The sequence below is a fragment of the Nicotiana tabacum genome, chromosome 23 (genome assembly GCF_000715075.1).
Source record: "Nicotiana tabacum cultivar K326 chromosome 23, ASM71507v2, whole genome shotgun sequence".
NCBI classification, from domain to species: Eukaryota; Viridiplantae; Streptophyta; class Magnoliopsida; order Solanales; family Solanaceae; genus Nicotiana; species Nicotiana tabacum.
In genome coordinates this window covers 14,489,240-14,560,208 of record NC_134102.1, presented here as the reverse complement: position 1 = coordinate 14,560,208, position 70,969 = coordinate 14,489,240, and the positions used below count along the sequence as shown (strand labels likewise).

At 37.2% G+C, this 70,969-nt stretch overlaps 5 protein-coding genes and 1 long non-coding RNA gene across 11 annotated transcripts; 4 read left to right on the top strand and 2 right to left on the bottom strand.

Moving 5' to 3' along the window:
- Positions 1-24,610: 24,610 nt before the first annotated feature.
- Positions 24,611-34,490, top strand: LOC107824709 (uncharacterized). Of its 4 annotated transcripts, none has more exons than XM_016651523.2 (12): positions 24,611-24,782; positions 25,238-25,337; positions 26,124-26,251; positions 26,327-26,477; positions 26,663-26,772; positions 28,111-28,194; positions 28,279-28,327; positions 28,446-28,537; positions 31,381-31,510; positions 31,684-32,704; positions 33,572-33,673; positions 33,768-34,490. In XM_016651523.2, the coding sequence occupies exons 2-12, from the start codon at positions 25,245-25,247 to the stop codon at positions 34,385-34,387; spliced, it is 2,580 nt and encodes an 859-aa protein (XP_016507009.1). In that variant the 5' UTR covers positions 24,611-24,782; positions 25,238-25,244; the 3' UTR covers positions 34,388-34,490. The 4 variants fall into 4 exon arrangements, with proteins under 4 accessions (XP_016507009.1, XP_075101455.1, XP_016507002.1 ...); XM_075245354.1 differs by having other exon boundaries at positions 24,617-24,782; positions 28,111-28,181; positions 28,259-28,327; XM_016651516.2 differs by having other exon boundaries at positions 24,775-24,885.
- Positions 28,696-29,018, top strand: LOC142177004 (uncharacterized). The gene is made up of 2 exons (XR_012705790.1): positions 28,696-28,808; positions 28,905-29,018. It is a non-coding gene; the product is annotated as an uncharacterized LOC142177004 (long non-coding RNA).
- Positions 34,491-35,473: 983 nt separating the features above from the next.
- LOC107763456 (glutathione S-transferase L1-like) lies at positions 35,474-39,786 on the bottom strand. Of its 2 annotated transcripts, none has more exons than XM_016581942.2 (10): positions 39,526-39,786; positions 38,835-38,906; positions 38,366-38,426; positions 38,166-38,252; positions 37,524-37,622; positions 37,346-37,448; positions 37,192-37,268; positions 36,495-36,602; positions 35,761-35,841; positions 35,474-35,669 (listed from the first exon to the last, which is right to left on the bottom strand). In XM_016581942.2, the coding sequence occupies exons 1-10, from the start codon at positions 39,699-39,701 to the stop codon at positions 35,658-35,660; spliced, it is 876 nt and encodes a 291-aa protein (XP_016437428.1). In that variant the 5' UTR covers positions 39,702-39,786; the 3' UTR covers positions 35,474-35,657. The 2 variants fall into 2 exon arrangements, with proteins under 2 accessions (XP_016437428.1, XP_016437427.1); XM_016581941.2 differs by having other exon boundaries at positions 38,835-38,909; positions 39,526-39,785.
- Positions 39,787-40,575: 789 nt separating this feature from the next.
- LOC107763454 (50S ribosomal protein L10, chloroplastic) lies at positions 40,576-41,397 on the top strand. The gene is given in 1 exon segment (NM_001324800.1): positions 40,576-41,397. A coding segment is annotated over 1 exon segment (684 nt). The 5' UTR covers positions 40,576-40,590; the 3' UTR covers positions 41,275-41,397.
- A 5,521-nt stretch (positions 41,398-46,918) lies between these two features.
- LOC107763453 (protein TONNEAU 1a-like) lies at positions 46,919-53,843 on the top strand. Of its 2 annotated transcripts, none has more exons than XR_001643023.2 (8): positions 46,919-47,140; positions 47,792-47,924; positions 50,323-50,411; positions 50,515-50,637; positions 50,836-50,966; positions 51,049-51,074; positions 51,178-51,330; positions 53,654-53,843. XR_001643023.2 is itself a non-coding variant. In XM_016581939.2 (8 exons), exons 1-8 carry the CDS (start codon positions 47,054-47,056, stop codon positions 53,697-53,699), a joined length of 792 nt encoding a protein of 263 aa, XP_016437425.1. In that variant the 5' UTR covers positions 46,919-47,053; the 3' UTR covers positions 53,700-53,843. The 2 variants fall into 2 exon arrangements, 1 of the variants encoding a protein (XP_016437425.1); XM_016581939.2 differs by having other exon boundaries at positions 51,174-51,330.
- Positions 53,844-54,588: 745 nt separating this feature from the next.
- On the bottom strand, positions 54,589-65,884 carry LOC107763452 (uncharacterized). Its single transcript, XM_016581938.2, has 18 exons — positions 65,467-65,884; positions 64,322-64,391; positions 63,395-64,024; positions 63,103-63,294; positions 62,873-62,986; positions 61,719-61,777; positions 61,417-61,483; positions 61,212-61,263; positions 61,009-61,101; positions 60,742-60,825; positions 60,180-60,604; positions 58,227-58,288; positions 57,335-57,404; positions 56,549-56,629; positions 56,351-56,452; positions 56,017-56,141; positions 55,650-55,770; positions 54,589-54,949 (listed from the first exon to the last, which is right to left on the bottom strand). The coding sequence occupies exons 1-18, from the start codon at positions 65,526-65,528 to the stop codon at positions 54,899-54,901; spliced, it is 2,460 nt and encodes an 819-aa protein (XP_016437424.1). The 5' UTR covers positions 65,529-65,884; the 3' UTR covers positions 54,589-54,898.
- Between the last annotated feature and the right edge of the window lie 5,085 nt (positions 65,885-70,969).

The window sequence follows — 70,969 nt, the reverse complement described above, 5'->3', positions numbered from 1 at the left end:
AATTGCGTTTAGTAGAGTTTTCCTTATTGGTTCTCCACACCCATAATCGAAAGGCTACATGGACATTGAAGGATTGTCTCATTCCTTTCTTCTCACTCTAGATCGTGCGTTAAAGCTTGAAGTGAGGAGAAAATTATGTGTATGTATTGACATCCTAGCAGGGTTTACGAAGGAGAGTGTTGAGCATAATGCTTGAGATTTAAGTAACGACACTAGCTACTAGATGAGCTACCAAGAAAGAGTCGGTGCCTCTGTATATGAATATGTGGGAAAAGATAAGAAATGAAATAAAATTGATTCAAATCGAATGATGCAATAACGAATCATATGTTTTTTTTTGTCAAGAGCTAATGACTGCTTGAAGGAATATAAGACGGGAATCGCGTTGACCGCTGTCGTGATACATCGAGAATTCCTGGAGGTTTGTGCTACCAAAAAGAATAATCACATCTTGAGAGGGCATGACCCTAGCGATCTGGTATATGATTGGGACTGCTCGGGAAAAAAAGACATGAATATAATATGTCAGCTACCAGTTCTGAAATACAAGTTGAACAAGGAGAGGTAAAGTTCAATCGAGTGAATATGATAGTTTCGAGTCGACTAAAAAAGTTTGAGTCCCGAGATTGTTATAGATGGATACTGAAAGTTGATGTGGGTCAGATGGACACTTAGTATGACAAGTTGTAGTCATTATCATGTCACATGAGCTAACAACGACATGTCTAGAGTATCAAGCGCATTTCTGAGTGATCAAGGTATTATGAAGGGCATTAATTGTTAATAATAAATATTGATATACATTGCAATGATATAAAGATACTAGAATGGTTAAGTAGATGACATGTCAAAGTACGAAGTGTATAAAAGACATGACCTCAGAGGTTAAAGGGGTAAGATAAATTATTTATAAGGCAAGTTTTCATGAAAGGACGATATTAAACTTGTATAGACGGGGTATGTCTCATTAGTGTTGATAAATTTGTGAAAGGTGAAGTTTCGAGATTTTACTACAAAAAGCTTTATATGGGCCAATGGAGTAGCTGAGTATGGATTAATTGAAACTCTCACATTGTAAAGGGACTGAATGTGTTGAATGAAGTATGAGGCTAGATAATACTTTTGAGGAGTTGTAAAATATTACATGAACTAATTAAGGCTAAAGAGCTGTAGAACAGTAATATTATATTTCGAAAGTTAACGAATTGTAAGTGTTTCAAATATATGTATTGATGTCTCATGCATTCTAAAAATATTGTGTGGAAATGAGGCTAAGGATATCCTATTAGATATAGAGGATCTCATTGTGTAAACACATGTTAAAACTCATGGGTAATAAGAGTATGATCGAAAAGGAAAAATAAAAAAAAAAAGTATGGAGACATGGTTTGAAAGTCGATATGGCATGTAAAGATAGGTTGTGAGTTGCTTGTATTATAATTGCAGGGAAAAAAAGAGTTATTATTAAAAGTTTCATAAAGATATGATATACGAATTCATGTGAAGCATTCGTACTTGTTCAAAATGGTTGAGCTTCGGCTTAGAGCTTAATGAAGTCATGAAGTCGTGCTTGTTAATGACATATTCAGGCATAGACTTAGAAGCATAAGGAAGTTGTACTTGTAGAAAAATATATGTGAATATGAACTCATGAATAACACAACAGAGTTGTACTCCAAATGCGTATCTAAGCTAAGATCAATGAGTGTGCACGTTAGTAAAGTTATGAGGTCTGTATAGATACAGAAAGAGAAATATGTTAATCATGATATTGTAGTAAGGGTGGAGAATGATTATACTTAGCAACATGAGTTGTGGGTCGAAAGTGTCGTGATATTTAATAAGGTAAAGGAACCAAGAGAGCTATGATGAGTGTAAAGATTCAATCATATCGCTGGAATCAAAAGATAACACGAATATGATGATCATGAGATCTGAGTCAAACTCAGTCGGAAGTGGAGACTATAAGAATAGATTCTTGATTGGGAAATAAATGACCCTTAACATTAGGGTAGACACGTAAGTGTACCGGACAAGTGTACTTATGGTTTAAAGACTTTGTAAAGTCCATGGAAGAAGCGTAGGAGCTTGTGAACGGACTCACTTTTAGTGGGGGAGAACCATACATGTAATTTCACTTTAAGGTGATGGGTGAAGGAAAGAGAGATCTTACCTGCCGGAAACGGAAAAGACAAGTTGAATTTATCAAATATCTTCCAAGAGTAGACAAAGTATAAGAGCAATAAAGTAGGTTGTAGTGGAGCTACAAGTTTATTGTAAATAAAAGAGGTACAATATTTTTGTTGTGGAAATTAAAGAGGTAGATTATTATTGTTCGAACAAGTTGCCAATGAACAATCAAATGGTTCAAATGAGTCTTAGAAGTTCGGGTTGGGTATGAACCGACTTGAATACCAGTTTTAAAAAAAAGGACGAATAAACATGAAAATGTTATTGCGCAAAAGTAGCTGGAGGGAATAGAGAAATATTTTTTCGAGTGTATTCCTAAACATAAAGTGGGATATGTAAGTTGAGACATGATGCCCAAGTGAATTCAGTATTTCAGAAGGGAGCGATAATCCTTAAGAGGGGTCATATTGAAGGCCAAGTGTCGAAGGCCTACTGATAGTGGTATTACTATGATGAAAATATAAAAAATCCTGGCGAATGGAACCACGAATGTCGACATTAAGAAATCGATGGATGGTGTGTATGTCACAAACTTAGTAATAGCGGGGAATGACTATTTTCTATGAAGAGGGCATATTAGCTATGATGATTAACAAGTTGGGGATTGAAAAAATTTTGGCTGTGATTTTCGTAAAGGCAAGGAGATAAACTATATGTTATTGGTGAACAAGGTAAGACAATTTCGTGCTTGATTTTTGAAGGGATAAAGTAATGTTCTAAATGGATGCAGATGAACTTAAGTCTCAAGTGTTTCGAATGGATGAATGACATTATGAATAATATTCGAATAAAGGAGTTACATGATTTTGAAATTTTTTTCGCAAGAAAGTTGATAAATGGGATTCTAACCAATAAAGAAAAAAACTTCTATGTGTGAATTTAGTCAAAAAGTTTGAAAATAGAGGACGAATTATGTAAGGTTAATTTAAGCCTTATGGTGAAACTTTAGTTCTAAGAGAACTATAAAAGATGTAGGGATAGAAATAAATACATGGCGTCTCAAGTGTAAAGTTGTTATTCGGGCGGACTTCACCAAGTACATGGTTTAAGAAATATGATGTAATATTCATAAAATGGAATTGTTAATGAAAAGTGTTGCAAGCCACAGATGGAAGCGCCTTTTTTTCGAGGTTGCGTAAGGTTTCTAAAAAGAGAAAATGTGTGCACGTGAGTTTACTTTGCTATCAGAACTACCTTTGGTGGATTTGATAATATAATTGCCTAACTACGAGAGTATACTTGCGATGAGTCACGTGTGATTCATATGGTGAATGAGATAACCTTAAAGGTAATGCTATTCTCTATTCTTGGTAGCATGTTTGGATATTAATAGTTATGGTTCGATTTACAGGGAAGGATCAATTTAGATTCTTGTCGAGTCCGTGGTTGGGAATTCAAAGTATTGCTTCAGCTAAAGTATATTAGTGTAATCATGACTTCGAGGAGGTTACTTGAGTGGACTAGGAGAATATGAAAAATTGGATATCCATACTTGTTCGGAACTATATTTATGACTACTTAAAATCTTCAAATTTGGTGAATATCGTATTTTGACTCCGTGGGGCGAATAAGTAATTTATTTATATTAATTATAAGTTGAGGGTTGCACATATTATTAGTGTTGTTGATTCAGTTATTGCCTATGATGGCTACATTTGATTCATTATAATAGATTTTATTATTGTGATGCCGAAAGTGGCTATGCAATTATGATTTGAGGCATATGAGGTCGATATTATATTGTTGATATTGCTATGATGTGTAGAATAGCGTTGGATTCTTTATTTGTATCCTTGTGGCTTGCTAGCAAGTGAAGAAGATTTAGATAGGCCTAGAAACAAAGGAAGCTCTACCGAAATTTTTGAGAATTTGGAGAATTAGTCAAAAGGGATGAATAATAATGAGGTCATGCAATGGTCAAAAAGGGTTGTGATTGGATATTTGAACTTGATTTCGTCTTCACCATGACATGAAGGCTGTTACCTGAATTCACGAAGATGGCGTGGACATTAACACGCGAAAAATTAGAAATCATCCTAAATTCTTGTTTTATGGCCGTAAAGTATTAAAAAAATAGAACGGACATGGTGAAGCAATGAGTATTATTCATTAAGTCGTTTCTAATGAGCCCGCAAATTTTAGGTGATTCAGAACCCGTCGCCCGAATTCATGAAGATAGCGTGGATATTAGCACATGAAAAATCGAAAATCGTCTTGAATTTCTGTTTTATGGCCCTAAAACGCCAAAACGAGGAATGGTCATGGAAAAATATTAATTATTATTTATTAGGTTATTTTTTATGGGCCCAAAAGTTTTTAGGTTATTCGGAGCTCGCCCGAATTTATGAAGATATCATGGACATTAGCACACGAAAAATTAAAAATCATACTGAATTCCATTTTTGTGGCCCTAAAATGCCAAAAAATAAGGAATGGTCATGTCAAAGCAATGACTATTGTTCATTAGATAGTTCTTGTGGGGCCACAGAATTTTAGTCAATTCATAGCTTGTCCCTCGATCAGGAAGATGCCATGGACGTTATCACACTAAAAATTAGAAATCGTCTTGAATTCCTGTTTTATAGCCCTAGAACACCAAAAAAAGAGGAACAATCATGGCAATGTAATCACTATTTTTCATTAGGTAGTTTTTGATGAGCTCACAAAGTTTTAGGTGATTCGGGGCCCGTCGCCCTAATTCATGAAGATGGCGTGACATTAGCACTCAAAAATTGAAAATCATTCAAAATTCCTATTTTATGGTCCTAAAACGTCAAAAATGATGAACTATCATGACAAAACAATGACTTTTGTTCATTAGGTCATTTCTGACGGGCCCACAAAATTTTAGGCGATTCAAAGTACGTCTCCCGAATTCATGAAGTTGGCATGGACTAAAGCACTAGAAAACCAGCAGACCTGCATAGCCTACGTACGGCACTACGGGAAGCCGTAGAGTATAAGCTATGACGACATGAGAAGGTAGAGGGCAAGTGATCATTACTTAAAGTAATGAGGTTAAGTCAACTCGTACGGCACTACGGGAAGCCGCCCAGACAAGTTGGGTCAAATACTTGTTGCTAGGTCGATCACCTAGTAGTTGTTTATTATGTCGGGTGAAAAGGTAAAAGCTAATTTTGTTATGTTTGGGCCTAAGGAGCCAAAAGTGATTTCAATGACTTAATGAAGTTGAAATGATTTTACATAATTTTATTAGAATCATGGGTTGGTATAAATGTTTTAAAAGTTTAAATCATGATTTACATTTTTCTAGTATTTTCATTTAAAATGATAAAGAGCATGAATTGATATAATTGTTATCGTTTTATATCAATGTTGGTTGCATTATTTTTGTAAAGCCTTGTCCTAGAAACTTGAGTTAGAGAGAATCTATGACACTTATTTAGTACCGCCGTGGTGTACTCAGCCCTCAGGGTCCCTCTCCACGGTCCCACTTACTTTACATATTTTCAGGATGAGACGTGGTACATAATGTGCTGATGGGGCAATATGATGACTCTCTTTCCGAAGCATATAGCAAGGCACCACTTCTATTCCGTGGTAGCCTTCATGTTGATCTTACTTACTTTTGGTTAGGTATGTCCCAAGTATTTTTTTCATCATTGTGTCTTAGAGATTTCATAGACAGTTGTTATTCTTTTTTTTTGAGTTGTAATCGAGAGTTATTCGTATGTCATGCATGAAAGAAATATTGTTATCCTTTTGTATTTTTCAATTATTGAAAAAATAATGGATTTAAAGACTTTGTTTCATGTATGGTTTTAATCATTTAAAATGATTGTGTTTTCAAAAAGACTTCCGTAAGTATTTATTTTGCATATAGATATACATTCTTGTAATATTTGGTTCGCCCGGGTTGGATAGTGTGTCGGGTGCCGGTCACGTGATTTTGGGTCGTGACATGAGTGTCGACCCCTGATGCAACTCCATCATAACTAAAAAATGGTCTGAAGCCTCACCCACCGTCCTCACTCGGGTCTTTACTCCATCATACATGTCCTTAATCAACCTAACGTAGGCAACAGGTACACCTCTAGCCTTCAAACATCTCCACAAAACCTCCCTCAAAACTTTATCGTATGCCTTTTCTAAGTCGATGAACACCATATGCAAGTCCTTATTTCTCTCCTTATACTACTCCATCAATCTCCTAACAAGGTGGATGGCTTCTGTAGTCGAACGCCCCGGCATAAACCCAAACTAGTTCTCGGAAATAGACACACTCATCCTCACCCTTTGCTCTACCACTCTCTCCCAAACTTTCATAATATGGCTAAGCAGCTTGATACCCCGATAGTTATTCCAATTTTGGATATCACCCTTATTCTTGTATACAGAAACCATTGTGCTTCACCTCCACTCTTCGGGCATCTTCTTCATTCTAAAAATGACATCAAATAATATAGTGAGCCACTCCAAGCCTGCTTTGCCCGCACTCTTTCAAAACTCCACCGGAATTTCATCCGGCCTGGTCGCTTTGCCCCTGATTATCTTATGAGTAGCCTCCTCAACTTCATCAACTCTAATCTACCTACAATACCCAAAGTCACAATGACTCCCGGAGAGTCCTAAATCACCCAGTACAATGCTCATATCCCCATCATCGTTTAAGAGACTATGGAAGTAGATCCGCCATCTCTGACGGATAAGCCCCTCATCCACAAAACTCTACCTTATTCTTCTTCATAGATGCACTTCACTTGGTCCAAGTCCCGCGCCTTCCTTTCTCACGCCTTGACTAACCTGAACAACCTCTTATACCCACCCCGGCCCTCGAGTTCATCATACAAATGACTAAAAGCTGCAGTCTTGGCCGCCGTAACTGCTAGATTTGCCTCTTTCTTAACCAACTTATAATGCTCCCTATTCGCCTTCTTCTCCTCGTCGTCTATACTTTCCACTAGCTTCAGATACACTGCTTTCTTGATTTTTACTTTTTCTTGCACCTCTCCATTCCACCACCAGAATTCCTTGTGACTACCAGAGTAACCCTTTTAGACCCCTAATACCTCTCTCGCAGCTTCCCTAATGCACTGCGCAGTCGTGGTCCACATAGCGCTTGTGTCCCCATTACTCCTCCAAGCCCCCATATTCACTAGCTTGACCCCTAACTCACACGCTTTAGCTTCCGTCAAGGCTCCCCACTTGATCCTATGTTGGCTATACATCGCCCTCTTCCTCGTGATCTCAAGGTCCATGACCATGAGCCTATGAACGATCGAGAGGTTCTCACACGGTATGACCTTGCAATCCGTGCAAAGACCTCTATCGGACTTCTTATTTCCTGCAGAAGTTCTTGTGAAAAGATTTCAGAATAGCCAAAGATTTAATACCGGAAGAGTGTTGAAATTTCTAAGAAACAAGAGTAGAGATGATTTGGATGTAAAAAGTTTGAATGAATGAAATGGGATATTTATAGTTTCCAAATAACGGTTCAAATCAGGAAGTGGCCGACCAGCGAATCGCGAGCATTTAATGCCATGAAGATGTGACTGACGAGACATTTTGTTCAATTTTTTGTTTATGGTGTTGAACATCGAGGGGAGATATCAGAGGCTCATATCGTTTCTCGTCGATTATTCTCCAAAAAATGAGGGGACTATCTATATACGGTCGAAGTAGAGCTCGACTTCAACTTGGTAGATTAGGTTCGGAATATGGCGATCACGGATTGAAGATCAACCTTGAGTCTCACCGAACTAGAACCCGAGGCCGGAAAACCTACCTTCGAGGAAAATTGAGTCTGGTGTCGACCTTAGCCTCGAACGAGCCCGAGGATAACTATCAGAAGACTGAAATATCTGTGACTGGACGGATTTGTTTTTATCATCAAACTTAATTTTTAAATTTCCTCTCTTTCTTTTACCTACCAAAGAAATGGCAAATATTTCAAAGTCCATTCCCCAAAAAGAAACTCCCTCTGCCTCATTACTGGCTGTAGAGGAATGCGTTTCATCTGCTGTTACTGAGGAACTGACACCGGAACCTCATATGAAGATGTTCATTCCTACGGGGTGCCCAATCGGTGCCGATTTTAAGGTCGAGAAAACTTCCTCGGTACCGGGTCGGTGCGAACAGGTCTCGAGATATATATGCTCGATCACCGACAGCTTCCTCTCCAAGGTCAAGGAAGACTGCAACTGGGCTGATAAGCACGTGGTGGTTCCTTCGCCTGAGGAAGCGATTACTACCCACATTGAGGGTTTTTTAAGTGTTTACACTTATCCCTTCACGTTGGGTCCCTTGGATCCGGTCAACATCGCCTTATGTCAAATTCATACCTCTTTCTGGAGGATAGTAATTCTCCTCCGCTTATTCGTAAACAAAATCTAAGGGTGTCCTTTCACCATCGATCGAGAGGGACTAATAAAACTTGCCCGTCGGTCTAGTAAGGCTCCATTCTCGAGCATCGACGAGGATCAGGACCGAGGCTAGTTAGACCGATTTGTTCGAGTGAATACCTCAGATTTAATCCCGGTCGAGGATATGTTATTTCTCGAAAAATAGAACATGAAATATAAGTATAACCTTGCCTTCAAGATTTCAGTTAAGGCCTTTTCATTTTCTTCCCTTCTCACCAATTTTTCGGGGTGGTGCAACTGTCACTCGGATGCCGGATGCAGTTCCTCGACTCAAGGAATGGGTCGAGGTCATCGTGTCCTAGAAACCATATTCCGAGCACACATGGCGCAAACTTTCAAAGGACCGGTGGGAGGCCCGTTCTCTCGGTAAGATTATGCTCTCGACTGAACAACACTTATTCCTCCGTCCTGTCGAGTCTTTACTTCTTTTTCTTTTCTTTGTATGTCTTCCCAAGGATGTTGCAATGAGTCCCTCATTCGGTGATGAAGATATCTTCCCTGAACCATCTGCTTTGAGGAAGGATAAAGAGAAGAAAAGAAAACGAACTACGAGTTCTCCGAGCTCCGAGAAGAAGAAATCGAGGAGGAGGCTGGTGCGCAAATGCAACGAAAGTACCAGCACCCGATAGCTCCCATCGGACTCACTACATCAGTTAAGGGATGATTCCGAAGAAGAATAAGAAGTTTCTGAATCGGTGGCCCGAGTGCGACCGCAGTTCGAGGGACGAAAGGGCCCCGAACCACCCCGAACCAGGGGGGTCGGTGGAGAGGCAGTGGCCGAGGCCTTGGAACTAGAGAGGGGCGAGGTCATTTTGCCTCAAGTTAGGGAGGCCGATAAGGAGGTCGCGGTAGGTATTTCTTGTGTAGAGGACAATGCCCCGAAGGACGCACTCAGAGTGATAGATATCTCGGAGTCGCCTTAGTTTACTGACTTTATGATCAACGAGGCCCAAACGCTGAAAGGTCACCTCGACGAAGGGCCCCAAGGGGTAGCAGACTTTAACAACTTCTTTTATGGCTTAGATTCTACCGCCTCGAAGGACGTCACCGGGTTGGGCGACTTACCGGTACCAAAGAAGAGACCGTCTTTGGGAGCCAGCGGGCCTTCTATAAGTCTGAGACTAGTAAACTGGTTCCCAGCTCCGAGTGCAGATCCTAACCGGAAGCGGTCGATTATCATGTCCATTCTAGAGGATGCCCGAATTCTCTCTGCCCCTGTAGGAGTTTCCAGTTATCTTTGGTGCCTTGTGACAAAAGAGGATAAAGCTAAGATGGGCGAGGTAGAAGTGCCATGCCTTTTCAACGAAGCACAACATGCGTTAAATGGGGTAATTTTGAATGCCTCTTTATTATGTACTTAGGTTAATTTGCAAACAATTGTAACTATTTTCTTTGTGCTTGCAGGCCTCGGTGCTTCATCATGAGACTTTTCTCTGATATCGAGAAGAGTTAAACCATCATAAGGCATGAGGCTGAGACTCAAGAGCTCACTAAGAAGATGGATGCTTAAGAGCTTCTCAGTAAGAAACTCCAGGTCGAGCTAGAAGCGGTTCGAAAGGAGCATGCCGACCTGGTCGAGCAGGTAAGAATAGTATTTAAAGTTAGCGATGATGAGTCAGACACAATGACTAATGGTTTGAACCCGCAGGTTCAAAAGAAACTTGACCAGATCAAGCATCTCCAGGTGGAGGTGTACACGATAAAAGCTGAGGCCGAAGAATAGAAAAGAAACATGGACCGCTTGGCCTCGGAAAAGGAGACTGCCCGGGCAAAATTGGCTTTGACTGAGGTCCAGCTCCGATTTGCAAAGGAAAAGGCCATGGTACAGGCCAAAAAGGTCACGGAGCTCTAGTCTCAACTGAGCTCGGTAGTCTTCGGTCAAAGAAATCTGGCCAAGAAGCTTGAGGCGGATAAGTCAGAGATCACCGTGGTCAAGGCCGAGGCCGATGAGAAGGTGACCCAGCACAAGGCCGATACCTAGGCGGCTCATGACCAAGTGAGAAATATTGTGGAGCATACGAAATGCCAATATCGAATGGAGGCCCTCAAGGGAGTTCATGCCGAGAGTTTTGACTTGTTGGCTAAAATCGAGAATGCCAAGGTATTCGAAGCCAAGGCCAGGAAACTGGCTTATCCCTAGGAGAAAGATACGAGGGGTCTGAAGATTCGAGTGAGTCTGAAGGTGGCGGAGACCCCGAATGTGATGATGTGTCTCTCGACAAAGATTAGGCGGCTTCTGTTTGACTTTTTTTCTTTGCATTTTGTATTTTGTCAGGGCTTGTCGTGCCGTTGTAAAGATTATATATATAATACAAGATTTTCGATAATTCTTTGAGCTTTTCCTTTCTCTTTATGTTTTGCAAATATTGAAATGCCTTAGCACTAAATAGTTAGGTCCTGATCGGGGTTTTGAACAAGCCTTGCCTTTGATTATTCTTAAGGCAATGCAGGAATTTTTGGTATGACCGGAAACTTTTCCCAAAGTACTTATAATTCCCTAGATTATAATTTTGCCGAAGGTTCCTTTTGTTACTGGCTTTGGACGTCTCCGAGCCTTTTTTAATATAATCGTAGTCTTTTCGAATCCGGGCAATGATAAATAAGCTTTGCGCCCTCGGGTTTTGTGATCCCGGAATGGCCATAGCCTTTTAGTTGGGGCAATGCCAAATAAGCTTATGACCCCGAGGTCTGATAACTCGGATCCTCCGAGTTTGTTTTCGGGTGGCAGTCCCCAAGTGAGAGCGATTGTTCGAACTCGAATTAAGGTGGCCCTTGTTCGCGATACCTTTAGGGGTACGTATGTAGGATATTCTTCGAGAAATGTAAGAAATATTTTAAAGGACAAGATGTTTATGCGCAAGGAAGATACTTCTTTTTATTTTTGTGCATAACAGTTACACATGTATACATGCTTTGTGCCAGGGTCTGAGCAGTCTATGTGGGCACAGTTCGTTTGACCGTTTGGCCCTTACAATGAATTCTATCGATCGAGACTCTTCAATCTTGAAGTCTCTTTCCATGCTAAAGTCGATATCCGAGGGTAATGCCCCAGTGTTCGGGGTTGATCGAAGAGAGTCCTTGAATGTTGCTGTGATCATCATCACCGGCTCGTATCCGGTCTTCAACACTAAGTTAGCACGATTTATTGGTTGCCTCGTTAAAAACCTTGCCGGAAAACACATTTGGGACAAAACCGATTCAAGGGAAAAAGAGTGCAACGCGTGCTTTTAGACCTAAAATCTCGTATCATCCCTTATTTGTTACTTGCAAGAGTTAATTTAAAATGTAAATAAAGGGAAGAACGGGGTCATACCTTAGTAGTATCGCTTCAAGTGAGTTATATTCCAGTTGTTCGGTAGTTGCTCGACGTTCATTGTTCCGAGTTTGTAGGATCCTTTTCCGGTGATCTCGATAATTTGGTACAGTCCTTCCCAATTTGGCCCCAATTTTCCTTCGTTCAGGTTTCGGGTGCCCAGTGTGACCTTCCTTAGTACCAAGTCCCCAGTATTGAAGTGTCAAAGGATGGCCCTTCGATTGTAATACCTTTCAATCCGCAGTTTTTGGGCGGCCAATCGGACAAGGGCGACTTCGCGCCCTTCATCTAATAGCTCCAGGCTCGTACTCATAGCCTCATTGTTTGATTCCTTTATTGCATATCGGAATCTAATACTTGGTTCTCCAACTTCAACCAGAATCAAAGCTTTGACACCATAAACTAAATAAAATGGGGTAGCCCCGATACTTGACTTCGAAGTCGTACGGTTTGCCCATAGGACTTCAGGTAGTATTTCCTTCCATCTTCCTTTGGCATCAGTTAACCTCTTTCTAAGTAGATTCGGCTTGTCCATTCCCACTAGGGTGGTAGGTGTTTATAAGATCCTTTTGATCTTGTGGTCTTCAAGGAATTTGGTTCCTTTGCTTCGGATGAATTATTTCCCATTGTCGCATACAATCTCGACCGACATTCTGAAACGGCATATTATCTGGTCCCAAATGAAATCGATGAATTCCTTTTCCCTGACCTTCTCGTACGCATGGGCTTCCACCCATTTAGAAAAATAGTCAGTCATAAACAATATAAATTGAGCCTTACCGGGTGCTAATAGAAGAGGGCCAAAGATGTCCATTCCCCACTTCATGAACGACCATGGTGACAAAACCGAATGCAATAAATCCCCGGGTTGATGAATCATTAGAGCGTGTCTTTGGCATTCATCACATTTTCGAACGAATTCCTTTGCGTTTTTTTCCATGTCGATCCAGTAGTAACCGGCTTTGACTAATTTTCGAACAAGCGATTCGGCGCCCAAATGATTTTCATAGGTACCTTCGTGGATTTACCTCAGACCCTAGACATATTTCAAGTGGGCCATCGAATGCTCCTCTGAACTGGGTTCCGTCTTCGGACATGCTAAATGAGGTTGCCTTTGCACGCAGGGCCCTCGATTCTTTTGTATCTGAGGGCAGTTTACCGGTCCTGAGATATTCCATGTACTTATTCCTCCAGTCCCATGTTAGGCTCGTTGAGTTAATCTCGGCGTGGCCTTCTTCCATCACCCATCTCATAAGTTGTACGACCTCTCCTGAGTTGAACTCGTCGTCTTCGACCGGCGACCCCAAGTTAGCGAGGACATCGGCCTCGCTGTTTTGATCCCGAGGTACATATTGCACTGTCCATTCTTTGAACCGATGTAATGTCACATATAACTTGTCCAAGTATCTTTGCATTCGTTCTTCTATGACCTCGAATATTCCATTTACTTGGTTTACCACGAGGATGGAGTCACACTTGGCTTCGATCACCTCTGCCCCCAAGCTTTTGGCTAGTTCAAGGCCTGCAATCATGGCCTCGTATTCGGCCTTGTTGTTTATCAATTTCACAGTCTTAATAGATTGTCCAATTATATTACCTGTTGGTGGCTTTAGTACGATGCCAAGTCCGGACCCTTTTGCGTTTGAGGCACCATCCGTAAAGAGGGTCCAGATTCCCGAAGAAGTTCTTGAGTTAATTAATAGATCTTTTTCGATCTCGAGTATTAGGGCCGGCGTAAAGTCGGCCACAAAGTCTGCCAAAATTTGAGACTTGATGGTTGTCTAAGGTCGATACTCAATATCGTACCCACTTATTTCTATGGCCCACTTGGCCAACCGTCCCGAGAGTTTGGGATGATGCATAACGTTTCTCAACGGGTAAGTAGTTATGACACATATGAGGTGACACTGGAAGTACGATTTTAGCTTCCTAGTGACGCTTAGCAGAGCGAGTGCCAGTTTTTCTAGGTGGGGGTACCTAGTTTCGGACTCATCTAAGGTTCTGCTAACATAGTAAATTGGAAATTACGTACCTTGCTCTTCCGAAACTAAGACTTCATTTACCGCTATCTCCGAGACCACCAGGTATAGGTACAATTGTTCATCTGCCTTTGGTGTGTGAAGCAGCGGTGGGCTCGATAAAGTACCTCTTGAGTTCCTCCAAAGATCGTTGGCATTCCGGGTTCCACTTCCGAGGTCCACGAGAAGATATTCTTCTTCTTCAATAGTGCGAAGAATCAGTGACTTTTGTCGGATGACCTGGAAATAAATCGCCCCAGGGTTGGATACCATGAATCCGAGGAACTTACCTGACCCCACTCCAAACGCACATTTTTCCGGGTTCAGCTTCATATTGTATTGCTTCAGTATGTTGAAGGTTTCCTGCAAATATTTTAAATAGTCATCTTCTCGCAGGGACTTAATTAACATGGCGTCAATGTAAACTTCCATTGATTTTCCTATTTGTTCCTCGAACATCCGATTTACTAGGCGTTGGTATGTGGCACCAATATTTTTTAATACAAACGGAATTACGTTATAATAGTATGCGCCGTATTTAGTGATGAAGGAAGTTTTTTCCTGATTACCGAGTCCATCCGTATTTGGTTGTACCCGAAATAGGCGTCGAGAAAACTGAGGATCTCGTGTCCGGCCGTGGCATCGATCATACGGTCAATGTTGGGCAAAGGAAATGAGTCTTTGGGACATGCCTTATTCAAATCTTTGTAGTTTACACATATTTTTTGTTTATTCATTTTTTTAGGATCTACCACTATGTTTGCTAACCAATCCGGGTATTTAACCTCCTCAATACACCCTATTTTAAGTAGTTTAGATATCTCGAACTGGGATCTCCTCTTCTGATTGACCGGGTGAAACTTCAGGTCCAAGCTTAGCTTGTGAGTGGTTATCTCCAGTGGGATCCCTGTCATGTCAAGGTGGGACCAAGCAAAACAATCTTCGTTAGTAATAAGAAATTGAATGAGGTTTTCCCTGAGCTCGAAGCTTAACCACATGCCCAAGTATACCTTTCGATCGGGCAAGCGTTCTCTCAATATGACTTGTTCCAGATCTTCAACCGTCGATTTAGTGGCGTCGGATTCATCGGGGGCGATAAAAGATCTGGTAACCCCGTAATCATCATCCTCAAATTCCCTTTGTTTGTCTGAATATGCCAAGGATGGTATCAGTGATTGCTATTTGGCCCCGTTTTTGACCATCTGGTTCGGATCCTTCGGTGTTGAGATTGCATATGCCGGTATCACCTCCTCGACCACGAACATTTCCTTTGCAGTCGGTTGTTCACCGTAGACTATTTTGACTCCGCCAGGTGTTGAGAATTTCAGTGCCTGGTGTAGTGTTGAGGGCACCGCCCTCATGCTGTGTATCTATGGCCTCCCGAATAAAGCGTTGTACCTCATGTCCCCTTCGATCATATAAAATTTAGTCTCCTGGATGGTCCCGACGGTATTTATCGGTAACGTTATTTAGCCCATAGTGGTCTCGCATGCCACGTTGAATCCGTTTAGAACTCGAACTGCAGGCACGATTTGGTCTTGTAGACCGAGTTGCTCCACAACCCTTGATCGAATGATGTTGGCTGAGATACATGGATCAATTAACACACATTTAACCCAAATTTTATTAACGAGTACAGATATTACCAATGCATCATTATGGGGCTCTACGATTCCTTCCGCATCTTCGTCGCTGAAAGATAAAGTTCCTTTCGGTATGTAGTCTCGAGTTCGTTTCTCCCTAGTGATGGATACTTTGGTGCGTTTCAACATCGGCTCTTACGGGATATCGACCCCACCAATGATCATGTTAATGACGTGCTGAGGTTCTTCTTATTCTGCATGTTTGTTAGAATCCCTGTTCCTAAAATGATTCTTGGCTCAGTCGCTCAAGAATTATCGAAGGTGTCTATTGTTGAACAGTCGGGCTACGTCCTCCCTCAGATGTCGACAATCCTCTATTATGTGACCGTGAGTGCCATGATATTTGCACATATGGTTAGGATCCCTTTAGGTTGGATCGGATTGTAGAGGTCGAGGCCATTTGGTATCTTTGATACGTCTGATAGCCGATACAATGGCGGCAACATCGACATTAAAGTTATATTCCGATAGCTCGGCACTTCTTTAGGCCCGATGGGTCTGTTGAAGCCATATTTGGTCATGATTCCCCGGTTACTTTGTCCTCGATAATTTCTTCTTTCGTTTCTTATGGAGTTCCGACCGGACCCACTGCTTCTCCGATCTCCACTATATGGCCGATACCGATCCATGTTTGGTCTCGGTTCACGATGAAGTCTCTCTTGATTTTGTCGAGGGTTCTAACAGGATAAACAGGCCCCGAGAGGGCCCAAGTTGGTCGTCTTTGACTCTTATTTTTGATTGATACTGGTTATGCACATCGGCCCAGGTAACAGCTAAGTATTCTATCATATTATGCTTCAGCTATTGTGAAGCCACTGAGCTTCGAATATTGAGTCCCTCAGTGAAATATTAAACATCCCAATCATCAACGACCAGTGGCAGATCCATTCGTTCCATTTTAAACCGGGACACGAACTGTCTGAGCATCTCGTTTTCCTTCTATTTGACTTTGAAAAGGTTTCATTTCCTATTCTCGACCTTGATGGCATCAGCGTGTGCTTTTATGAAAGAGTGTGCAAGCATAGCAAATGAGTCAATAGAATTAGGAGGCAAATTGTGGTACCATATCATATCTCCCTTTGACAAGGTCTCTCCAATTATTTTCAGCAGAACAGACTCTATTTCATTGTCCTCCAAATCGTTCCCTTTGATGGCATATGTATAAGAGGTCACATGCTTATTTGGGTCGGTCGTTCAATTATACTTAGGTATCTCGGGCATACGAAAGTTCCTGGGGATCAGCTTTGGAGCCGCGCTCGGAGGAAAATATTTTTGCACGAACTTCATGGAATCCAAACCTTTTAATATTGGAGGCGCTCCTCAGATTTGGTCTACCCTGGAGTTGTAGGTCTCCACCTTTTTGTCATTAGCTTCGATTTTCTTTTCCCCTGATTCTACCCGTTTCGTCAGCTCCTCGAGCATCTTTATTATCTCGGGGTTAGCCCCCGATTCGAGTTCATTTGTCCTTTTTATGACCAGTTTATCCCTGCGGGTGACTTCCCGGGGCGGATTGGGCTCAATCCCGCTTGGTGCACAGCCCTGGTTCTGCAACTGTGCTATCGCCGCCTCTTGAGCCTGCAGCATTTCGAAGATCATTCGTAGACTGATCCCGTCTACTTCAATGTTTTGTGTGTTTCGAGTTGCCGATCGGGCTCCACCACGAACGTTATTTTTGGGGTTGGTAGGCAAGTTTGCATCGATAGCCACATGTGAATTGACGTCGATCGGATCTGTGATCGGAATTCCAATAGGATCAGTACGTGGTACCTTATACCGGGCGCTATGTTGTTGTTTTTACCTTGATGACCGGACTCGTTGTCAACATGTAGGGGTGCTGATTGAGAGTTTGACATTTTGTGTTTTAGTATGGAATCAAAGACACTTCAAAGAGCAAGTGTAAAGTTGTGTGTGTTATGAAGATTCGTATCAAATAACCACTATTATCCTTTATCCCCACGGTGGGCGCCAAACATTTACCCTTAAAATCGGATAACAATTGAATTTATGTATGGTTTTAAGGATACGTGGTCTAACTTGATACAAAATGAGAAATCAGATTAATATTGAAATAAGCAATGAAAAAATAAATGCAAACCACACAAGTTGAACAATCTTAGCCTTGAAGATTAATCACGCTCGAGTCAGAAATGCTTTTTATCGATACCGGAACAGAATGACAAGATAAATGAGAACTAGAAATAATAATATATTGCTTTGTGATACGTGTTATAATCTTTTGAATGAATTATCAGACCCCATTTATATAGTAGATGAGTCTTATTCTAGGTACATTTCTATACAAGGTAAAAATCTCTTGATTTGCTGATTACCGGTTCCTTGCTGATACGTGACGAGATCCTCGCCGTAATATTCGTCCGGTCGCGGTTATTTCGGTCTTCTATTAGTTATCCTCGAGCTCGTTCAAGGCTAAAGTCGACACCAGACTCAATTTTTCATGAAGGCAGGTTTTTCGACCTGGGGTTCTAGCTCGGTGAGACTCGAGGTCGATCTTCAGTCTGTGGTCGCCATGTTCCAAACCTAATCAACCAAGTTGAAGTCGAGTTCGACTTCGACCGTATACAACTTCTTTCTTCTTCTACGTTTTGGTCCTCTTCTTTTTTCCTTTTTTAAGGCGAAGAAAAGAAAAGTCGTCGAGTGCCGAGTTGACGGGAAATTCCATGACGTCCCATAAAAGGATAAATCCATGATGGCATATAGATGATCAAATACACAACAACAACATATAGAAGGACAAATCCCTCACAACATATAGAAGGACAGATACATCACAATACATAAACGATAAATCTGCATCGCCATATGGACGGACAAATCCACATCACCATATAGACGGAAAAACTCACATCACCATATAGACTGAAAAATCCACATCACCATATAGAAAGATCAACTCGCAACAAGAATGGCTTAAGCTGAAAAGGAACTTCAATGTCCATCCTAAGCTTGGAAGATTATAGATCCTTTTAAGGGAAAACCCACTAAGAGGTCGACTTAAGGTGCAAAGGGACTTAAACATCCACCTTAAGATTGAAAAATTATAAAGCTTCAACCCGATGGTTTGGTGGACTTGACGGCTTCGACTTGAACACTTGGCAAACTTCGATGCTTTATCTCGAAGAGCGGTGGACTTTTAAAATTCTTACTTGAAAAATTAGCAGACTTAAAAACATCAACTTGAAAACTTAGAAGGCTTGAATACTTCAACTTGAATACCGGTGAATATGAAGGTTGACGGACTTGAATACTTCAACTTGAAGACTTCAGCTCAAAGACTTGCAGGGCTTAAATACTTCAACTTAAAGGCCAACGAATGCTTGAATACTTCAACTTGAAGACCGGAGGACTTACAAACTTCAACTTGAAAAATTGACGGACTTGAAGACTTAGAGGGCTTAAACATTTCAACTTGAAGACCGGAGAGCTTGAAAACCGACTAACTTAAAGACTTGGCAGACTTTGAATACTTCAAACTGAGGCCATAGCAACCAAGATGAATTCAACTTGGCTTGGCATTAAAAACTTCAATTTGAAGATTTGAACTTCCAATAAAAGACTACATCTATCCATCAGAGATGTCAATTTGCTACGAAGGCTTGCCCCTATTGAACCATCAATCTTTGATAAGGTACAAAGTTCAATCAAAGAATACATGTAAGCCCATTTTTTTAAGTCCCGGTCAAGTGGATTATATTCAATCATGCTTCATTCGAACAATGATTGGGGAAATCTATCTTTTGAACTCATGCGACTGAACTTAGAATAAAACTTGAAGCTGCCTTCGTACCTCGGCGAAGAGAATCAAATCATACCGTAGTTCATAATGGGTAATTTTTTTAGTGTCCTAACTTTTGCTTAGGCTACCTCTTTCGAGGTTTTCAACCTATCAGCCATTTTTTTAACCTGTACATAGTTTATACTCTTGCGAGCCAGGAGTAACATGCAATTTATGCTCTTGCGTTAAGGAATGTAGCAACATGCAGTTTAGACTCGTGCGTTCATGAGCGTAGTAATTTGAAGATTTAGCTCAAGTTTTAAGAGCTTCGTGACTTGAAGATTTACCTCTAAGTTGAAGAGCTTTGCAACTTAAAGTTTAGCTCGAATTTGAAAAGCTTTGCGACTTAGAGCCTTTACTCGATTTTGAAGAGCTTCCGACTTGAGTTTTTGCTCGAATTTAAAGAGGTTTGCAACTTGACCACTTTGCTTAAATTTGAAGAGCTTTACAACTTGAAGACTTTGTTCGAATTTGAAGAGCTTTACGTCTTAAAGATTTAGTTCAAATTTAGGGAGTTTCGTGACATATAATGTAGGCTTGTATGCCAAAAAGCCTTATAACTTGCAGTATAGGCTCGTACGTTGAAGAGAATTATAACTTGAAGTTTAGGCTCGTGCGGTGAGGAACGTTGCAACATGCAGTTTAGGATCGTGCATTAAGGGGCATTATAACTTTCAGTTTAGGCTCGACCGTTAAGGAGCGTTATGACTTGCACTTTAGGCTCATGTGTCAATGAGCATAGTGACATATATAGACTCTTTGATTTCATTCTCGGATGAAAACTTGCCCCCATCTTTGCCTTCTTGTTCTTCTTCTTCTTCATCATAAGGCTCAAAGACAATTAGCTCTTGGTCTCCACTTGTTGCCATACTTAGTTCCATATCATAAGAATAAGTTGCTAGTTCTTCAAATGTTTTGGGATTTATGCCTTATAAGATATAGCGAAGACCCTAACTTATGCCTTGAATGCACATTTAGATGCTAAAAGTTTCGCTAAGGCGATCTTTGCAGTTAAGGATTAAGCTCATCCAACGATTCATAAAGTCAATAACTGGCTCATTCTTTTGTTGATACGAGTGTAAGTTCAATCATGCTTATGATGCTTCTTGTGCTATAGAAATGATTGAGAAACTCTAGCTCCAACTGCTCCCAATTATCGATGGAACCAGATTCGAGATTTGTGTACCAATAAAATTCATTACCTTTGAGAGATCACGCAAATTGTTTGACAAGATAACCGCCATACGTTCTAGCATTATTGCAAGTTTCAACAAAAGTTTGCTATATGTTGTCTCGGATTTCCCTTGTCATCGAATTGTTGCAACTTAGGAGGTTGATAACCAACATGCATCATCAAGTTATCGATTCTTTGCGTGTACTGCTTGCATATATGAGAGATAATTTGGACGACTCAAGCTTATCTTTGATAGCCTCTATGATGAAGTCCTTTAATTTCTCAACGGGAATCAGACCTTCAGCGAAGACTTGAATCTCCTAAGTTGTCGTTGCTTACTTTTTGGAGGAGTCTTCTTTTTCTTGTGATATTTGAAGATTTAAAGGTGCTTGTGTGGATTCTCCTGCTACTATTCTATCCAATGTATTTGTTAAATTAGAAAGTTTAGCATCTTGATTACATGCGCTTTGACAAGCTGTCACGCCCTGAACCTGGGGAGCGAGACCGGCACCCGGTGCCTCACCTATCCATGCGTACCAACTTGCGACTAAGGGACTCTGAACATATAATATCATACTTTGGTCGTGGGCCACACTGCAAGACAATTTGCGAACGCTGGCTAAACATCAATATAAAGCTGGGCCGACAAGGCCGTCATAACTACTACAGCTGGCAAACCAACAAAATATACATACAAGGTTTACAATCCCAACATACTGCGCTAACTGACAGGAAATGTCTACAAGCCTCTACTGATGGATGTACTGTGATCGGAATAGGGACCCGACCTACTCATAACATATATACATATATACACAAGATGTACACACAGCTCTAGACCCGGCAACTCCGAAGGGCGTGGCGCTTACCGATCAAGCTGAACTCGGGCAACACCTAATGAGGAGGTCTACCCGTCTATCTGTCTGAACCTGCACGCATGAAATGCAACGCCCCCAGTAAAGGCACGTCAGTACGAAATAATATACCGAGTATGTAAGGCAATAGACTGAAAGCTGAAACTGAACTGATAATATAATAAATGAAAGTAACTGGGAGTCAATAATCTAAAGATATGCTCACCTTCTGATACTGACCCAACTCCCTCAATATAATAAGTACAATAGTTGTCCGGCCTTATAAGGCTCGGTATATATAACTGCCCTGCCGTAGTAGGCTCGCTCATAGGCGCTCGGACATACTAGGCTTTGTATCTCGGCCAACTGGGCTTGCTCATAGGCGTTCGACTATAGTAGGCTCGGTATATAACTTACTATTTGATCAGAGGTTGCCCAATAAGGGCCTGCCCATCGATTATAGCTAGATGGTGGTGAGAATATTGTAATACTGTATATGTATATAGACTCTCTGCTCTCTTTATTGGAAGAAGATAATACTCAATTGAATATAAAGTCCCGATAAGGGAGAATACTGAAACTTATGACACTAGGATAATGTATATAAATTCGGGAGTATGAACTTCTCTTTATGCCTCGCTATTAAACACATGTAGTTACGAGATCATGCCAAAATGAAGGAAGGGCTTAGCTTTAACATACCTGAACCGATTCTCTTGACAATCCCTTTAACACCCATTGATTGCGACAACACGTAACGACGGATCGAAGTAGGAAAAAATCCGTATGATATTCTTGAGAAAGATTGCAACGCACTCCCTTAGAATCGCAAAATCTCACGTTGCTAAGATACTAAGAATTCTCGTTTGAATTTTTGAAGACGCTTGTGAGATTTTGTTGAATTGTTGAAGATGAAAATTCTCACATTACTCATGAATATGCATCTCTCTTTATGAAGTAAAGAGATCCTTAAATGCGTGAGCTCCATCCATTGCCTAGAATTGCAATTCTCTTAGAATTGTAAATGCAACATATGTATTTTGATGACTTATATTGGAATCTTTATTAAAGAGAGTGGGCCCCACTTTAGGATGACTTGGCCATAAGATCTTCTAGTTGTGAAACCAAGTACATGACATAAGAGTCATTTTTAGCTAAAGCTTCTTGGCTTGGGAATTTGTCCTCACCTATTAATTATTCACAAATCCTTAATTGCATGATTAATCTCCTATTAAATCAATAATTAACTAATTACTCACATAATTAAGAATTATCTCAAATTACTTAAAATACTATTCGTTTTTAACACACTTTATACATCATACCATCATGGTCATGTGGTACCTTGTATGACACTAGTCCATACATACCAGGTATTATAGCTCAGATCGTATTTTATCCCAAATTGTCAAACTTTGACGAAACTTATTTTCTTCGATTCGCTTACCCTCTCACTTTCACGAATTTACTTACCACTTGTTTGGAATAATATAATGCTTATAATCTCCAAATAATCTTGTCCTTTAACTGATGTCAATTATCTTACGACAAATTCAACATACAATACTACAAGGTATAACATCGTCGTAACATCGACGTAATACTGCTTGGCGTATAACAAGCCTTCGATTACTTTCGTCAAATTTGCAAGTTGTTCTTCTATGGTAGAAACTTCAATAACCATTGCTTGCATGGTCGACGTAGAGGATGGAGAATGATATAGATCATTATTGAGAAAAGAGCTTAGAGGTCACATTAATTGAGGCTAAAGTAGATTCAACGCTCAAGTCATCATCATCAGCTTGCATGAATAGTTTAACTAAGTTGGGAAAGAATCTTTTCAATCCTTTTGGTGACGTCGTTCCCTTTTTGGGTCGTGTTTATAAAAGATCTTACTACTTTTGAGGACGAAGATCCCAAAATAGGATTTGATACGCACGACACTTGTGTGTCCTAAAGAGCTTGCTTTGCTCCTTGTAACTGTCTCAAAGCTTTCAAAGGTAACATCGAGTATGCTTTCCACATCAGAAGAGAACTTGGAATTAGCAACCCTAATAGAAGTTGATATGGAGTTGATTTTCTGTGAAGCCATTTCGATGTTCTTGAACTTTGGTGATTGAAAAGTTGAGATGAGAAGTAGAGATTGTCCCACTGGGTGTGCCAGAATTTGTAGACAATAAATTTGCGTCGAGAAAAATAAAATCAACACCGAAAATATTACAACAATTGTAGTATTTTATTTCAAATAATATTTGAGTGTTACAATCTCTATGATTCCTCTGATTCTTCTTTTCAACAGTAAATAAATTCAAGGGCCTTTGAGCTTGATTTTGAATATATATTTGTTGTCACGAACGATGATCTTTAATTCAACTAGCACGAACTTTGATTTGAACTTGTACTCCTTCAATCTTGATTTGTTCTTCGTTCTTGAGCTTGAACTTGATTTCTTGAAGCTTGAAACTTGTGGAGGAATTTGCAACATTTGATCCACGAGCTCTTTCTTGCTTCTTGTTATAACTTCTGGTCCTTTTTCTCAGTTATGAAGACCCTTATTTATAGTTGTGGGAGAGAAGAATTGTGATGAGAACAAACTCTTTCTGACCAATCAGATTGAAGCAATGCCGCATTTGTTGGCTAGAACATGTCACTTGCACATGTGGTGCGCTTTTATTGGTCTTTTAATTTAATTTGGCATACCTTGTCATTTTAACAGGTGGCACAATCTTATTAGATCTTTCATTTGACTTGGCGTGCCAAGTCATTTGACACGTGGTACCAAATTGGACCCCTATGAAGATGACATATTGGGCCTAATAAAGTGGCTTATCACTTGTAGCTCAACTAAATGGTCTAGCCCAACCAATATTTATTGGACTTAAGTAATTAATCCAATTATATTAGTCCATAACATTTATTTGGACCAAAATATATTTAACTTAAGATTACATCCGAATAAATTTTTTGTACCGATACAAGTTTTATTTCTTAACCTAGCAACTTACCAAAACGATTAGTACAAACAATACAAAGCACAAAAATAGATCTTAGACAAGTTATATTCTCTTTAAAGACTCAATTAACTACTCCTATAAGTCCTAACATTCGGATAATCGAAAAGCTTGGTGGTCCCTTTCCCCCTCTATCTATTTTCCTTTTCCCTCCTCAAAGCGGGACTCTTATTTTTCATTTTTTTTATTTTCCCGCTACCGACTATAATAAAAACAAAATAATAATACAAAAGTCAGATTTCATCAATTTAAACAGAAGCCAACCATTAAAAGCGGTCTCTATCTGTAATCTTGTGCCTTTCAATTCAATCCTTTGTGTGCCGCACTCTTCACCCAGTTGTTTTTTCGCCTCTCTCTCTCTCTCTCTCTTTCTGCCTTTCTTTCTTCATCATCAAAAGTCACTGTAAGTTTGTTTCTCTTTTCTCCATTTTACGCTCTTTTTCTGCAAATCTGAAAACTTTCAAAACCCTAACTTTCAATTCCACATTTGCATTTGATGCTAAAATGTATGTAAAATTCGCTTTTTTATTTTAATTATTTCGATAAGAGTAAAATTTATGCATGCACAATTTTCTTAATGAAAATGCATATGTGTATGTATGTGTGAATCACATCATGCGATGTGGCAATTGAGTGCATTTGAATCTGGTTATGTATTTTCAAATTTTCTGATCTGTAATGGAAACTGTGGCATTTTTACCTTTAAATTAGGGTTTTGAAGTATTTGCTTTCGCTTTAAAATAAATGTACTAGATTTGCAGAAAATGTAGGTGAGAGTTACTTTTAATGTGTTCAGCTGTCAATGTAGTAGAAATTAATTGAATTTATGGTTTACGTAAAATTTGAAATATATTACAGGGCAATCATGAGCAATGAAGAAGAGAAAAGGTGTCCTCTTTGTGCCGAAGAGATGGACTGGACAGATCAGCAGTTTAAGCCTTGTAAATGTGGTTATCAGGTATCAATTCTCTAGCTTTTTTTCATTATAATTTCGATTGTTGTGATTTGCAATTATCTGATAATTGTAGAAGACACATTTAGTGCTAATTTATGAATGATATGTGTGACTTAGCTGCTAGTCATTACTTCATAAAAAAAAAATTGTGATCCAGCTGCTTAACTGCTCATCAAAACGCAAGCAACACTTTCTGGAGTTCTTTTTTACTGTGGATTTTGTGACCTTTTGGAATAGCTAATTGTGTTAAGGTAGTATGTTTGCGGGCTTTGGCACCACCATATGACCTCATGCTCTTCTATGTATAAAAAAATGCAACTATTGCTCTCTTGAGCTCTTCTCATTGTAGCACGCTTTTTACAAGTTGATATAAGAACATGGTAAAAGATTCGTTCCTTAGTATACGTGACTTTGGTTATACTCTTAATGTCATCTTTAATATTTACAAAACAGTAGAGGGTTGTGAGCAGTTGTTAATCTATTTGCATATCAGAATTGTCGTCCTCAGCTGGAGAAACCAATGCTAAATGATTATTTCATGTTTAAATTTTGATCCAGTTCAGAATTTTCAGCTATCTAAAGCCAATTGAAAGGAATAAATAAGATATATCTTAGCTATCACACTTCCAAGTAGTTGATGTTGTCCCCACTATTAGGTAATTGCTGAAATCTTGATAAGACAGCTCGCTTGATAATATGATATTTAAGGAAGTCATTCTAAGATATAGAATTTCAAATATATAAACTGTTTTCTTTTTAATTGCTTCTTTTTTACTTTTATTACTACAGGTGTGTCTTTGGTGTTGGCATCACATAATGGACATGGCAGAAAAAGATGAGTCAGAGGGTCGATGTCCTGCATGTCGAACAACATACAAAAAGGAGAAAGTAGTTAAAATGCAAGAAAATATTGAGAGGTTTTTCCCCTCGTGACTAATTTACTTTTGAAGGTGTTTGGAGACGGAATGTAACACACATTTAGTTTCAAACAGAGCAGGGAACAACAATGTCCACCGAAAAAGCAAACAATCAAAAGCAAAGCCAAAATCTAATGAAATCAAGAAGGATCTCACAAATGCTCGGGTCATTCAACGTAAAATGGCATATGTGATTGGGCTGCCTCTTAGTCTTGCAGATGAAGATGTATGGTTTTTTTTTTTGTGTTACGCCTTGCTAATTGCTTCTGTATCTTTCTTTTTTTGTTTCTTTTATTTTATATCTTTTAGTGAAGCAACTGGTTTTGTTTATTCCAATTTTTCTTAACCTTGTGATTATAGTAAAATTTCTTTTTCTCCATTTCCCTACTGATGATTCTTACTTTTGAGCAGCTTTTAAAGCGGAAAGAATATTTTGGGCAGTATGGAAAAGTAACTAAAATTTCTCTGTCTCGGACTACTGGCGGTGCAATCCAGCAATTTGTTAATGATACCTGTAGTGTGTGAGTAAATGATTCATATCTTGGTTATCTTGGTTTTTAGGTGTTTATTACTGAGGGATTTGCTGTTATTGGCTGTTTGTTTCCTTAGATTCAATTAGTCCAAGTATTGTCTCAAACAGTGGGAGTTCATTTTTATTTTTCTCTGATATTATGTACCCAGTACCTTGATATGTTCCCATTACTTCATTCTGATTGGTCCCTCGTTTAGATCTTATTTCTGTGTTAGGGCAATATTATTATTATTATTATTATTATTTTTTTTATGACCGAGAAATCTGTTTGGGGCCGATCCTTTGGACCAATCGCAGCCTTCGAAACTCTGTGGATAATGGGCCCGCCCCTCTACCCTTCTCCACTTAAATACCAGGCTTTGCTTTGCATGGTGTGGGGGCTTGAACCTGTGACCTAAGACACAAATCCACCACCCTTTGCCACTTGAGCTAGGCCTTGGGGGCATTATTATTATTTTTTTCAAATGCAATAGTATTATTTTATGTTGCTATGGTCTAGTGTCTTGGGTTTCTTCCTATTGGTCTTGCTGACAATCATTCATTTCCTGAAATTTCCACTGTTGCATTAATACTAATATAATGTTCTAGTTATTATGATCCTTTCAATTGTAGGTTCTTGTACCCTCAGCTGTTTTTTTGCCTAGTTAGTCTTTTGTTAACAATTATACTTTGGTTATGTCCATCTCAAAAAATTATACCTTGGATATGTATGTTCTTTTGTTTTGCTTTTCCTTTTTGAATTGGTTTTAGCTTGGGATATATATTTCTAAGTCCTGTTGTAGAAAAACTCAAATCTCTGAATTCTTTCTGAAGAAATTTTCAAGTTTAAGGTTAAAAAGTGAGCCAGTTTTCACAATGTTGACAGCGGTGTTGGGTTGTTGAATATTACTAAAGCGTATAATGGTTAACTTGTAGTTCCTTTTTCAATTATTTTAAAAAGTTTTCAATCAGGATGTTGCAAGATAATAACTATTGTTGTATCACTAGTTGAAACTTGAAAGAGGCGAAATTGGTAGTGCTTAATTGAAAGGTGGCCATAGCCATGATACATGATCTGTAAGAGGCTGGAATTGTGGAAGCTGTTAAAATTACCTAGTTGCCTAAACTGAAGGGGGGGATAGAAGGTTTAGTTTGGATTTTGTTTCAATGCAATGGAAGTCGAAACTGTTGGACTCCTGGTGTATTCAGATAATCATAACAGTGTCATATACTTGTGCATTTCTAAAGTGTGCATAATTTACTGTTCAATTTTGATTTGATTGTATGTGTTCCCCCCCAAGATTGTCGATCTCATATTCGATCTCTTTCTGCATCTTGTTTCTTGCAGATATATTACGTATTCAAAAGAAGAGGAAGCCGTACAATGTATTCAGTCTGTACATGGTTTTGTCTTGGAAGGTAGGTATTTGAGGTAAGCATCTACACCCCCTCCTTTCCATTCTTGGTCATGCAGGCATAATGTCATTTTTTGACAGTGTGAAAATGGCCTATGCAGAGCATCCTTTGGGACTGCAAAGTACTGCCATGCGTGGTTGAGAAACATGGTATGGAGCGCATGCTTTTGTGATCGCCGTTTTTCCTATCACTCCCTTTATGAGCGCATGTTATAATTTACCGAACAAATGAATAACCAGTGTTGACATGCTTTATTCGTTTGTCCAGCCTTGCGGTAATCCTTCTTGTCTATATTTGCATAGCATTGGTGCTGATGAAGATAGTTTTGGTAAAGATGATGTAGCTGCAATTCATACAAGGTATTAAGCACACAGAAATTCCTCTTAGCCTCCAATATAAATGTGTTATCGCCCTTTGATGTGCGCATGCAATTTTAGGTTAAAATTGAAAGGGCAGTATATGACTGCATCACTGATAAGAAATTATAGTTGTCTTATTTTTCCAGCGTCCTCTTATGGGTGGGATGAAACATAGTGCATAAAAGAAACATTCAGTTTCTCAGTTTAGCAATACTAGCGAAATCGTTTGACAATCCAATATGTGGTCCGCAAGCTTTACATGCAGAAACTGGTATTCCAAGTATCTGATTTTGATATTTGGTTGACAAGAATGATAGTCCTGTTGTACCTTAATAGAGATATCGTTTTGGCCAACTATGTGTCGTAGGCTGCCTAAAGGTGCTGAAGGTCTCTTGAATGTTCTCATGTAGTCATGATCGACAAATGAGGGAAGTCAAATTGTAGTTACCCATATTGAAAGAGTGTACGTTCTATTTCCCAATGTGCTTCAGTAGTTTTCTTTTAATATCTCAAATTTTTTGCGATTGACATTGAAGTTGCATGATAATATCCGATGAAACATGCAAACTCTTGCCTTATACTGTTACGTGAATTTATAATCTTCAGAGAATTGATGAATGCCAACCTGTTTATTTTCTGGGTGAGATCATAAAGGATTTGTTATTCAACAACAGTTACGCCTCAATCCCAAGCTAGTTGGATTTACTTTATGAAATACTCAATATCATAAATGCTCTATTTGGGTCCATAGTATTTCAATACTCGGTACTTTAGGATATTTCACACTAGGGGCTCTCTAATGTACTTTAGTAGTTGTATCTCTAATATACTAAGAGTTTTCTAGTAAGAGGATTATTCATTATCTATCTACAATATATTAAAAACTGGAACCCCTTTAGCTAAAAGTCAAATTACAAAATTATCCTTATTTTAGTAGCTTAATATGAAATTACCCTTCACTTAATTTTTTTTAAAGAAAAAACAAACAGAAAACCCTACACATACGTGCCTCTCTCAACAATCGCACCCTTTTGGCGCCAGATGCCTTTTCCAAAATGCCTTCATCTAAATTTTGCTCTCTCAAAAAATCAGAACCCCAGTTTCTCTCAATCTTCGGTCTTTACCATTAAAGCAACATGTGGAATCCAAACTCTACTCCACCAAATTCTTATCTTTTTCACTTAGTCTTTTCTTACTCAATTTTTCCTAATCTCCTTTATCAGCTTTTTGGCACTATTACTATTCTATCTTCCCATACCTAATTCCTAGCAAAGTCAAGTTGTAAGTTCCTTGGTTTTGTTCTTTCGTTGATTTTATTATAATTTTACCTTAATTAGTTTCTGAATCATTGTTTACAATTATTCAACTGAGATATATTCTCTGAATGGTTAGTATTTGAGATGACTAGCGTATAAATAAAGGATAACTGTCTAATTATTTAAATGGTTACTTAAATGTCATTTTAAATAATTTAAATACTCTATTTTCCTACTAACAACTCTTAATTAGCAAATCGTCATTCATTAAAAGTCACAACCCTTGGAGAAAAGAAAAAGCCTAACTAATGAACATGCACAGACGTCTTTGTCAGCATTATGCTTTAGCAAGTTTGCAATTCTCAAGTGAGAATTGAATTCTGATAGTAATTCAAGTATTCGACACAGGCATCTTTGTTACATTAAGCATTGAACTTTAGCAGTTCTCAAACACATTTATTTAATTATGATAGTAAGGCCTTCTCTCTCTCTTTTTGTGGCTTTTCCTGGACCGAGATGTTTACGTATTAGAAATATCACATAACTAAACTATGGTAATTCGCAGTTAGAGGCAAAACTTCAAAACAAACTTTAGGTGGGTTGATTATATATTCTTTGACACATAAAAGTTCTGCTCTCTTCATCCTTCTGCTCCAGTTATGTACATACACACTTATGTGACTATAAACACTAATAAGAAATTATATATATCTATGCTTCCTTGAACAGGTTAGTTTGAAAGAAATACACCTATCATGCTACTTAAACATTTGGACCCTCAAATGGCTTATGCAATAGTACAAGGATGAGTTGTAGAGGAACAATATTGATTTTCTATTATAAAATGATGTACTATATGACTTGGCATACACGTGCACTGCACATGCCGAGAAACTAACTTATCTTTATGTTTATGCAATTATTTTTTGTGTTTTTGATTCTAACTATTTTACTGTTATTATGGTAGAGTCGCTTTTCTACTTTATTCATATTTTAGTTTATGTGCTTTTGGCATGTCTTGCTAAAATTTTTAGTCCAAGGAACATATGACAAATAAATTGTGTTGATGGATTTCTAATTTACTCCTTTGTGAGTTAAATAATCATTTCTTCGACAATAGTTTTTCCAAATATTTTGATAGAATCATTTTTCTATTCTATTCACTCTTAGTTTATGTGTCTTTAGTCTTTCTTTCTTAAATGATATGAAATATATTTTAGTATAGATATTTTATAAATATATATAGAATACACGTGTAATAATATACTAAGAGTGTTCTAGTAAGAGGATTATTCATTGTGGATAAATATGAGGAGGCAGTTTGTGTTGTCCTCGTTTCCCATTTATCAGAATATATGGGAATTGACAAGCTCTTTTTCTTGCGCTAATTGAATGTTGGGACTTGAAAAATCTTCGATTTTCTGAAGGAATGCCCTGTGGGTTTTTTCTAGTGGACCTCAGAGGTTCCTGAAGTTTATATATCTGTAATGGTCTTAGCTAAAGGGTCTTATGTATTGTTGTCGTTGCATAATGGTACATTTCTCTTGGGTATGTCTAAGCATTGGTTTCATTTTGTTGGTTATTCAGGAATAGAGTTCAACAAATTGTTGGTGACATTAGTAATACGATGAATCGCTCAGGAAATGTCTTGCCACCCCCTATTGATGAATTATCGAATACATCGACTGAGAAATCTAGCATTAGAAATGCAACAAGTGTAAGAAACCTTGGTGTTTGGTTCTGCTTGTGGAGTTGTTAATTTTTTAGCACAGTATCTGAAAAATAGTTCTCATGTTTCAGCACAAAAGTCGCTGTATTTTTCTTATAGTGTATACGGATTCTTTGGTTTGAACTGCAAACATGTTCATCAAAAGCTTTTATGTGATTTAGGATGCAGCAAATGATGCAATGAATTACAGTAGCTACACGGCTCATGGAATTCCTTATGATAAGGATGTAGATGCTGGTGTGCCGAACCGAATGACAACTTTTGTAGATATTGTTGGACGGTCCAACACTTCAGGTGCAGAGAGAGATGGAAATAGCAGTGATGATTGTAGGATTTTGGATTTATCTTCTGACCTATCTTCAGTAACCATTACTAATGATAATCATGGTCGTGAAACATATCCGAACACAACTGTGTTCAAAGTTCCATCTTCGCACCTTGTCAATAATATGTGGGGGAACCAAAATTTTGTTGAATTTTCTGATGAACCATTCAGGGAACATTATATATCTTCTGATGATCAAGGACCGAAGGATTCAAATAGTGTGGCTCAAAGGGCTTTTCTTATGCCATCTCGTTCTGCTCAATCCACAGAGGACTCTGGTGATCATTCATTAGTACATAAGTCATATAGTCCTAGTGGCAATGGAAGGGATTATGGAGCTTTACATAATCAAGTGGATGAAGCTTCTCTGCCACTTTCGTGTGTAAATGCAATATTAAATGAAGGATTACATGATATGAAATTCCAAAGATCTGTCAAATCTGATAGGGTTTACAGAAGTTCTACCTCATTCTCCAATGAAGAAATAGTGCAGCACCTACGGAGGATTGATAGTGATAACTCGACTAACTATGGGGATTCATCATTCAATGCTGTAGAAAGCAGTATTATTTCAAATATTATGTCAATAGACTTTGATTCATGTGATGATTCAATGGCCTTGCGTCGTAGCTTTGCTGGCGTGTATAATGAATCTGATGGGAAGCTTGGTGCTACCTGGAACTCTTTGCACAATGATCAATCAGGGTTCTCTTTTGTGAAGCAAGATGACTTTTCAAGGCAAGGATGTGATTTAGAGTCTCCTTTTAGTAATATTGGTCAGGTATCAAAGAATTCATCCATCCCTCAAGATTTCAGAGAGAACAAGGATCAGTATGTGCAGAAGGCTCCGTATCAAAGTAAGTGTCGACAAAGCTTTTCCTTATTTTATCAAGTAAAACAGATTTTGCAACATGTATTTATCCTTAATTGATTTTCTTCTTATTTTCTTTCTTTCAAGTGGCTTTCCAATTTTATGTTACTTATTCTAATGTACCTATTGGATAGGAATTCTGTAAAATCAGTAAAGAATGTTATAAAATTGGGATCTTCTAAGATGTTTGCTGCTGCATGCACCTTATTTTCTTGCATGTTAAAACTATTTTCTGTTGAAATTAGTCAAATCCTCGCTTATCTATAGGCTTTTCATTCTTTAATTATTAGAATAAAACATGACACTATCTTTGATTTCCTAACTCTGCTTTGTGTTAATGTGTTAGTTTCTTTCAGTTAATATAGTTTTTGATAATGATAATATTGTATTCATCAGTACATTAAAACCTGTACTGGCAATAGTATTTACAAGTTGTATACGTTTCAGTTAATATATATAAAGACATTTTGTCATAGTTTGACAAGCTTTCTGGCTTATAGTTGATTGCTATTATCATTCAAATAGATAAATACACTATTAGCACAAGTAGCTTGAGAAATGGAATTATTATCTTTGCTTTGTTTGGTATTGCTCTCAAGGGAGGAAGATCGGGTGAGTTTGCCAGGCTTCAAATTGTATACTAATGAGGAAATACAAAGGGATTTAATGTAAGGGGTTTATATATACATATGCATTTCTGGTGACCTCTGTTCTTTAATTGAACCAGTTGCTGCACCTTAGTGTTCTATTTCATACTTTTGAGCATCTTTGTACTGTAGTAGAGTGGTACATTATTGAAAAATGTTGCAGTTTATTGGTTTCCGTATACTGAAACTTCTGAGCTGTCTAACAGTCACTAGACCAAAAGTTTTGGCTCCACCTGGATTCTCGATGCCCTCTGGGGATCTGCTTCGCGGTTTTGCTTCATCCGATGAAATAGGACGATCTCTCTCCGGTAACAACCACATTTCAGTTTTTCGTTGCATGATAAGCTGTGGTTTGTTGTGAGTGAAGTTAATATATAGTTTCTTTTGCTGTTATTTCTACAGGAAGTCGTTTAGTAAATAGTTCTTCATCAAGTCTGCTTCACACACCATCAACTGGAAGTATTAGCAGTGCAGGTGATATTGATTTTGTTGAACCTGCCATATCAAGCTGTGGAAGCGGCAAGCCAACAAATGGTTTTGATATCTCTGCCCTGGAAAACGGGTCAGCTTGTGTGCCACAGAGGAGAGCCTTTGAAGACCAGGCAAGAATCTGGCATTTGATGCAACAAAAATCTGTAGATCAAGAAGGGAAATTCTCTCAAGTTTTTGCTTCACAAACACCGTCTGTTCATCAATTACAAAGATTTCCTGGTCATGGCGGGGATGAATATTTTGGTCTAGATGATATATATGGCTTCTCATCGATGGTGAACCAACACCAAAGTTTTGATCCATCTTCCTATTCACAATTTCCACAACAAAAGCTTGCCAATGGTAACATCTTTAATGGCTTCCAGCACAATAGTTTCCGCGATATCCATCATAGTAATGAAGTAGACTGCTTGACAGAACTCCAGAAAAATGAGAGATTAGGTTTTAAAAATTTCTATGCTGGATATGGAGATATGATATTCCAGGCGCCCAGGTCTGGCGATATATACACCAGAGTTTTTGGAATGTAACCTGTGACTCTAAAAAAAGAATGAAATTGTCCCCAATTACTTTGTTGCAATGTTGTCTGCAGAAAATTATAAATATGGAGTGCCAATTTCTACTTACCTGGTATTGACTGTTTTGAGTTTTTGTTTGGATTTGGATTTGGGGGTGGGGTGGGGGAGTTGGGGGGGGGGATGGAAGGGAAATAATTGAGCCAATTAATTGTTTTTCATTTTCCTATCATCCGTTAGTTGATTAAAAAAAGCTTGTTGGTCACATATTAAAAAAGTTGTAGCAACTACTAACATCTTAGCTAAAACAGAGAACTAAAACATAAACTGCATTGAGATACGACCTTGTGTGGCTAGAAGTTCAGGATTTTTAGAAATAACTTTCTCAGCTATTATCATAGTAATTAGTTTCTTAAATGCTGCAAGAATAGAACGTTTTTTAACAATATTGATTGTGTCACTTCTCATGATTAAAATCTTGTTTTTTTTTTTTTGGTCAAAACAAAAAGTTCTTGACTAAAATCATATTGATTCAATTTTTCCCCCGGCTCACTAGCCAATTGACCAATTGCTCGACTATACCACTCCGTGGCAGCTGCTAGACTTAGTTGCTTATTGTCCCACTACGAACCAGGCTACAACAAAGCTCATCTTCACCTATTGTCATGCAAGAACACAACCATGGACCCAGAGGAACTCAAGATGTAGCTAAACCAAGTCATCCATCAATTTGAGCTCAGACCACTAAGTTGAATATCATCTTTTTCAAAAATAAAACAGATTGCTATGCATAAAGGGGGAGGGGATTACAAGGTGAGAATCAACAAACCTCCACCCACAAGTGGAAGTTTTGGTTGCCAACTAACCGAGGTCCAATTAATTAGTGGGTGCCGGTCTCTTAAAGGATGGAGGGCATATTTTTGCGAAAGTATAATGGTGAGGATGGTAAATATGAACAATATTTGAAAGCAGAAGGGTAAATATGACCCTTTTCGTTCTTTTAAAGCATGCTTAGTTCTTTTTTTTGTTAAGCATGCTTGCTTGCTCTGAGTCAAGGGGCATTAAGTTTTGGGGGCAAAATCAAACTTCATGTGCCTGATGAATGCCAAAAGAAACTTCTTGCATTTCAAAAATCTTTTGACATTCTCCTTAGACTGCCAAAGTAGAAGGAAGGCTATGAAATTTTGGTTAAACTGATTTTTTCAGTGATACATCAATTTAATTCACATACAAACTGTTTAGCAGTAAGCTTTGCATAATTGTGGATGCTGTGTAATGGCAGAGCTCAAACCTGAGACTGCAAAAAGAAAACAATGGTGGTGAATATGGGTATAAAACAACTTTTGGATAAAGAATATCGAAGTAAAGGCAGTAGATAAGCGATTTACCAAGAAACGTTTTTTATAGCTTTCCAGAAGCTCCTTTGCGTCGCGTTTAGTTACTGTATAAGCCTCAATTTGGTTCATCTCCTGCAGTAAATGCACCACACTAGATCAAGTAATGTTGCGCTGAGTCATAATGTCTATACAAATATTTATACACACGCGCAGAAAATTTTGCTATTAGGGCGGTAATAGCTGTTATATGCTTCTATTATAGAACGGGTACTATCAGATCTAAGTTAACTAAAGACGCTATGTGGGCATGTAATTGTACGTACGCTCTTTGACTTCAAATTATAGGTTGACCTGTAGATTCTCCTATTATATGCTAAGCATAAGGATAGCACTATAGAACTCCGGTAGAACGTCAATATAAACCTTTTCTTATAACCAAGAAATCCCCGAAAGACAGTGGTGCACGGTTCAAAACTTGGTGGATGATGGGCCTGCCCCTCTACCATTCTCCACAGATACCACGCTTTTGTATGTGGCAGGTTTCAAACCTGTAACGTGCGCTTAACCCACACATCAAAAGTTGCCCTCTTACCACTAGACCAAAGCTTTGGGGGCAGAACGTCAATATAAACTTGAAAGAAGCAAACTCCAGTAAAAGCTTAGAGAAACACCATGTTCTAGTACTCAAAATGCTTATATTTTGGTATATAACTCTAGATAAAATTATATTCTGGCAGTCAAACCATGCCATTGGAAAAATCAAGAAACGTTAATCCCCGTGATACCTCGATCCATGCTGCAAGTTTTGTCCTGCCTGTTGTAATATCAAAGTTCTTTACATCGAGCAAGAAGGGCTGGAATCTTTCAATGAATGGAGCATAAGCTATATCTACCTGTCCATCAAACATATAAGGTAGTAAATATTCAGGCATTTACAAAAAATAATCCCATGGTGAACATTAACAGCTTGTTTGGATGGTTATTACATATCGTTCCATAATGTATTGTATTGTATTATATTGTTTTGTATTGTTTGATGAATACAATGTTTGGATAGATTGTATCATTTGCCGTCGTTTCATCATATCACGCACATCAATATGAAGAATAAACTTATAACATTATAAAGAAAAAGTAGGGTACGGGATATAATTATTATAGAAAAAGATGGGATAAAAGATAAAATAGGATTATATAGTAATAAGGAAGGACAAAATGAGAGAAAAATACAAGGTAATGACGCGACCACACCAAATCGGTCGTTACATAAAGTGACACTTTTTGTCGTTATATAACGATACGATACAATAAAATTTGAGTAACAATCAAAATAAGCATTGTATTTAAAGTAACAATACAATAGGTAACAACTTTCCAAACAAACTGTAACCGTCAATTTCACCTTTTCACCTACTAATCCATCTACGGATAGTTTTCCGCAATTGAATTTGGAACAACCAAAAATAAGGGATGGATACTCACCAGACTGAACGTACCAAGGAAGAAAGGTCCATCAACAAACTTGGAAAGAGAAGTCTCAATGGAATCAAATGCTGCAACTACACCAACAGCACATCTCAGACTCAAAGCTTCTATGCCAAAGCAAGTATGTAATTATAAAGGAGTTAAAACTTACTTGCATCATTTACTGTGTCTTCCTTGAAAGACGAAATTACAGCTTTGTAAAAGGAGTCAAAGTGGGAGAACATTTCTTCCGCGAATTTTCTCTTGGAAGGATCCTACAGAAGTTAGCACACAAGTTGTGAAACGGCAAAAGTAGGAAAATCTCAAGGAAAATCCTATCAAGAACTTACGTCTGGGAAAAGTGAAGGTCCTTCAAAGTTACTGTCAATACATCTAATTAGATCCATACTCTCACCCTTAACTTCATTGTTGTGTTCCAGTGATGGTACCTGTGCAAGAAAAGAAATAAGTTCTTGGAGCTGTCTTGAGATGGAAAGGGCGAGCACATGGATCAGCACAACAAAGTGACAGTGAAGTGTAATGCAATTAACAGGTGTGTATATTTCGTCACCTAAACCTGTGAGTTAGCAAGACCTAAATCTGCTCATTTACCTTTGATCTATCATCCATTCAGATATAAGCTTTTCTTTCTTTTTCGCAAAATTTCAGCGTTCACGATATGTAAGCTAATCGATGATGGCACTTAGACCACATATCAAAGAATCTTGCAGATGAACCTCAAATACAGATACACACACACACACACATATATATATATATATATATAGAGAGAGAGACACAATCTGGTTTCAACACATTGTTTAGGAATCGATAAATTACGTCTTTCTTTTGTAGATTTACTGTGCTAAAACAACAAGCGGACCAGCTTATACTATGGTTATTATGGACTGAGGAAACTTCAAAGAAAGGAGATACTATAAACCATTTGAATAATAGTCGCCATTTATTTGAAACAGTAATGTCACTTTCACCTTGTTTGCTGGATAAACCTTCTCCTTGTACCAATCTGGCCTGTTCTTTAGATCAATAGGAACCAGCTTTATCTTTTCCTGCAACCCCTGATTCACATACACGAATGTATATCACTAAGTTTATAGGTAAATGGAAGGAATTCAAGTACACACTAAATATAATGTTTAAGCAAATCCTAGATCAATGATTGCTTACGGACCTTATAATTTCTAGCAATCCACGTACGTTGGGCATATGGGCATGAGTAAGAGATATAAAGCCTTCAACCATGAAAATGAAGCAGAATTGATAAAATTCACCATCACAGTTAGAGATAAATACTATATCGGGTTAATTTCACATATGGTCACCGAATTTTACCAATTGTAACACTAAAGTCATGAAGCTTCTTTTTGTCACAACTTTACACACTATAACTAAATTGTATACCTATATAACAGTAAAGTCGCCTTGATGGGAAGGTTTTATCGTCAGTGGATAAAGTTCATTGAACTGTTATAGTGGGTAAAGTTCATTACTTTAAAGTTCGGTGGTGGTGTTATAGTGGATAAAGTTCGGTGGCAATTCGAGAAATTAACAATATTATATCCTACAAAGTATAAGAACCAAAAGGCAAAAATCGCATCTGAGCCAAAAGAAAAAACAGCAGTAAAGTAAAGGCAACTAACTTGGGAGTTCCATCAAAGATAGCTGGTGGCTCTGAAGAGGAATCAAGAGCAGGAGGAAGCACCTCTCTGGAACTTCTGAGTCAAATAAGAAATCAACTGGTGAAACTAACCAAAAAACAGTGAACCCAATTGAAGCACAACAACAACAACATACCCAGTATATTACCACAAGTGGAGTATGGGGAGGGTATAGTGTACGCAGACCTTACCCCTACCTTTGAGAAGGCGGTAGACCCTCGGCTCAAGAAAGATAAATGAAAGGGGCAATAACAAGCAAATCAAATCTGACAACCGAAGCGAAAATACAAAAGCTAACACTAAATAATGCAAACAGAAAACCGAAACAAAGGCAACAACAAGTAATAACATAAGCAATTGAAGCACCTCTTAATTAAAAGCCACAACTAAAAATCTAAGTTAGAAGACAAAGGAGTTTAAGAATAATTGTTTAAGAATATAACTAGTAAATAAAAAATGTATTTTTTTTAACAACTTAAGCTTTTAGATGAAATGGTTACACGCTTTAATATGATATCAGAGCATACAGAGATCCTATATTCGAGTCTCACCACCACTCAACCAGGCCAATTTGTGTGTGGGCGTGTTGAGGACATACTTAAGTAAATAAAATAGGGTGTCTCTAACATGAACTCCAGAAAAACTTAGCAAAATAATGGAAAAAGAAAACTACCCAAAAGCCATTACTGAAACAGCTGGTGGAGCATAGATTTTGGGGCACCAAATGTGATGCCGTCTTAATGGGTGTTTAGCAGTAAAAGCGAGAGAATTGAATTTGGTCGGTAAAGGAGTAAGATTAGGAGGATTGAAATGGAAATGAAATTGATATCCAATGCTCAAAGCTGCCATTTCTATTTTCTTCTCCTTTGGGTTTTGTTCGGGAGAGGAGGTTAGTTAATCGTTAGTACGTTACATTATATATATTCCTTAAAAGAAAAAAAGGATCGAATTTGCTTATCTACGAGACTATATATAATAATTGAGCAACTTTGTACTAAGTTATATTTTGTCTAATATTCTCTAGGAAAAGTTTCATTTTTGTCCTTGATCTATATAGCTTCAATCTTAAGATAATTTTGAACTATAATAAAAAATTAAAAAATAAAGTTAAATTTTTCCCCCCAAACTATGGACTTGTTGAGTTAATCCATTTCATGTTGGAGTTATTTTAGTGATAATAACAAAAATAAAATAATTTGATAATTACAAGCATATAAATATGCTAAAAATATAAACAAAATTAAATAATTTCGAAAAGTATAATTGTGCAAGATAATTTACATTTTTTTCTCTTCTGAAAAATATTTTTGAAAGATTATACTCGTGCTTTTTGGACGGAAGTTATATTTCTTCACAATCATTTCAAGTTTTCAACTCTTAATTTCATATCACTCATTTAACCTACTCTTAAATATTATTATCAATCTATTTCAATAACTTTATGAAATATTGTCCAATTAGCTAATACTTTTATCAATCTTCAACTAATGTATTTTTTTGAAAACTAATTTTCAAAAGTTAAACATTTAAAAATATTTTTGAGCAAATAAGGTCATATTTTAGAAAACATTTTCCGAAAAATATTAAGCAACATATATATAGAGAGAGAGAGAGAAAATTCAAGTGAATCTTCCGAAAATATCCCCAAATTCACCTTTAGCACAAAAGATAAGGCAACCAAAAGACATTAGCAACATCCCTTATCTCTCTCCCAATCGAAATTCTCAAGCTTTCATCAATGGAGGCTACTTTCTTCACCTTACCGTCTTCTACCTCCCACTCCTACCCTTTCTCTCTCAAATCCCACTTCAATAACTCCCTCACTCTCCCCACCCACCCCCATTTCAAACCCAAGTCCAAAAATTTAACCATCCGTTCAGCTATTAGCAGAACCAAGAAAGAAGAAACAGTAGAAACTGTAAAACAACAGCTCGAAGATTGCTACCTTTTAGCTGGAATCGGTTACAAGGGCTTAACAGTCAAACAATTTCAAGAACTGAGATCCCAACTGCCCGATACTACAAAACTTCTCGTCGCCAAAAACACCTTAGTACTTAAGGCAATTGAAGGGACAAAATGGGAAGCGTTAAAGCCATGTATGAAAGGAATGAATGCGTGGCTATTTGTACATAGTGAGGAAATTCCAGCTGCTTTAAAACCTTATAGAACATTCCAGAAGGAAAAGAAATTAGAGGAAAATGATTTTACTGGTGCTGTTTTTGAAGGGAAGTTTTATGGGCCTGAGGAATTTAAGGCACTTGAGACTTTACCTACTCGGGCTGAGATTTATGCACAACTTCTTGGGTCTTTGAAAGGACCGGCTTCGGCTGTTGTTGGAACTATTCAAGCTCCAGCTAGGAATTTGGTTATGGTGCTTAAAGCTTATGTTAAGAAATTGGAGGAAGAAGGTGGAAGTCAATAGTTTCGTTGTAATTTCTTGGATATGGTATGTTTAATGTTATGTTAATTTGATTCAAAATTTGAAATTTTGTTTGGACATGTAATTTTGTAAATTTAATATTTGGTAGAATGGTAATTGATTGCTGCAATTTCTTCTGATTTGTGTTCTTATATTAGGTGGATAAATTTTGTTAGTTCATAACTGTGACATGTAGTTTCTGCACTTCCCATTATTATTGATCCAAGAAGATAATTTGTCTTCCTGCCCCAGCTCAGTATATTTGTTAAATAAAAAAAAAGGCAATTCGGTGCTGTTTATGCGGCTTGAACCCATGACCTCCTGCTTACACAACGACAATCTTACTGCTGTGTGAAATGCTCCCGTTCATATATTGTCAAAAGAAGAGTAGAATATATTAGCAATAAAAAAAAGCAGTAATCCTGCCCATTGTCGAATGCATCTTCCACTTTGTAATTGAAAAGACTGAATCCTCTCGCTTCGTTGCTCAGTCCGTTATTATCTCCTCTTTTCCCTTTCCATCCTATCAAAAGTAACTTTTAGTTTTCTGTGGCTATAATATGGTGGATGGTTTCTCTTTAAAATAAGTTTAGTGCCTTTTGGCTGAGGAAAGGATGGATTAGTTTCTGTGGTAGATGAAGAACATTCTCTTAGAACTTCAGTGTTGTTTTCTGGAATTAGTTTAAGGCCTCTTAGTTTGGGATAGTGTTTGCAATGTGTTTATCTGGTGCATTAAGTCATCTGGTTTTGAATGAGTGAACAAAATCTGAGGTTTGTTGTATGTCAAAGCATGCCTTTAATTCCGCTTTAGAAAAGCTACGTCCTTTGGAAGCTCGGGGGATTAGGATTCTCTAGATTTTTGAGCAAATGTGTTAGCCGAATGGTTTTCACTAATTGAAGGAACTTTTAGTTTAACCCTACGCCAGAGCGGACCTGATCATTGTTGAGAAAAAGCAGTATCTGTTCAAGCTTTGGAAATTTGGATTCTGCTAAATGGTTGCGCAGATAGGCAGCAACAATAACAACAACAACAAATCTTGTGTATTTCCACAAGTGGGGTCGGGGAGGGTCGTGTGTACGCAGACCTTACCCCTACCTTTAAGAAGGCAGAGAGGCTGTTGCGCAGATAGGCATCAGGTTTATTATTGCAAGCCAAAATTTGATAAGTATGCCTTCTTTTTATGTTTAGACTTTACAAAGTAGTAGGCGTACAACGACAATTTACCATTCTTGATCATGCCAAAGATTTACATACACGCTACAGATTGGGACCTTCGGATTCTATGAGATGCACAGTTCTACTGATGGTCCGCAGTTAAGAGAGGGTAAGATTATTCACTCATAATGTGAAGGAAAGGGACTAATCACAAGTTATTTCTTTGAATCATTCTGATGTTAATGTGAGAAATCAGCATAAGCTAAGGCCTAATTGAAAAGCAAGAAAATGTTGACGACCATCGGTTTGGCCAACCTTTAAAATATGAACTCTTCTTTTACTGCTCCTCTGCAATAAAAGAAATTTGATGTCTCAGCTAATATATATATGATGTAGAGATTTCTCCTCTAGTGCTACCATCAGTTCTGCCTTCACTTGAAAATGATGGAACTTTTTTCTGCATTGGTGGTAGGTGCAAATTCATGTGCATCTCATATCTTTTCTGTTTATAACTTGCCAGGTTCCTGTGCTGGTTCTTGTTTGACTTTGCCATTCTTGTACCATATTCTGTTTTAACTACTTTCTAAGATAAATTTATGCCATCTCAACTGAAGTTTTCATCTCAGCATATATCTGTTTTATGAATATAATTTGAACAACTTCTCCAGAGTTCGGATCTTTAAGGTTTAGTTACTCATCAAGCATGTTGCATGAATTCTTCTGTATCTCACAAACATTTATATGTGAATCAGTTGACAAAACTAGAGAGGTGCAATAGTTAACTCTAGCTTCAGTGGCTTTGTAGTGTTCCCATTGCTTATTCGACTCCATTTATACTTCAGGTTGAAATTTGGTGTCGTTGGACATTTATAGCCTGTTTGGCCAAGCTTCTAAAATCAACTTATTTTGAGAAACGCTTTTTCTCAAAAATACTTTTGGTGAGAAACAGTTTGTGTTTGACTAATTAATTTAAAAGACACTTTTGAGCGGCTATTAGTATTTAGCCAAGCTTTTACAAAGTGCTTCTAATTGTATTTTTTTTCTTCTTAAAAGTACTTTTCAGAAAAAGTAATTTTGAGGAGAATTTACTTTTTTCTGCTTTTCCAAAACTGCTTCTGCTTTTACGCAAAAGCACTTTTTTTTCTTCTACAAGCTTGACCAAACATTTCAACTTTGAAAAAAAAAAACTTTAAAAAAATAAAGTGCTTTTGGCCTTGGAGAAACTTGACTAAACAGGCTGTTACGCTCCGGTACGTCACTGTGTTTTTATTTTGTTTATTTCTTGAAAATGTCTAAACTTACTCGCTACTATACGGAATATCTTAATTTTAACATTTGTTATACTTTGTGGTATAATATTTTTTATACTTTGTGTGACCTCCACAAGGCAGGGGTAAGATATGCCTATATACTAGCCTCCTCGTACTCCATTTGTAAGAATACACTGGGTATATTATCATTATTTTTACTGTTATTATCATACTTTGTGGACAAGAGTGTATTGCTCTAGTGGTAAGCACCCTTCACTTCCAACCAAGAGGTTGTGAGTTCGAGTCACCCCAAGAGCAAGGTGTTGAGTTCTTGGAGGGAGGGAGCCGAGGGTCTATCGGAAACAGCCTCTCTACCTCAGGGTAGGGGTAAGGTCTGCGTACACACTACCCTCCCCAGACCCCACTAGTGGGATTATACCTTAGGGTAGGGGTAAGGTCTGCGTACACACCACACTAGTGGGATTATACTTTGTGTTGTTGTTGTATCATACTTTGTGGTTATTTATACTCTTGTAGTTAGCAAATTTATCTTGTATTTGCAATTGTCTTTAGAGCTTTAATGTGACATTTGGAAACGAGTTCCGAATAGACCCCTCTAATTTTGAGTTTTGACTATGAACTCATATACTAGTTTTTCTGTCTGCAAAATGTATATAGTATATGATTAATAGTTAGTTTAATTAACCTACACAATTGTTAATAGGGAAAATGGCCAAATATACCCCTGTACTTTCAAAAAATATTTAAATATACCCTTCGTTATACTATGAGTCCAAATATATCCATGCCGCTATAATTTAGGTTCAAATATACCCCCATTTAAACGGAGAGACACGTGTCATCGTCCTGTTGGCCAATTCTAAATATCTCCTAATTAATTAAAAAGACTCATTACTCATACTCGAAAAGCAATTTTTTTTTGTAAAAATGGGAAAAAACTGAATTCTTTTTTACTAAAAACTGAAAAAAACGAAAATATTTTTTTTCAGTTTTTACAAAAAGATTGCTTTAAAAAAAAACTGAAAAATATTTTCTAAAGCAATATTTTTGTAAAAACTGGAAAAAAAAAATTTAAAGTAATTTTCTAAAGCAATGTTTTTGTAAAAATTGGAAAAAACTGAATTTTTTACTTCCAGTTTTTAGAAAAAAATTGCTTTAAAAAAAACTGAAATATATTTTCTAAAGCAATTGTTTTTGTAAAAACTGGAAAAAAAAATTGAAAAGCAATTTTCTAAATCAATGTTTTTGTAAAAACTGAAAAAAATAAATATTTTCGTTTTTTTTCAGTTTTTAGTTTAAAAAATTTCAGTTTTTTCCAGTTTTTACACGCTTTAGAAAATTGCTTTTTAGTTTTTTTTCCTAGTTTTTACAAAAATATTATTTTAGAAAATATTTTTCTGTTTGTAAAAACTGGAAAAAAATATTTTCGTTTTTTTTATTTTTTAGTAAAATGTTTTTTTTAGTTTTTTCCAGTTTTTACAAAAAAAAATTGCTTTAGAAAATTACTTTTCGGGTATGGGTAATGAGTCTTTTTAATTAATTAGGAGATATTTAAAATTGACTAACAGGACGATGACACGTGTCACTCCGTTTAAATGAGGGATATATTTACCCAAAATATAGCGGCATGGGTATATTTGAACTCATAGTTTAATGAAGGGTATATTTAAATATTTTTCGAAAGTAAAAAGGTATATTTGATCATTTTCCCTTGTTAATAACATAACTGTGTTATGTCAAAATGGTGATTTTATTCTCAATGCGCTTTCTTTCTTTATATTTCATAATATATTTTGTAATAAAATGCTTCATCTACTCACCTTTTAATTCAAAAACTCTTGTTGGTCCTTTGGTAAATAAAATAACAATTGGAGCCTTACAAGCAACCGTAAACAGGATAAATCTTGTGATTATTTCAACTCTGAATAATTATTAACATAATTTAGCTGGAATCACATCGCAAAGATCAAAACTTAATGTAGGAGAGTCAAATATTATGAGAGTCAAATCATAAACAAACTCATTCCCTTGTTATATTGATAGTTACGAATCTACAAAGTTGAGCCTCGAATTTAAACTTCCTAATGTTTACAGTTTAAAAATCTCAAATTAAAAGTACTTACCTAATTATGACTCTTCATACGTTAAAATATAATATTAATGCATACGTTAATCATTCAAAATTTTACTCTGTTTCAGAAAAGAGTGAATGTGTTCAACATACCACGGCCAGACCTTCTAATTTCCGCTCTTAATTAGGACATTGATTTCACAATTCTTAAAATAAAAAGTAGATAATAAGAAGCTACATAAAAATATATTTAAAATGGTAACATTTTAAGAATGTTTAAATAATTTATGAAAAAGTTGTAGTAAGAAAAAGTTATTTGACTTCTCAAATAATAATAATGTCATATAAAGTGAAAAAAGAGATATGATTAACTTATACTTTCTCTTTCAAGTTTCTAAAGTTTGATTTTCACACTATTCTCCATTGTTGTAAAAAATATGAGTTTATGTTTTATACAATAGAAAAATATTTATAGAATCAAATTACTTTCTCCGGTCCATTTTAGTTGTCATATTTCTCTCCTTTTATTAATAAAAAGGGCATTTAGATTGTTATACCCTTATTTACTCTCCACATTTAATTTTTTTATGCTATATAATTAATACTTTTTACGTTCAAGAATAATTAATATTAAAGACAAAATGAAAAGGAAATAATAATTTTAATCTTAATTTTCTAAAATAATAAGTATTTTGGACCAATTATTTTTAGTAACCACAACAATTAAAATGAATCGCAAGGAGTATTTGTTAACAATATATGTGCTTATAATTTATAGCATGTTTGACCAAGTTTCTAAAATCAGCTTACTTTGAAATTTTTAAAAGTGTTTTTCAAAAATGTACTTTAATGAAAAATGGTTTGTATTTGGCTAATTAATTTGAAAATCACTTTTGAGCGGCAATTAGTATTTGGACAAGTTTTAAAAAAAATAATTCTACATATATTTTTCTTAAACTCAGAAAAGTACTTTTGGGAAGAATTTTTTTTTTTACTTTTAAAAGTTTGGCCAAACACCTTTAATTTTTTTAAAAAAATACTTTCAGCTTAAAAAAAAAAAATACTTTAGGCAAAAAAAAATAAAAATTACCAAACAGGCTATTAAACTTAAAATGTAAACCATGGCGGATTCAATTTTAACCAATTTTGTCGAAACAAACCAAAATTTGGCTTAAATCGGCAGAGACGGGGCAAAGCGCATAGGCCTTCCCTTAGAAAAGAGCAACATTACTCTTAGCAGACTGTAGAACCCGAAAGTGGAGAAGAATTTCAGTATCTTCAGAAATGGACGATTACACAAGAGAAATGATGGACCTCAAAACCCTAGTCACTCGAACCCTAGAGAAGAAAGGCGTCCTTGCCAAGATCCGAGTAATTTACTATTTACCCCTTTTTCTCCTCTGCATTTTCCTTTTTTTTTTAAAAATGTATTCTCTTCTAATTTCTCCTTTACTTGACCTAAAATGATGCTAGGATCCGATCTGGTAGTTATCTATCCATGCTTTACAAGACTCTTTATTTATAAAATAAAATTCATGGGTAGTGAGAATTATCTATGAACTTTTGGAATGACTGTAACAGCAGCTTATAGAAATATCAAATTTCATGAAAGATATTCAACTCATTTTTCCACTCGCATCGCACTAATTCTTTTATGTACAACAACTACAACAACAACAACCCAGGATAGTGTGTATACAGACCTTACCCTTACCCTTGGGATAGAGAGTTTGTTTCCGATAGGCTCGGCTCAAGAAGATGACAAGAGACAATTCTTTTTATGTACGAAAAAAGAAAGAGGAAATAGAGTTAGAAAAAGGCTGAAAGTGAATGTGTACCAGGTTGGATTTTTAATGCTTGAGAATTGTAGCGAAAAACTAAAAACTGATGATCTCTAATTGTTATGTCACATTTGCTTCCCTTCCTTTGAGTTGGATCATTCTTTTTTTTTTTTGTTGTAGATTGCATACCCTATGAGATAATTTTACAATTTTACATATTTTACGGTGTGACGTTTCTTAGGCCGAACTTAGAGCGAGTGTTTTCGAGGCAATTGAAGAGGAGGATAAGGTAATTGAGAAGGATGAAGGCTTGGCCCCTGCACTATTGGGTAGCTGCAATGATCAGGCAAAACAACTCCATAATTCGCCTTCAGGTCATTTTAATGTTTTTGTCCTTTTGTCATTCTTCTGCTTATAAATCCTTGCCAATGTTTGTATTAAAGATGGAAGGTAAAACATACTTATCTTGTCTAGAAGAATTCTATCTGATTTTAGTAATATATCAGAAAGCTGAGTTCTTCTTAAGTACTGCAGCAGACCGCTGGTTAAAAGTTTCAATCTATTGACCTTTGGTTGCGCAACCTCCATCAGTACTTTTTAGGACTTGGGAGTTCAATCTGAATATCTGTTTTAGGATCTAGTGCTGTGAACCTCCCGCATGATAAGTCTATATCTTGCTTGCAGATGGCTACACCTTTTTTTCAATAATTCATGATTTGGCTTTTGGATCCTTGTTTTGTGAAGCATGATATTATTTTCCTGTTTCAAACTGACTTAGTTTGTAAGCTGTGATGAAATAAGATATCTAAAACAAACTACAAAGTACCATCCCCAAAATCAATTTCCAGACTTTCTATTAAATAAGTCTTAGCGAAAGTCCTAGAGAGTGTCATCTATCAGCAAAGTTAAGCATGTACTTGAGCTCTGCATTTGTATCTTAAAAGGCGTTTTCTGAACGAGTCCCGCCGAGAGCCCCGGGGGGTAAAAACGCACCCAGGCATACTAGCGTGGCAGAAATATCTTGCAACATAAGTCCCAGCCCTCCTGGCATTCGCTTAGGCGTAAGTCCCAACTTTTTGGGCGTTCATTTGGGGCGTGCCTAGATAACATTTCCAAATTGGAGCCAAAATTGCTTAATAATTCCCCTTTTTAGTATGATAATACTCAGAAGTTAACTCATAGTAAATTTTCAAAGTAAAAGAACTCAAAAGTCAAAAGGCTTTTTCTAATTTCATAATCCCTTCTCTTTGTTGTTTAGAAACAAATACTCTTTGGCCCTTGGTCTGCAAAGTGTAAACTACAAAGCAAGAGCTTTTTCCTCAATGCTTGCTGCTTCCACGCATGCATATTTCTTCTTTGTGCTTCATTAAGTTTTCTCTCTCTCTTTAATCTATTCTTTTCAAGTTTGTTTTGGTTTTAGAATTTTATAAACTTGAAAACCAATTTTATAAAACCTATCTTTTTGTAGTACCTGCAATAGGAAGGATCAATTTAAATGGTCAAAAGTCTTTTCTACATCCAATTTGCAAAGGATCCTTTTTTCTCCTTTTTTTTCCGTCCCCAACCCAAAACTTCATTGGCTATGAGGGCAGCATCAGTTATCTGTCTTCCCTGAATGAATGCGTTCTGATATCCACAAAAAATTTGCTGGTCACTTTCTTCAATCTTTCAGCTAGAGCTTTGGCAGCTATATTGTAAATGCTACTAATCAAACTAAGAGGCCTGAAATCCTTCAATTTTAATACACCTTCTTTCTTCGGTATTAAAGCAATAAATGTGGCATTACAGCTTCTGATCGTCTGCCCATTCTGATGGAAGATTCAAGTGCTCCCAGAATGTCATTCTTTATTACTCCATGCCTTTTGATAGAATGCCATAGTAAAGCCATCTGGTCCATATGCTTTATTAGGTGCACTAGACTTGATAATTTCCAGTACCTCTTCCTCTTCTTCAAATGGCATTTCCAACCAATTATATTGTCCATGCTCCAAATATCTAGCTGGGTCCTGGAAGTGCAAGGGGGTGTTAGAGTGTCTCACATTGGTTGAGGAATGGATTTTTGTTATATTGTTTTGACAATCCTCATCTCATGAGCAACCTTTTGGGATTGAGTTAGGAAATGTCTATTTCCTTTATGGCCTCCTTATCCCTTTTTAGTCATGCCTACTATTTATTGTATTATGATTTTCTTTTTGAACTAAAATCTATCAATGTGGAAGGTTTTGGTTAGACCTTACTTGTATACAAATAATAAAAATAAAGATATGAAGGGGAGAAACATAATGGCTTTTGCTTCTCATACATCAGATCAATTCCATTACAAAAATTAATATATGATAGAACTATCTAAATGCAAATTCTTTTGCAGGAAGTAGTCCTCATTTTGACAAGAATTCTAGAAAATTTAACTTTAAAGAGAAAGAATCCTCTCTAGAATAAAGATATTAAGTTTCATGGATATGCCTCTTCACATGTGATTTACAAAAAGCATAAAGCGACTTAGTTTACAAATACTAAATTTTGAGGGATATACCCTTCAAATTAAAAACTTTTCTTGTTACCTTAGAATTTTCCGAAGGTACCTAGACATGTCTTATCGGAATCTAATTGTGATGATAATATACCTGTTATTGCACTCTGTTTGTCTAATGATCAATGCATCAACATTGATGTGTTTTAGCTCTAAGAAGTGTTAAAGTTTGATACATCCTCCTACAGTAGATCACTTTGCTTGTTCGTATTAACTTTTGTTTTTCCCCTCTTGATGTGCAGGAAGGCTACTAACTGCACTTATATGTGAATATTTGGATTGGGCTCAATTAAACCATTCACTTAAAGTTTATTTGCCAGAGTGTAATTTGGTAATCATGTACAGGGTTCTCCCGAGTGAATATATACCGTTCTTTGCAAAATCTTGTCAGTATCTTGTTCTACTTATGAAGGACCCGTTATGTGATTGTGTAGCCAAAGGATTCATGGAAATCTGAGCTAAAAGAATTTAGCAGCAAGAATGGATATGATCTTAACAGGAATGGTGATAGCGCTCCCTTGCTTTTGGATGTTCTTGAAGGATTCTTGAAATATGAGGTTGGGTAAAACCTTTTAGTTTAGATGTCAATATAGTCCGACAAATGATAATTTTTTTTTGTTTACATTTTGTTATGTGTAAACTATTTTTAAATATAGTATTTGCAAATAACAGTTTCCGGTACAATGTGGGTCAATATGCAAGTTTGTGGTTAGGAATTATAGTAAGTATTGTTACTAAAATTTATTTTTTTGCAGAATTTATCTCAAGCAATGGGGGCTGGAAGGAGATTTACTGCACCAGATGCTGGATCTCTTTCCAATACTGAAGCTAGGAACATTAGGAAACCTTCATCTTCAGTTGCTGGAGGCTTACCTCCATTGGGAAGGTTAACATATAAAACATTATCACTTCTTCTCTTATCTTGTCATTTGAATTTAAATTTGACTTGGGACCATTTTACACCACAGGCCAAGTCCTGCTGCCCAGTCATCTGGTAAGTAGTCTAGCTAATCTTTCTTTTTTCCCTTTGTTTTCCTGTTGGTAATTAATTCCCAGATAAATGCATGAATTTCTGATATTGTTGAGATTCTAGACAGAAGGGCAGGTTCATCTATATCTGGATATAGGAAAGATGAATACAACTGGAGATACGAAAATGATGAGCTTCCGCAGGATGTAATGCTTGCCTCATCTGCCTTAGAAAACCTTCAATTGGACAGAAAAGCTTGGAACCTTACCTCTTCATGGAGGTCAGTCTTTAAACTTTCAGTGGGATTTAATTACAGATTTGATTTTAATGTAATTATCTATTGGCATGAGTTCCAAAGAATGCATATGTTTTAAGATCTGGCTTGGAGGGTTCGTCAACTTATCAAAATAATCTGGCTTGGAGGGTAAGTTTTTAGAAGAAAGGCAACCTTATCGCTTCTATTAAGGCAGTATTAGTAATGTGCTTATTGTGAAATTCATTTATGTAGCTTAAGCTTCAGAAGAGTCAGATTGTGGTGTAGGTTTTATGCTACTTTTCGTTCTTTTGATGGGAGGGCTTATGCTACTTATTTATAGACATTTCCATGATGAATGGGACGATGTCAATGTAAAAGCAGCTTAAATATGATGTCAGTGTGGCCTCTGTTTTCGGGGGTGGGGTGGGATGGGAATGTAGGCATTACCAAACAGGTTCATAATTGTACTCCATAATTGGTGTGCAACCTGACAGCGTAGCAACATGTGGTCCATAGCTTTACTCAACCTCTTACACGTAGCACCTGTTAGGCTGTTAATATGCAGGACACCTCAGGTCATTGGACCTTGGTGCTAACCCAATTGAAGCTTGTATGGATTTAAGATTGACAGTTCATTACTATATTGTTTGCCATTGAAAAAAAAATAATACAAACGAAAAAGACTTCTCTCATATGAATTTGTTAAAATCATTGGTTGGATTGATTAATTGCATCGTGTTTCTTCGTCTCATTAGCAGAGTTCGAAATATTGACTCAAATGTGTAAATTTCACTGTAACTCCCAATTACGAATTAGTGATTTGAAACAAAACCAACAGTTAATTGAATCAAAGGTGTTAACTCTATGAACATCCGTAATTTATGAGTTTAGGCCTTGTACACTTGATTCCCAAAATAATTTTCATACTTCAAAGGCCTCACAATGATCTCAAAGTAGGTAAATAATTCAAATGCGCTAGTTGCTTTAGGTGCGATTAATAAGTAAATTATCATGGTTATGGGTACGGTTTCCGTGGCATAGCTATGATACGTACATCAAAAATTCAAGTGCGCGTTCACGCGACTTGACCCGAACTTCAAATAATAATAAATTAAACATGTGGTTAAATTGCGGGTGGTGATTTACGATGGGTATAAAACAACAAGTGTACGACATCGTAACTTGTTCAAATAAATTCCATAAAAATACCAAAAATGATTAAAGTAAATAGTTAAAAGCGGTAAAAGGTAAAATGCACAATAGGTTTTTAAATGTGTAATAATTAGACAATTAAGCCGAGTATAATTTGTTAAGCGACCGTGCTAAAACTACGTAATCCGGGAGTGCCTCACACTTTCTCCTGGGTTAACAGAATTCCTTGCCCGGTCTTCTGTGTTTCGCAGACCATAAATAAAGTCAAATTTCCTTGAATTGGGATTCCAAATTTGGTGACTCGGAACACCGTTAATTAAATAATTCCGAGTGGCGACTCTAAAAAATTAAAATAAATTAATCTAATTTCAAATAATGTCACTTAAATTGGAAAAACTCCTTATCCTTGGAAAAATGAGGTGTGACACCCCAACCCCCCCAACCCCCCCACCCCCAACACACACACACACCAAAAAAAAAAACATTGCCTTGAAAAGTGCTCCCATTTTGTTAGACCTAGTAGAAGTTTTTGTTACATGAGCAGAGAGGGAATTTGTTCAATTATCACAGTGATGAGCGACGACCAAGATAATCTGCTGAAGTTCTTGTAAAACTTGCATACTCTAATTTTCCACCTTCGAGTTCACTGCTGATACTTTCTCACCTTGTCACTCCTTTTCCATAAGAAGGTTGAGGTCTCTTCATTTGTCAGGCATTGCATAGTTGACCTTAAAGTTCTACCTTGGCTTGTAAGATCACTTTTATTGACTGCACCAAGGTTCCTATCAATATACCAATGGTCGAATGGGATAAAAAGCATTAGCCCTTGTTACTAAGTGTCTCCCCCTTGTCACAGTTTCTTCCACCCTATGTGTGTGTGCGCGCGTATGGTAAAAATGTCGGTCTGTTATAGTTAAGAACATGTTGTACGTCATTATAAATTTCATTTCCAATTAATCTGAAAAAAGCACATTGCATGCTTCAAAAGTGCTCCCATGCTATTAGATTGAGTAGAAAATTTTGTTACGAAGTGATAAACGATGACCAAGAACTGATGATAAGCTGCTGATTTTCTTGGAAAAAATTGCATACTCTAGTTTTTCCTTTTATTCATGTCTCCGTCGTTTGTCATACTTCCTGAGCGGCTGTCCAGCAAATGGAGTGGTATCTCAACTTGTGTTGAATTGGATTGCAGGCACAGAGGTGATGACATGTCTGAGGATGATAGCAGGGGAGAATAGATGAGATGTGTGGTCTCCAAATCACCGAGATGGGAATTGATGATGTCCTTCTAACTTAGAAATGCAATGTTCTGATGTATGCTGTGTATGATTTAAATACTATATTGCTTGTAGTAATTGGTGTGAGCTTCTCATTTTCTTTCCTTTTTTCCTTGAAATTTATCATCCCCCCCCCCCCCCCCCGTGGCTAAGCAGCCACGAAATAAGATTTTTTTTTATCATATGACGGTTGCTCGAGTTGGATGCCCAGCGTGATTACTAGAAGCTGGTTCTCTGTGGTATTACTGTTTGCAGCAACTAATATGGACCTTTATTTGTAGCACTTAGTCTGACTTATTGACAGTAGGGAGACTGAAAGTCCTAAGAAAAAGTTCAGTTGCTGAGCAGGCTTATAAAAAGTGTAAAATCCTACTTGCTTACTGCCTTGTAGGAAAACTGGAAAGTAACCGTTTTTTGAGTATTGCTAGTTTAAATCACTGGTAGATGTTCTTTTCTTCTTCTTTAACGAAATACCGGGACTGGTAGCGTGGGTTTCGAATCTAACTTCGCGACTGCTAATTCGTGTCAAACTTTTTTTCCCATGCCATTTGGAGTAGAAATGTTTCTAAGTGTTACAGTTTTTTGGACGAGTATTTGATGCGTCAAATGTGTAAAAAGCGCCAAATGGGACAAAATCTAGTGAGTTTCTAACTTTAGAGAAACATATCAGTGATAAAGGTAAAGATCATAAAGAATCAATTTTATATTGGCCTCAATATGAACAATTAATTGTTTCGTTTTACTTTCAGCTTAGTGTACACAAATATGATTAGTTAATCAAAGGAAGCGTGTTTTAGATGGATTAGTTGCCTTACAAACCTAGAAACTGTCGATTTATTATAGACCTTAGTAGGAAAATAATTATTCAGCCGTTTATTGCTACCCCAAGGTATTGTATCCATCAATGTGATTTATACATTTGAAGATAGAATACAATTGAGAACGATTTTACAAATACAGTAATCAAAAGTCCCTTTTGCTTTACATTCTACCGATTATTGTCACCTTTAATGAACAAGCAACAGATTATACGAATGCCCTCAAGGGAGTGGATAAAGGGAAGAAAAGATGACAGATTATTCCTCCATTATCCCACATCTGGTGTCTCATGAATCTGCATCTTTAGGCCTGTTGCACTTTCTCCTCCAACAGATGGCCGTTCATTCCTCATTCACAGAGTTGGTGTCATTAACCTCCTCGGCCGGCTTCCCCTGTTTCACTCAATTATTTTTATACTAGATATTAGAACCAACCATGGTTTGACTGTTAAAGGAACAAAGAAACAAGAAGGCTGATATATTTTTCAGACAGAAGCCATACTGCCATACTACAACTTCAACCACCTATTGAAAGTCTGAAGTTATGTAACTTTTCAGTAAGGTAACCTGCAGTTATATTCTATTGCATCTTTCTAGCCACTTGTTTAAAAGGAGATTTGCATCCGAATTTCTTTGGCACTTTGTAAGCACAAATGTGTTGACATGTATAATTACACATGAAAGCGGGAAACATATGGGACGATTTCATATTAGTATTCAGTTATTACTTTTAACATAATAATCTAGCTGGGTAATAAAGCATGAGAATAGAATGCATAAAGCTTGAAATTGATGTTTGAAAAAAATATTCATCTTTGTTCAGTAAAAAAAGAAAGAAAAGGATATTGATGTTAGTAGAAATGTCCAGTTTGCAATATATCTGTGGATGGTGAAATACCAGCAATAATGTCACAGCATTTAGCAAGTTAGACAGGCTAAGAAATATAGTGAATAGAACTAGTCATCTTTCCAGGTAAATCATGACGGCTGGAGTCTAGCAATCTTACAAGTGCACATGTGATGTCTAATAACTGCCAGAAAGGTGATGACCCAATCAATTGATTTCATCCCTAAATTGGAGAACAGGACTTACCTTGCTGCTGTCACGCCAGCCAAGTCCAAACGGTCTTGAGAGCAAGCTGATCTTTCTAGCAGGTATCTCTTGTGATGAATCTAGGTTGCCCCCTACAGGAGATGAATCTTGCTGTGTGGATCTATAAATAAACGCGTTCTTCCATGTTAGAGAAAATACAAGATTTGCATTAACAAGGTAGTATACTTTTCTTATTACTCTTTACATAGGCATGTTATTGTCCTTTGGCAACTGATGAAGCAGTTTCAGTGGCAAGGAAATGACTAAGTATGAAATAGTGTCAGTAAAGAACACTATGATTACCAGGGCATATGATAATGTGTTTAATACTGCAACAAAAGTAGTACATGTAAGCATGGGTATATACCTCGGAGAAGGTAGTACTTTATCTTGACCAGATTGGTACTGCAAGGTAGCCTCCAACATTGTTTCTGCCATAACCACCCTCTTTTCCATCTCAGCGAGGGAAGCAATGGTTTCGTCATACTTTTCCTGCAGGTTGTCAGCAGTGACACACAAGATGTTCAACATTTCAGCCAACTACTGTCATATTTCCAAATTTAAGTTCCCCTATCATGCATGAACTTATGAACTAGATAAGCTTGAGTAGAGAAACACAAAGAATCTGATGGAGTAAGAATTCCCAGATAAAGAATTAGAAATCCAAATATTTCACCAAGAAATTCAATCAAAGAAGAAACCTGTAGCACTTGAGAGGCATGTCTTTGAGCTGCTGCATCTTGTTCAGCGTATATACGAGCATCTTCTGTTACCCTCTGTTCTTGCTCCACCCTCATCAAAACCTACAAAAATTAAATAAATAAACCCAAAATTGAAAGAAAGGGGGATTAGGAGATAATGTTCCGATACATCATCAAACAAGTAATGAAAATTGTCACCTGAAGCATGGCATTCTCTTGTTCTTGCTTAGCAGCAAGTGCCTGTCGAAGCTCAGCAACCTGTCTTTCTAATTGCTCAACCTGAGTCCATATGAAAATACCAATGTTCAAATGTAATTGTGTTAAATTCAAAATTTTCCAGGAAAAGGAAGATGATATATGCCAAAAGCAACCATCACTTTGTGGAGCAGAGTACGACAAATAATCAAATGCACAGCAGGTAATGGTGATGGAGTCTATTGTGCTAACCATCTAGAAATTCCTCAAGTCTACTGAAATAGATGTGTGGAAGCACATAGTCACAGTAAGCCAAAAGAATTCATGGCACATTGTGTTATTTATCGAGAATGTGGTTCAGGTGTATATTCGGGTATGAAAAGTTGCATTTATTGTTCATAGTCAAGTTCAACCTGGGATACTGCTGAAGGCAAGAGCATACTTATAAAACCACCATTCTCCCATAGATCAATGTAAGCAGGAGCAGATTATACATGTTAGAAGAGACAGGGAATCCGGGCTAACATTAATTAGATTATTAGGTGGCTCCGCTTATACCTGCTCCATGAATAGGAGAGGTAGCTAAATGCAAGCTGGAAGGTTAGGTGGCTCCGCTTTTACCTGCTCCATGAATAGGAGAGGCAGCAAAATGCAAGCTGGAAGGAACGGACTGGAAGCGCGGTTGTTCTTTTTCCTTTGTTTTGGGTGTTTGGGAGGAAATGAGTTGGGGATATAACTTCCTACTCTGAAGAAAGACATAATTCATTTATAAAGAAGCTTCTCAAATACCCTTGCGCTCAACTGCCGCCGGTTATCCTGCTTGACCATCTCCATCAATGCTGTTTCCAACTCCTCAGCTCTGTGGACAAGGAAAAAAAAGAGGAAAAAGATATCATTCCCCTATCAATATGAGGTCTAGGTCCCTTAGCTTTCTATACACACTAAAAGGTACAAGAGTTCTTCATTCTGAAAGCTCTCAAATAAGATTTGGAGTAGATACTGAGAAATATGCAACTTCAATGAAACCTTCTACAGTATAACAGGTTGCTCTCTAAATGGACAATTGAACTGCCAGTCCGCAAACATCAAGATTTTCCGTTTCTTTTATAGAGTTTTTGTAATTTTTTCAGTGAGTTAAAGGCTGGCAGGGATGAGATCAACTTGCCCTTTCAGAAGCTTCCTCGTCCTTGAAACATTAGACCATAGCTGAACCTAATTACATTTTGAATAGTTTAATTTGCACCACCACTTATCATTTAGTCTCTCTGCTCCATACCTGAATCTTGATGGTGCTGGGGGAGGACAAGAATAAGGAGAAAAGGTGGTAGAAAATCATAATAGGCTGGGTTTAGACGGGCAGAAATGGGAGAGTACATGGCGTCAGTTCTTTTTTTACTTTCTCCTTTTTCTTAAAAAGAGGTCATTGCCGATGCAGCCAAAGAACAACATTTGGCTTCAGATATAGTTTACAGCTTGATCGTAGCATAAAACATTAATTTTTGAAATTCTACCCAAAAGTATAATAATTAGCTGTTTCAAAATCAGTACATTCACACGGAACACAAAGGAAAAGGAGCTAACACTGGAACTTCATACTTTCCCAGGAATAGTTTTGAGAAAAGCCAACCTGCACAATATTGTGCTCACTAGATAAAGAAGCATGGACATGTAAAATATGCACCTGAGTTCAGCAGATCGTTTCTCCTCCAGCAACTTGGACAACTCAGCCTTCAGCCAAACCACCTGATAACGGTCATGTAGTAATGTAGGCAAAATAGATGTAAGTCAGAATTGTCTGCGAACTAATAGGTTATGCTATTGGGAATATTACTTTTAGGATATCCAGAATAACTGATAACTTACTCCCACAAATTTCTAAATATTCAGAACAAAATGAAACCAGAAGAAGGACAGGAAGGAAGTAATTGGAGTTGAAAGTAGGTAAATAAAGGATAACAGAGATAGGGAGGGGAGGGAAACAAGAATGAAGAAAATGAAAAGGAGAAAGTAGACGGAGAAAAACCGGTGAGTGCTTTACCTTTAGAAATTTAGACAACATGCGTTTTCTTAAATTTCTAACTTAGCCAACTAAAATATGTCCTCAAATGAACTGTCACTTCAATTTCTTGACAAGCAGGGTCTTCATGTCTTACATTGGATTATGTCACCAGTTTGATGTCAATGCAATTCTCTTGCTTTGTATAGCCAATACTATTTGACCTTGAATAAAGTTATGTCGGGAGAAGGCAGAGCATTAATTATCACCTAACAAAATGCTGGAGTGTCATTAGTTAAAAGACTATACTCCAGCCAATGACTATTTCACCTTTCATTAGTTAAGTAGATTGACCTAAGTACCACAAGATTCTTCAGGGTGGACATAGCATTCACTTGAGAGTAAACGTATATGGGATTGGTATACAAGTGATTCATTGGGCATCTGTTAATGATTACACTCACATAGTATATATTTTTTTTTTGATGAGGTAAGATGTGATTGCACTCGCATAGTAAACAAGACTGATTAGAGTTATATGGCGTTTATTGTCTCATCCTATTACAAGGCTGATTGAGGCCCTCCAGGTAAAGTAACTGACTCCCAAGAGAAATACTTAAAAGGGTCATTTGGTTCATGGACCAGTTATGCCTGGAATTATAATGCATGGATTGTTTATAGGGTGAATAATAATGTAGGGATCATTATATGGAGCTTGATTACTTTAAGGATTTTTTGGCCTTTATGTTGTAGACTGTAACTTTTCTCCAAAACCCAAACAATTTGGACAAAAAAGTCAGATATGTGACCAGCCTATACCTAATTTCACAGTTCTGGACAAAATTGATGGTCATATTTTATTTAACACTTATCTTTGAGAAGTTACTTCTACTGCCTTCTTTAACTATCTGTGCGCATAAAAAGAAAGTGGGACACGAGACCAACTCACTTTCTCGATGAACATCACAAAACCTTACCCCTTAACGGAAACCCCCAATCTGTCTCCTTTTCCTACTTGTTCTGTATTTTCCCTAATTCTCGGGATTGTTTAGCTATAAAACTGCAACAAAAAACTTCCCCTGCAGCCTCTAATCCTCAAAAAGAAGAAACAACATTGATTTTTACCACATCAGGCTTGGAACCGAGGTGTTGCAAGCTAGTTACACATTAGTAAGCTAGATCACTTTTAAGTAAAAAGAGTCGCATATATCCCCATTAACTAAAACTTATGCACCCCGTTTTATCCATTCTCCTTTTCAATTCTGCTTTATCAGGCAATTCCCTTCCAAGCCATTTTGAAGCAGACAAAATTTACTTAAAGAGAGAAGTATCTTACTACTCAATCCTTACTTTATTAATGACCATCCAAGTTTCACTCTTTTTATATAGACCCAAGTTTCAGTTTATAAGCACATTTCCATACGAATAACACTATTGTGCTGGAAAGAAAACTAATTTCAGTACATTCTGCTATTTCGGATAATCATATGAAATCAATTCTGGAGTCCCCATTTAAGCGGCAAGAAGATAAAGCTGGTAAACCAGGATTAATAAAAGATGATCAGGAGGGGTGCAAGTTAAAAAGACAGACTTCAAAGAAAGAATATGTATGGGATCATAACATAGGAAGAAAATTACCTGCTCTTGGAGATCCGGCGCAGAAGCTATTTCCACATCACCATTAAGGCTCGTGTAAAGTTCATCCACATTAGCAGATCCAGTATCTGCCTGAGATGCATCACTATTTGTCAGTTCATAAGCTTTCTGATCTGCTTCAGTGGTTCCGACAACTATAGATCCAGGATCATGCTTAAAACCGCACAGTTTAGAAGATAAACCCTGACAATTCCTCCAATCTTGAAGTCCTTTGGACCTTTCTTCAACCGCAGCCTTCACAGATGGTCGATGCTTGTTTCTTAGTTCTTCTAATCGAGCTTCATTCACATTTTGATAGCCCATGCAGGCTGTCAGCACCAATTGACTGCTATCAAATGTGGATCCAGCAAGTGACTGCAGCAGGGTAATTGCATCCCCTGCATCTTTTGTGGTAACTAATGCAGGTCCTGAACAAGACCAAATATGTATATCACTTTTGAGCTGCACAAACAAGAGAATTGAACGACAATGGCAAGGAAGAAAAGAACTTGCATTAACACAATGTTTAGAAACTTTCCAGCTCTCATGAATTTAAAAAAATTACCATAAAGCTCCATCAAAGCGAGTGCAGTACGGAATAACATCACTCGATTTCCTTCAAACAGAATTACATCCCAGACCCTAAGGACTAAAACCAAGAAAATTTCATGAGAAAGGAAGCAAACAACCAGTAAGACAATCCAAGCGCCAAAAATAAGCTTAAGACAATTGACGTCAAATTTAATATCTCGTCAACTTAAAACCTAATTAAATATGTAGTATCAGCCATACTACAGATCAGACATTTCAAGATGAGATAAAAACAACTGACCACTTTCCCATGGAAGCATGTTCATAAATATGGAGAGGAACCATGGTCCAGTAACCCATGCTACCTGCACTCCCAGGTAATCAAGATGATTAACTGCGCAGATGCATCAATGGGGAAGGAAGTCAAAACATATGGGAAGCAATATAATCAGTAAAGATCTGGAGAAGGAGCTTGAATTAAAGAAGTGGGAACAAGAGATATACCCAACTTCGGAAATTTCTCCCGCACCAACACCTCAAGAACAAGTTGGTCAACCTGATAAGAGACAATGTAGCAAATAAAAAACTGTTGATATCTTCATATTTCTCACAATGCAATTTATTCGTGTCAAACAAATGAAGGGGAAAAGTAATTGTTAGCAGATGAAATAGTGAACTACAGCTAGTAGAAGCAAAACTTGTTTGTTACCTGAGACTCTAGCATCTCTTCTGAGTAATAGCCATCAAAATAGTCATCTAGAATCCCCACTAAAGTCCTGTAAGTTTAACAACATATTTATTTAACTAAGCCAGACTGACCAAATATACAGACACACATTTAGCACTTCAGACCAAACTAACTCTTAAAGTGCAAGGTATTAAAGAAGACTAAAGCTGTTCCAACTCTGAATTGCAATTTCAAATAAACCAATAGCAGCAACTTTATTTTAGAACATAAATGAAGACATATCCATCTGGAAGAACAAGATGTAGATAAAGTTCAAAACATACCAAAAGGCGTTTTCCTCAGGCATCAGAAGCAATAGCAAACCAGCAAAAAAATTCATGGCCTGCATTATTAGATGAGCAAAACTGAGCAATGTAACTTAGAACGAAAAGAAGACTTGCGTAGTGACCAGACGGGTGAACCACAAGTTGAAAGAATCAACACCTTCATACAGAACTGGAAATATATCACCATGTTTACAATCATTTTCAGAAGCAATAGAGGATTAAAAAACAACTTGGTAAAATTCCCAAATAACGAAATTCAACGAAATATTAGACATTTTGACACTGAAGAAAGAAAACCGTGTCTACAACACTTCTTATGACCAACAGAAATCAAATAATAGAGAAGTACTTGATGGAGAACCTGAAGCTGAAAAATAAAAATTTGTGGCTTAACCATTTAAATTGCACGTGAATGGAAAAAAGAGGAATTTAGAACTATGTAGCAAATTTTATCATTCGCTCATCCTAAATTTCATCTTTTCCTTATCTCCAATTTTGAAAAATTTGCCCCTTTATATATCTTCATTCTATCTTGCTCATCCGAAATATTTTGAAAAAAAGTTTTCAAAACTTTCTTATATGATCTTTTGGTACCGTGTTAGATAATAATAGGCATTCAAAAGAATGTGGAAAGCATTTCTTTCAGGCTACAACTATTACTAACTCTCAGAAACTCCAATTGGGGGCGGCTGTCATTTGAAAATTTATACAGTAACACTGTAAAAACACTTTTTATATGGTGCTTTCTAAACACATTTTAATTTTGCTTAAATGATTGCAGACAACTTTGCAAGCAGATTTCAAAGAAATACATAAACAACACTGTAATACATAAATTTCAATCAAAAGTTGGAAGCTGTAATCTAGCAACTGAAGACAAAGGATGCTTTGGGCGGTATTTCAAACTTCAGCAACTATATTACGTCCTCTCAAAACATATTTTGAACAAAAACTTCGCACTAGTTATTTCTAGCTCTCTAAATAAGCACAACAAACGCCAAAATTAAATCGATAACCAGTTCATGATGTTTGATTTGCCAATTCCTACAGCCACATGGTCAATCCAAATGTCAAACATCAAAGCAGACATAATTATTCCCCCACTCCCCCCAAAAGAAAAGAAAGTAAGAGATCGCCAACAACGGAATTACCTGGCAATAGCCAACAAAGGGATTATGCCGAGCATAGGCAGTAAGTAAACGTCTTAAAGCATTTCTTCCATCCTCATCTAGAGCAGGATGTCCAGGAAATGTTCGTGGTAGATCCTGCATGAAAGATACAAGACAAGATTGAAGCCAAAATGGATGTTCAATGACCTTTTCAATCTGCCTTCATGTAGACGGTACTGAAAAAGGAATTGATAAGTAGCATGCTCAATGACCTTTTCAATTTGCCCTCTCCATTTTTCAGGAAGACATACAGTATCTATGCTTGGGTCCACACAACTTCCATTACTCTTTGGTACAATATTTTTACACTCTGCATCATTACCAGATTTAGTGCCTAAAGCAAGCAAATCCTGGTAATAGGTCTCCACTCGGCGTGCCTTCATGCCCACAAAGGCTTGCCAAAGCTGTGATTCAAGTATCAGCATTACATAAATAAAGCTAATGCATGAACTCAGATGACTTAAAGAGCAACAGCATAAGAAAAGTTTGAGCATTCTATCTAACCTCTCCCCTGAGAGCCATGGGTACTCCACCATGAACAAGACACTCCAATTCTTCTTTCCAAGGAGGTAAAGACTCATGATCCTTAGTAGCCAAATGGCTATTATTTTCATTTAGAGGAACATCTTGCATGGAATCCAGTTCAGATCTGTCGAAAGATTCTGATCTTGCTAAATCATAAAACTCGTCGTCCGAGTCCTCTTCAGATTCTCCTTTTGTGGCTCTAGCCTCTTCAATTGCAGGAAGATGCTCCTGCAGACCACGGTCTTGCTCGTTTTTGGCCAAAGTTTCCATCTTTTTTACACGAATGCTCATTATATCCTCAATGGCACGTAGAGTTGGTCTAATCTCCGACCATATTTGGGCCTGATGAGTTTTCCTCTCAACTGAGGTTATTGTATCATCCTTCTTTCTTGCACCTTCAAGATGACCCTCAGAACGATGCTTTTCATCAGTTTGGTTATTGGTTTCATCTGCATTCTGCAAAAAGGAGCTTGCATCCTGCATGGATGATTCAGTACCAGGCTTGCCGGAGTTGCCGTCTGCAGACACCCCATTTATGGCCAACTGAGCAGGCTCTGCCTGCCGTTCCAAAAAGTCTGTCCACCTATCCGACCTCTCTTCCTCTTCTTCCTTAAAACAACGAAACAGTTGACACAATCAGAGAAAGTATTTAAATTAAGACAATCAAAGAAAAGTTTCTACATGGGAATGGTTGCTGAGAAATTTGGTAGAAGTACAATAGAAGGAAGCTGTTCTCAACGTGATACAGCTGGTTTTTGATGCTTCTTATGTAACTAACTAATTAGACGGAAATTCTTCTAGTTTAATGCTCCTCTTTCTTCTGTTCCTTCTCTCTTCTTTACACAAACTTCCTCACCAATAAACAGGATACTAATTAGTAAACCTGTAATCATGAGAAGATAATACCTTGTAGATATTTGCATATTCATGATATCTTTGTACATGCTGAGGCCGCACAGAGAACCCATAAGCATCCCTGTCCATGTTAGTACTTATATGTATTAGTCAAAAACTTTTAAGGAGAAAGTTTTACTAAAACAAAATCTTTATGAGCAGAAGTTTCCAGAAACCACATTAATTTAGATATTTCTTCTGCATGACTGAGCATTATAAAAATCAAAATAAGACAACCTGAGCTAATTGAACACAGTAACTGCCTATTAAAGCAGTATGTTTAAAAGAAACACTTTGAAAAATTTCAAATAACATTTCACCAAGAGTTCAGTATAATTACTTTGTAAAGCATTTTTAGTGTTTAATATTTACATATGACCTCATACAAAAAATTTATGCTTTGATTTGACGGTGGAGCAAATTATTTTTGAATTGAAGGACAAACTTTAGGCCTTGAAGCAGTTCCATAAATTCCAAGCTTGAGCTTTTGCCAAATGTAATTATGGCGGAACTTCTGGTACAAATTAAAGAAACTTCTAAGCATTTACCAAATACTTAAAGATATTCGTTCATGTTAAAACGCAGTTACTTGTCAAATGCACTACACTCCCAATGTGGCCTAGATGAGTCACAAATTAAGTGCATTAACGGGAAAAAATGTGAAGAGCCATTCTAACCATCAAGAAATGCAAACCAAGTTCGAAGCACATCTCTTTACTGCTCTACTTTTGCTTTTATTTTTCCTCGTGCACACCTCTCGACTATTCAACCTTATACATAGCATCCATCCAATAACTCTATCCACTCTACTTTTTTCATTGTTTACCAGCTGTCAGCTACGAAAATCACTGATTACATTAGAAAACAAGTTTTCGACAAAAAGCTCAGTTTTTAATAGCTACTCAACACCTCAAATCTTAACCGTACTTACCAATATACTCACTTGGAACTAAATCATATCAAAACAGTGAGTAGAATCTTACTAATCATGTAAAAATCGAAATAAGTTCATCTGAATACTAGAGCACTTAATATCATCTATTTTCTATATTATTTTTTCGGCGAAGTATATAATCTAGAATCAAACAGAGAGGAATAGTTCACAAAATAGAATACAATGTGAAAGGGACACGTGGAAGGCAGAGAATAGATAGTACCTCTTGTGGTCGATTGAAATGATGCAAGGATTCAACACAGCTGTTTCTGCACTCGCCTTCATTGTCGGTAAACAGTATCAAACACTTGGCCAAAATCCGTTGATTCTGATTTGAATTTCTTTCCTATTTCTGACTTTCAAATAAATTTCAAGGCTTTTTCTTCCATTTTTTCAAAGATTAAGTTAAACACTTCAAAATGCAGTTTCATATAGTTAAGTCGGTGACTAGCACTCTACTCAATGTATGAGGGAGGACACGTGGCATTCACATGGAAGAGCGAGTTTAGCGTCAGAGTGAATTTTATGAGTGAAAGTGAGGAAAAGGAGGAAAGATTTCAGTGTTGAGAGATTTCAGGGGAAGTGTGCTTTGGATCAGGTAAAAATTACAGGGCCAGTGGCTGGCCCATGTCTTTTGTCCAAACTCCCAAAATTTTCTTTACTTTTTCTATTTATCGATGAGGCCGAGGGGACCAAAATTTTATCATTTCGAAAGTAGGAGACTTTTTACCGAAAGTAAGAATCTAACTCTTTTCCTTTTTCTCTCTTTATTTTACGTAGAATATACTATGTAGCACTCCTATTTATTTGTTTTACGCCCGTTATTAGTGTTCGTATTGCAACCCCATTAATTCGAATTCGTTATATTTAACAACAACAATATAATTTCACTAGTGAAATTTAAGAAGGATAGTGTATATATAAACATTATCCATATCTTGTGAATGTAAAATGATTGTTTTCGACAGACACTTGGCTCAAGAATAAACATAGTCACAATAATATTGAAAAAGAAATGCAGTAATAGAGAAGCCATGCAAAAAAAAAATAACAATGTCAAGATAATAAGATAATCAAGGCAAAAGAACACATGTAGTAGTAAAAATCTAAGGATAAGAAAATACGAGAATAGTATTAAATCTACTGGTATAGAAAAAAGATAAGCTCGACAACCTACTAATCTTCTACCTATCAAGGGTCATGTTATCGCTAAGCTGAAGTTATGCCTTGTCATGCCAAATCACCTCTCCTCGACACTTCTTAGGCCTACCTCTACCTCTTTTTAGACCCACCAAGACCAACCTCTCACACTTACTTACTGGTGCATCTGTACATCTCCTTTTCACATGCGCGGACTGTTAGTAATCTATATTTGCAGAGTAATTCTAGAAATAAAATAACGTAAAAACAGAAATATAAAATAAACAGAATTTAATCTAAGTCCACTGAATTCACAGTATTTTCTTAAGGAACTTAGTCCCCTCCTAGTACTCCGAGGTTGTGGACTATTTCCTCCCAGGATAAAACGGATTACACATTGGTGTAGTGGTACTTCAAACCCTAGTGTTTCAGCGAACATAATGATTGGTAGCAAATTACACTTACTGTTGCTTTATTTTCTAGTTAAAACAATGCAGAAGAAAGAAGGAGAATTCAGAATTTCATAAGGAAAATCTGAGAAAATGGCCTGCTATTTATAGCCAATAGGTTGGGTTCAAACAAAGAGGTGCAACTCTTCATGATGATTGTTTGCGTAAAAACAGTCATTACGTAAATGACTATTTACGCAAAATAAAATGAAAAAATCAAACGTGGAGGAAAATTAATTTACTGCTACAAAAATGGCTACTTTGGATTAAAATAATATTACGTTAATCTTAATATTAACAAATAAATTTGGTCCAAAAAATTAATCAATCAATCAGATCATTTGACCAAATTCAAATCCGAAGTCAAGCCGAGCGAGCGAGCGAGCGACGACGGCGCGAGGCTTGCCTTCTTCTCAACTCTTTAAGAGCTAGAAGAACAGCAATTGTATATATACCCATCAAAATTCTTTTTCTTCTCCAATGTAGGACAATGTCCCTTTGTCAAAGAGAAAAATTTAAATATTTTATTTTTTCCTTAATTTCTCATTCACTCTATTTTAAGCTAAACCAAGTTTAAAGCCAACAATCCCCACATAAATGGGGAATGGCTATATCACAAAAATATGCATGAAAACAGTATGATTCGCAAGCAATGATTAATCGCATCTGGATAAGTAAGTTTTCCTTTGAACTTTCCGTAGTGAACTTATGTCGGATATACTCGGTCAATCGGTAGATTTGATATTTTTGAACCGTCGAACTTTGGTGTATACCTAGACAACCATAAGCCACACAATCAACCTTTAACCGTCTTTGGTTCTTATTGTTGTGTTCGTTTCAACCATGAACACCGCATATTTCATAAGTGCATAGAGAACTGGCCTTGCAAAATTCTCCTCGATGCGGCTAACACTTCACACTTACATAGGTGATTCCTAAATGTGTCATCCCGTAGATACACTCTTTGATATACCTCGTATCAAATTTAGAAACCATTAAAATTCCTTAATATTTTATCCTTGGTACTGAACATTGTCTCATCACGAGAATGGACCAAAATTTTAGTTGACAATGTTGAACCGTCATTAATGACTTTGTTTGATTTTCTTGAACCTAAATCTTGGGATCTCCAGTCCTCTAGGTAGAGTTACCGCCACAATGACTTATCCTCGGCCATAGTCCCATTCCCCTCAATGATCTTTCAACTATCTATGTGGTTAGGCTTTCTGTAAGCGGATCTGACACATTATCGCTTGACTTAACGTAGTCAATTGTGATAATTCCCCTAGAAAGTAGCTGCCTAACGGTTTTATGTCTTCATCGTGTATGACGAGATTTATCATTATACATAACACTCACAGCCCTTCCAATTACCGTTTGACTATCGCAATGTATGCATATTGGTGCCAACGATTTGGGCCAAAATGGAATATCTTCCAAGATATTTCGGAGCCATTGAGCTTCTTCGCCAACTGTAATGACCCAATCGGTCATTTTAACTTTAAGGAACCCGTTCCCTAAAATAAAACTCCCCGAATATACTTTTATTAATTTATGACTCGCGGGGGATGGTTGGTTCGGGATTTGAAAGTGTGTGGGTTGAAATCGGAATATTTGGTTCCTTAAGTTAGCTTTAAAGAGACAAGTTTGACTTCGGTCAATATTTTAAGAAAACGACCCCGAAATCGGAATTTGACGGTTTCAATAGGTTCATATGATGATTTTGAACTTGGGCGTATGTTCGAATCGGGATTTTGGATAACCGGGGAGCGTTTTGCCGCTTAATAGTAAAAATCAACTATTTGAAGCTTTAAAATTCTTTAAATTTGGTTTGAGGTAAGTTTTTGAGTAATTGAAATCCGTTTGGAATTCCGAGTTTGGGAATAGTTTCGTATAGTGATTTAAGACTTGCACGCGAAATTTCGTGTCATTCCGAGTAGTTTAAGTATATTTCGGCGCATTGGAAGTAATTTGAAGAACTTGAAATTCTTAAATTTGAATCAATTTGGTTTAGGGTATGATTCTTAGATTTGATGTTATTTTACGCGTTCTGAGAGTTCGAGCGAGTCCGTTTTATGATTTCAAACTTGTTGGTATCTTCGGGTGGGGTCTCGGGGACCCCGAGTGTCAATCGGACAAGGCTCGGACCAAGTTAGAAGTTGGGAGCCAAAACTGAAGCTCCCAGTTACTGTCAGAATTGCACCTGCGCTTGGCCAGTCGCAGGTGTGACATTCGCAGATACAACAGAAGCTCGCAGGCGCGGCACTCGCTAATGCGAGATTTCTTCACAGAAGCGGAAAAGGAAAGGGGAGGCCATCACCGCAGATGCGGAATTTTGGCGCACCTGCGATCGCGCATGTGCGAAGCAGTGTGCGCAGATGCGAGCTTGGCCAAGGCTAGTGAGACTCGCACCTACGAGGATTTTTCCGCAGGTGTGAAAGCCGCAGATGCGGTACCTCTTCCGCATGTGCGAAAATCATTGTTGGACAGAATGGTTAAAAATCGGGGCTCAGACATTTTGAGCCCATTTTTCCTCCATTTCCGGGCGATTTCAGAGCTTTTGAGAGGGGGATTTCAACTAGCAATTGGAAGGTAAGTTAATTATACACCCCTTGAGTTAAGTACATAGATTATAGGTAGATTATAACTAGTAAATCTTAGAAATCAAGGGTTTAGATAAAAAAAAAAACCTAGATTTTTATAAAAATGAGATTTTAACCACGAAAATAGTTATGAAATTGGATAGAAATTATATGTTTGAGTTCTTTAGATTATGAGTAACATTTTCATCCGAAAATTTTCGGAATCCGGGCACGTGGACCTAGGGTGGATTTTAAAAATTTTACTATTTTGGATAAGGTAATTTATTTAATAGATAAATTTCGAATCATTTAGCATATATTAATTATTTTGTATAATATTTGGATAGTTTCAGATTTTTCGGCGTCGAATCGAGAATTCAACGCGACGTGGTAATCGAAAAGTGGACTTTGAGACGAGGTAAGTCTCTTGTCTAATCTTGTGAGGGAAAAATTACCCCATAGGGATTAAATTGAATAATTATTGCTAATTGCGGGGACTACGTACGCACGAGGTGACGAGAGTCCGTGCGTAGCTACTATTAATGCTAAAGTCCGGGTAGTTTAGGACTCAAAGTATGAATTACTTGTGTAAATTCTATTCTTTGTTTAATTAATATTAATTGATATATATATATGAATATATTGTGAATTGTCAGATAAAGATATTAAAGGATGGAAATCTCATATGCTTGATTTTCTGTTTTAAATTAATTAATTATTAAAAGAAATTGTTCTTCCTCCCGAATTTATCTTATAATAAATATACTATCCTTTCGGAGGTGCATAAGAAAATGCCCCCCTTTCTTGTGGAGCGGGCCGAACGCCTCGACAAGATAGATGCATCTATGGATCGTGTCGCACGTCCCTCGACAGTGTACACAACACTCTGGATCGGGCCGTACGTCCTCGGCAAAAATCGTGCTTAATAATAATAATCACACGATACCTTAATAGCTTATTTCACCTTGCGAAGCCAATTGATAAATTTGAGAATCCTTGAAATTTAATGAATTATTATGCGTGCTGGTTAAAAAATTAATTGTTATTCCTGTAAATGAGATTTAATTGATAAATTGGAAATTATTTGAATTGAAGGAGTTTAATTAATATATTGAGAATTGTTGCATTTGAAGGAATTTGATTATTTTTGCTGGTTAAATAAATTATTGTAAATTCTATGAATCATATTGATTTAAATATTCCAGTTGTATTTCAATTATTATTATTGACACATAGTGAGTGTCAAAGTCGGTCATCTCGTCTCTACCACTTCGAGATTAGGCTTGATACTTACTGGTTACACGTTGTTTACGTACTCATACTACACTTGCTGCACTTTTTGTGCAGGACCTGCGGCAAGTACTAGTGGGGGACCTATCGTCTTACATCCACGCTATCCAGGGGCATAGTGGTGAGGTGTCTTTCTGAGCCGTTCTGCAGATACTAGTGTCTCTCCTTGTATTTTTTATTCTGTCTATTTTTATTTCAGACAGTATTTGAGGTTTTGTATAATCTACTAGATGCTCATACACTTGTGACACCAGGTCTTGGCACA

What these genes read in the sequence shown, in the direction of transcription:
- LOC107824709 (XM_016651516.2), top strand. An exon ending in ATGCAAGAAAATATTGAGAG is followed by an intron (nt 26,252 to 26,326) that starts GTTTTTCCCCTC and finishes AGTTTCAAACAG; the next exon opens with AGCAGGGAACAACAATGTCC. An exon ending in TTAGTCTTGCAGATGAAGAT is followed by an intron (nt 26,478 to 26,662) that starts GTATGGTTTTTT and finishes ACTTTTGAGCAG; the next exon opens with CTTTTAAAGCGGAAAGAATA.
- LOC107763456 (XM_016581941.2), bottom strand. Translation starts at nt 39,701, where the DNA reads ATGGCAGCTTTGAGCATTGGATATCAATTTCATTTCCATTTCAATCCT. An exon ending in GACCTTCACTTTTCCCAGAC is followed by an intron (nt 37,449 to 37,523) that starts GTAAGTTCTTGA and finishes TAACTTCTGTAG; the next exon opens with GATCCTTCCAAGAGAAAATT. An exon ending in AACTTGCAGCATGGATCGAG is followed by an intron (nt 35,842 to 36,494) that starts GTATCACGGGGA and finishes CATTTACTGCAG; the next exon opens with GAGATGAACCAAATTGAGGC.
- LOC107763453 (XM_016581939.2), top strand. Translation starts at nt 47,054, where the DNA reads ATGGACGATTACACAAGAGAAATGATGGACCTCAAAACCCTAGTCACT. An exon ending in ATTTGCCAGAGTGTAATTTG is followed by an intron (nt 50,412 to 50,514) that starts GTAATCATGTAC and finishes GTGATTGTGTAG; the next exon opens with CCAAAGGATTCATGGAAATC. An exon ending in AAGGATTCTTGAAATATGAG is followed by an intron (nt 50,638 to 50,835) that starts GTTGGGTAAAAC and finishes ATTTTTTTGCAG; the next exon opens with AATTTATCTCAAGCAATGGG.
- LOC107763452 (XM_016581938.2), bottom strand. Translation starts at nt 65,528, where the DNA reads ATGAAGGCGAGTGCAGAAACAGCTGTGTTGAATCCTTGCATCATTTCA. An exon ending in ATTTCAATCGACCACAAGAG is followed by an intron (nt 64,392 to 65,466) that starts GTACTATCTATT and finishes TAACATGGACAG; the next exon opens with GGATGCTTATGGGTTCTCTG. An exon ending in AAGAGAATGCCATGCTTCAG is followed by an intron (nt 56,453 to 56,548) that starts GTGACAATTTTC and finishes TAATTTTTGTAG; the next exon opens with GTTTTGATGAGGGTGGAGCA.